This window comes from Aphelocoma coerulescens, unplaced genomic scaffold (genome assembly GCF_041296385.1).
Source record: "Aphelocoma coerulescens isolate FSJ_1873_10779 unplaced genomic scaffold, UR_Acoe_1.0 HiC_scaffold_315, whole genome shotgun sequence".
Lineage (NCBI taxonomy): Eukaryota > Metazoa > Chordata > Aves > Passeriformes > Corvidae > Aphelocoma > Aphelocoma coerulescens.
The window spans coordinates 4,505-58,611 of NW_027183659.1; the positions used below are offsets into that span (position 1 = coordinate 4,505).

Below are 54,107 nucleotides of genomic sequence, written 5' to 3' on the forward strand. Positions count from 1 at the left end.
AGTGACAACCAGCTGATTTGGTTTCTTTGAAGTCCGGTACAGAAAGAAAAGTTTTCAGCAGGTGAACAAAGCAGGCTGTTCACAAGTGCCATTAGAAACCAGAAACTCCACCCATAAAAACCCAACCTGCAGGATTTCAACCCTGCTTTCTCGACAGTGGACGTGGCACTCAGTGCCATGGCCTGGTTCTCAGGGTGCTGTTAGGTCATAACTTTATTACCCTGCAGGTGACACTCGAGGGCCATCAGGGGTGACCGAGTGTCCCCTGCAGTGCCAAGGTCCGGCCAGGCCAGGCGCGGGGACCGGGCTGGCCACGCCCCTTTCCTCGTTGGCCACGCCCCTTTCCTCGTTAGCCACGCCCCTTTCCTCGTTGGCCACGCCCCTTTCGACCATCAACCGCCCCTTCGGCTCAGGCTCCGCCCCCACGCGCCCTCCGCAGCTCTCATTGGCCGCCGCCGTCCCCTCGCGCCCAGCGCCACCTCTCATTGGCTGCCGCCGTCGCCTCGTGCCGGCTGCGCTTTGCCATTGGCTGCGGGCGCCGCTGTTGTTGTTCGTGCTGTTCCTGGCAGCAGGAGCGGCCCGGGGCTCACCTGGCACCTCTCGTCCCCTCTCTTCGCCACTTAGCGCATCTTATCGCCTCTGGGCCCTTCTTAGCACCTCTCACCTCTTAGCTCTCTTCCCCTCCCACTCCTTACCATCTCTTGCCACCTGTCCCCTGTCCCCTGGCGCCGCTCTCTTGCCGCAGCTCGATCGTCGCTCGCTCGCTCGCTCCCTGCCCGGGCCATGTCACTGTGCGGCGGCCGCGGGCTGCCCGGGCTGGCGGCCATCTCCCCGCTGCCCTCGCCGGGCACGGCCCCGCTCACGCCGCTGGACAAGGCTGACCCGGCGGGCCCCGCCAGGTGAGGGGGTGGCCGAGGGCCAGCGGCTGGGAGGGGCTTTGGCCGCCCGCCGCACGCGGGACTGCCCCGACGGGACACGGCTGCTCCGCGCGGGGCTCGGCGGCGGGGCCGTGCCAAAGGGGGCTGGCACGCTTTGGGGATCCCCTGCTGCAGCTCCTGCCCCCGGCCCGGCAGGGCCACAAGGGGCGAGGCCCAAGCGGGCCGCTGACACTGCCCCGTCCTGACCGCCCGCAGGCACCGGGACACCCCGAAGCGGGGCCACGGGGGGCTGCCCCTGCCGCGGCTGTGGCACACGCCGTCCCCGCAGCCGCTGGCCTCGGACTGTGGCCGCCACTCGCTCTCTTGCCAGCCCCCGGATGCAGGTGAGGGATGCGGCTGCTCCGTCCCCGGGCGCTGCCCGGGCCTGGGCTCCTGCAGAGGGTGTTAGCCTAAGGGGACAGGGCTGTGGCGGGAGGGCTTGGCCGAGGGGCTGGCGAGGGGCTCGAGGCGGGGCAGCTGGTGGGGAGGGATGGGCGGGAGCCTAGAGCTGCGCTGGCCGGGGCGCAGCCGGGAAGCGCTGCGGTGACAGCCTGCTCCGGGGGACACGCGACATTCCATGGGCAGCGGTGCTCGCAGGGCCGTTGGCACCCGCCTGCTGGGGGACTCCGTGCCCGGCCCCGAAGTGCCCGGGGCCCCGGGCTGGGGGCAGGAGGCCGATCCCCGCAGCGGGGCTACTAGCCCAGTGCCTTGTTCCCGCAGGACTGGAGCCGGACTTCCCCACGCAGCAGAAGCCCGCGGCCGCGCAGGAAGAGTGAGCGGCCCCATGCCCGTGTCCTCCCGGGGACACCCCCTGTCCCTCCCCCGCGCAGCAGGGCCCGCTCTCAGCCTCGCTGGCGGCTGTGCAGCCAGCTGTGAGCCCCAGGCTGTGCCTGGGCGGTGGCAAGCTGGCCTGCTTGGGCGGCGACGTGGATGCCACCGCCACTGACCCCATCTCTGCTCTCCCCACAGCTCCCAGAGAACGATGCCGGCGTTCGGGAGAGCGCTCAAAGAGTAAGTGCAGGGGCTCTGTCCCTGCCGCAGGACATGAATGCCGGGCTGTCCCCGTGCCCAGGCTGTCCCTGTCCCACAGCCAAAAGCCAGGCTGTCCCCGTTCCCCCTGCTGGGGTCCCGCTCAGGCCGTTGGTGTTTCCTCAGTGCCTGGAGGTGGTTTTGCCCCAGGTCCCTTTGGGGAGCTGTGACAGCCCCGGGTGGGGGGGGAGGGCGTCTCACCCCGCCCTGAGCACGTGGGGGACAGAGGTGGCAATGGCAGAGGGGTGGGACTCAGCGGCCCAGGCCACCTGCTGTCATTTGACCCTTTCCTCTGCCGGCTCTTGCAGCAGGAAGCTCCTTCGGCAGAGGATGCACGCGTTGCCGGTGAGTGCTGGAGGCTGCGCAGGGCTGAGCAGAGCGAGGCAGGATCCTGCCGAGTCCCTGGGCGAGCCGGGACGAGGAGGATGGAGGCAGGAGAGGGGGCAGGGCTGGTGCGCACCTCTCACCGCTGGCTGTCCCACAGGCGTGGCAGCGGGACGGCAGCCGCGTCCTGAAGGACATCTCGCAGCTGCAGGAGCGCAGGGACAGAGCGCGGCGGCGCCGCAGGGAGCCCGAGGATGAGGTGAGGGGGGCAGCGAGAGCTGGGGGGCAGGGAGGGGACAGAGGGGTGCTGACGCCGTGTCCCCCCCGCTGCAGGAGGGCTTTGTGGCCAAGAAGCTGCCGAGGCCGGGCCAGCGGAGCCATGGGGCCGCCAGGAGGGAGCCCCTTGCCGAGAGCCCCTGGGCCGCATCAGAGCTGCTGGTGAGAGAGGCTGGAGGGCTCGGGAGGGCAGCAGCGATGGGTGATGCCGGGGCTGCACGCGTGGGAGCTGCCGCTCCGAGCTGCCCGCGTGGCCTGGAGAGCTGCGGAGGTGGGAGATGGCCGGGCCGGGGGGTCACGGGGACAGCCCGTGCGTCTCCAAAGCTGGAAGGCACCGGCAGGTGGTGGATGGAGCTCGCCTATGGGATCCGTGCCTGCCTGCGGCTGGGAAGCAGCTGGCAGGACTTGTGCCCATTTCACGATCTCCTCTGCCTGTGCCCCAAGTCTCCCCAGCTGCTGCCCTGGCAGAGCGATGCCACCGTGCCCCAGGAGAAGGAGAACGTGGTGAGCACGCCGGTGATGAGCAAGGAGGAGGCAAAGCTGGTACGTGGGAGCCTTTGGGAAGTGGACAGAGCCCCACAATCCCCTCTTGGGGTCTCCACTGGGGCGTCTGGGGCCGCTGCTTGGTGAGCAGCAGCAGCCCAGAGACTGTGGGCTTGTCTTGGTCACGGGGAGCGGGAGCCTCGGCCGCTGCCCTGCTGGTGCTGGGGCTTGCCAGAGCGCCAGGCAGCAGCGCGGGCTCTCCCCACAGCGTCCGGGGAAGCGCAGCCAGTGCCGGCAGCTGTCCCGCTCGCCCTCGGAGCCGGGCAGTGTCGCCAGGCCCGTCCTGAAGCGGGGACAGCCCTCGGACAGCGACAGCCCTGTGGAGGCCAAGCGGCAGAGGAGGGTGGCCGGCAGCCCTGGCCAGGAGGCGTCGCTGGAGCCGGTGGGTGCTGGGGAAGGTGTGGGCTGAGAGCCAGCGTGTCCCTGGCGGGCCTGGGCCCCGGCCCGGCTCTGGCAGAGCCGCTGCTGACATTTGGGGGTGTCTCTGGCTGGTGCCTCGGCAGGGAGCGTGGCTGGAGCCTTCCCGCTCCGCCCGGCGTGAGGAGCTCGAGAACCTGCTGGCCAACGATGACCAGGAGCTCATCGGGGATTTCTCCAAGGTAGGGCCACGAGGATGGGGCAGGTGAGGGGGTGCCCCCATCATTCGGAACGGGGAGCATGGCTGGAGCCCCGCAGCGCTGTGAGAGCCCAAAGCGAGCTGGTGGCCCATGCCTGGGGCCACGGGGCCTTGGGGCCGTGACTTGCCAGCCTGCAGCATCGCTGCGGTGCATGAAGAGCCCCATGGCCGCTCCTCTGCTCCAGCCGTGTGGCACAGCCCCGTCTATGTGGCCCTTGCCCTCCCGCGGGGGCACAGCTGGCCGCTCGGGGGCTTGTGGGCTGGGGCGACAGGTTGCAGGCCTGGGAGGTGTCCTTGGAATGGGGCTGAGCCCAGAGCCTGTCTGTTGCAGCCTCACCTCCTGCCGACGGTGGAGGGCAAGGAGCCGGGCCTGAAGTACATCTCCCCTGAGACGGTAAGGGGGCTGCAGCCCCTCCCCGGCCCCCCCGAGGGGCTGCCTGCCTGCTCTCGCCCTGTCCCCCGGCTGTCCCCCCCTTTGGTGACGCGCTCCCCCCGCAGCTGGCGGCGGTGCTGGCGGGGCACTTCAGCAGCAGCATCGAGAGCAGCCTCGTCGTGGACTGCCGCTATCCCTACGAGTACGAGGGGGGCCACGTCAAGGTCAGAAGCCCCTCGTGGCCCTGGGGCCGGGAGGAAGGGCGGGGTCCGAAGCACCCTCGGAGGTGCTGAGCCCACGGCGAGGGCTCGAGCAGCCCCCCCGGAGGGCACTGAGCCGCCCGGTGGGGTGGAGCAGCCCCTGGGCAGTGCCGAGCCACCCCCTGAAGGGCTGGTTCGCAGCTGCAAGGAGGAGGGTGACGGTGTCCCAGGACCGCGGGTGACGGTGCTGCTGGGGGAGGCTTGGGGGCAGCGTCCTTGAGTCGCTGCACAAAATGCAATGGGACACGGAGGGGGAAAAGGCGCCTTCTCTGCCTCGCCAGGGCGCTGTCAACCTGCCGCTGCAGCGGGACGTGGAGGAATCGCTGCTGGAGCAGCCCATCGTGCCCCTGGACTCCAGCAGGAGGGTGATCGTCATCTTCCACTGCGAGTTCTCTGTTGAGCGGGGGCCCAAAATGTGAGTGATGGCCCGGGGGGCCCGCTGGGCTCTGCCAGCCGCGGATCCCGGCACGGGGGTGATGCCGCGCGTTTTGTCCGTGGCACAGGTGCAAGTTCCTGCGGGAGAGGGATCGCCGCTGCCACGAGTACCCCCAGCTGCACTACCCCGAGCTGTACGTGCTGAAGGGCGGCTACCGGGAGTTCTTCCTCCAGTTCCCGGTGAGTGCCGTCCCCGTGTCCCCTCGGTGGCAGGCGGTCGGCGCCGAGAGGGAAGAAGTGGCGGGGGCACACGGCGGTGGCGAGGGGCAGCTGTGGCTCTGAGCATCCTCGCCGCCACGGGCGGGGATCTGCAGGGCCGGCGGCTGCTGTGCTGCGGGGGCTGACGGAGCCGTCCGTGGCTTGCAGAGCCACTGCGAGCCCCGGGACTATCGGCCCATGCTGCACTCCGCGTTCAAGGAGGAGCTGCGCAAGTTCCGCGGGCAGAGGCGGCTCCGCGAGCGCGGCCGGCGGGCGCTCTTCAGCCGCGGGCGGGACCTGTGAGCGCCCGGGGGTCTCTCAGCCGCGTCGGGGCAGCGCTGGAGCTGGGAACGGAGGAAGGCTTCCCTTGGCTGCGGATGCGCCTCGCCTGCTCGCTCGGGTTTGCTGCGATGGCTTTGGGGTGGTAGTTTTTGTTCAGAGCGGTTTTGCGTTTGTTCGTTGCAAATATTTTTGTGTTTGTTCGTTGTTGCAAATATTTTTTTGTTCGTTGTTCGAAATATTTTGTGTTTGTTTGTTGTTATAAATATTTTTGCGTTTGTTTGTTGTTCTAAATACTTTTGTGTTTGTTTCCGGTTAGGAATAGTTTTGTGTTCGTTGTTATCAATATTTCTGAGTGTCTCCGTTGTTAGGATTGTTCGCTGCAGTCTCTGTTAATAAAGTCCGATTGCAGGAGAACAAAGGCGTGTCCTGAGCTCTCGCTGCCCGCACCAGGCTGCTGCAGGGGTGGGAGCCCCCGATGCGGGGCTGGTGGGATGGCCAGGCCGGGCTGGAGGGCTCTGCCGGGGGTCTGGGGACAGGGGCAGCTGCTGGCAGGGGACAGGGCTGAGGTGCTGGCTTCCTTGTGGGGCGTGGTGACTTCCCCAGGGACACGTGGGCAAGCGTTGGCCCCGTGGCTGCTGTTCCTGCGTGCTGGGCTGGCAGCAGCATGGCCCCGGACCTCCACGGGACCCTCTTTCCTGAGCATGCTGGGCTTGCAGGCAGGACCCGTGGGACACTTGGGGTGGTGACATGGCACCCCTCTCCCTGGGACCCCCACAGCCAGGATCCTGTCTTTTCTTAGGGGGACTCCTGAACTTTGCAGCACCCCCAGGGCTGGCACAGCCGTTGCTGAGGGGAGCCCGGGCTCAGTAGGACTCGCAGAACTGTGGCAGCCCCGTTTTGGGGGTCAGGGCTCATCAGGACACTCAGGACCATCAACCCCCCAAATTCTGAGATCCTCCTGTAGTGATTACACCCCCTCTCCACGGGACCCCCGCGGTAATGACAGCCCTCTTGAGTGGGGCTGGGCTCATCAGGAGCCCCGGGGCTTTAACACCTCACCGCCCTGCCTGGGAGCCCCAAAGCCGTGTTATCTCTCTTTGTAGAGGGCTCTTCTGGCCTTTGCAGCACCCCCAGGGCTGGCACAATTCCTTTTTGGGGGACAGGGCTCGCTGGGAGGCCGAGGGATGTGGCACCTTGAAGGGGTGGGTGTCCTTAACACCAGGGTCCCCCATTCTCTCTCGGGCAAGTGGCCTCCCAGTGCCAAGTGCTTCAGTCACCCTTGGGGCACCCATCCTCCCCTCCACTTCCCTGTGTTCCTGATGAGCTGAAGTCACTCCTGGATGCCCCAGGGGGGCTTCTCCATGCCCTCCCTTCCCCAGCCAGGTGACAGGGGCCTGGTTATGGGTGTTGGGCCTGGCCTTTGCTTTGCTTTGTGCCCCACCAGAGAATCCATCTCTGGCCAAAATTGCCCTGGCTCCCGCCTGCACCTCCTTGGCCCCATATCCACATCCTGCTCCATCCCAAACTGCCAATGGGCTCCTGGATCAGCTCCTGCCTCACGGACAATCCTGGTTTGAAAGTCTGACAAGGAGCACTGGCACACACACGGGCAAAGAGGCGTGTCCTCTACTGAAGAAGACCTTGGGGGGCGGTGAGTAATCAGAGGACTTTGGGGTGCCAGGAAGGCCACACAGCTGAGTAGCTCAAGCAGAAAACAGCAACGCCAATGAGAAGTCACAAGAGCAAAACAGAGGACTGCACTGATGCCATGAAGATTTTTGCCTTTTCTTTTATACCCGTTATACCCTTTTACAACTTCTCTGTTCCTAGTGCTTTTTCCCCACAGTCTTGGACTTGCTTGTCAAGCTAAGAGACTAAACATTTTAGAAGCTTCGTAGCTAGGGATCAGTGTGCCCCAGAGCCCAAGGTCCTCTCCAGAACACATTCTGTAAAGCAAGATAGAACCAAACAGGGGAAGGTTCCTTGGGGAGGGGGGCTCACTTGAGCCTCTCATTGGGGAATCTTTGATAGTTATGCTAATTAGTAAAACCTATAATGTTATACCCAATGTTGGGGGAGAGGGGGACACAGAGAGTCTCGGCGGGGTGCATCTCGATGCATATGACCTGGACGTGTACACCTAAGAATCCTTAAAAACGAACACCAAGGTAAAATCCCTTTTCCCCTTCTAACCATGTATGACTCTTGATTTTAAGAGTGGAAAAGGCATCAGCACAAAATGGCAAAAACAAAGACCTTTCCTAAAATCACCCGCAATTTTATTCTTTGTCAAATAATCCCCTTGCAGCTCTTCAAATGTTTCAGGGCAGCAGTCGGCAGTGCTTGAATAGCATCAAAGGTCACGGGCGTGACACCCAGCTTTCTCAGAATTCCTGATTTCTATAGAAGTACAGGTATCTAGAAAAATACACGGAAATTCACCGTGAGCAGGAGGAAGTGGTGCTTTCTGCAGGCTCCTGTCAGAGCTCTTGGCCCTCCACAAAGGAACGGGGCGCCTTCCCAACACCCACAAAGTGGGTTTGGACTCCCTGGCCGGCTTTGATCTCCAGGTGGGAGAAAAGGGAGGCCCAGTCGAACACCTTTGGGATTAGTTCTAGGTTATGATTCTTTTTGCCCCCAGTCTTTAGCTCCGCTAAAGTTCCATCTGCTTTGGCACATCCATGAGGAAAGTGAGGCAGGTTGGAACCACCGAGGACATCAACACCAGGGACTCCATGTCGAGGGCACGTTTGAAGAGCAAAGAAATCAAGTGCCCTTAAGTAAAAGTGACAACCAGCTGGTTTGGTTTCTTTGAAGTCCGGTACAGAAAGAAAAGTTTTCAGCAGGTGAACAAAGCAGGCTGTTCACAAGTGCCATTAGAAACCAGAAACTCCACCCATAAAAACCCAACCTGCAGGATTTCAACCCTGCTTTCTCGACAGTGGACGTGGCACTCAGTGCCATGGCCTGGTTCTCAGGGTGCTGTTAGGTCATAACTTTATTACCCTGCAGGTGACACTCGAGGGCCATCAGGGGTGACCGAGTGTCCCCTGCAGTGCCAAGGTCCGGCCAGGCCAGGCGCGGGGACCGGGCTGGCCACGCCCCTTTCCTCGTTGGCCACGCCCCTTTCCTCGTTAGCCACGCCCCTTTCCTCGTTAGCCACGCCCCTTTCCTCGTTGGCCACGCCCCTTTCGACCATCAACCGCCCCTTCGGCTCAGGCTCCGCCCCCACGCGCCCTCCGCAGCTCTCATTGGCCGCCGCCGTCCCCTCGCGCCCAGCGCCACCTCTCATTGGCTGCCGCCGTCGCCTCGTGCCGGCTGCGCTTTGCCATTGGCTGCGGGCGCCGCTGTTGTTGTTCGTGCTGTTCCTGGCAGCAGGAGCGGCCCGGGGCTCACCTGGCACCTCTCGTCCCCTCTCTTCGCCACTTAGCGCATCTTATCGCCTCTGGGCCCTTCTTAGCACCTCTCACCTCTTAGCTCTCTTCCCCTCCCACTCCTTACCATCTCTTGCCACCTGTCCCCTGTCCCCTGGCGCCGCTCTCTTGCCGCAGCTCGATCGTCGCTCGCTCGCTCGCTCCCTGCCCGGGCCATGTCACTGTGCGGCGGCCGCGGGCTGCCCGGGCTGGCGGCCATCTCCCCGCTGCCCTCGCCGGGCACGGCCCCGCTCACGCCGCTGGACAAGGCTGACCCGGCGGGCCCCGCCAGGTGAGGGGGTGGCCGAGGGCCAGCGGCTGGGAGGGGCTTTGGCCGCCCGCCGCACGCGGGACTGCCCCGACGGGACACGGCTGCTCCGCGCGGGGCTCGGCGGCGGGGCCGTGCCAAAGGGGGCTGGCACGCTTTGGGGATCCCCTGCTGCAGCTCCTGCCCCCGGCCCGGCAGGGCCACAAGGGGCGAGGCCCAAGCGGGCCGCTGACACTGCCCCGTCCTGACCGCCCGCAGGCACCGGGACACCCCGAAGCGGGGCCACGGGGGGCTGCCCCTGCCGCGGCTGTGGCACACGCCGTCCCCGCAGCCGCTGGCCTCGGACTGTGGCCGCCACTCGCTCTCTTGCCAGCCCCCGGATGCAGGTGAGGGATGCGGCTGCTCCGTCCCCGGGCGCTGCCCGGGCCTGGGCTCCTGCAGAGGGTGTTAGCCTAAGGGGACAGGGCTGTGGCGGGAGGGCTTGGCCGAGGGGCTGGCGAGGGGCTCGAGGCGGGGCAGCTGGTGGGGAGGGATGGGCGGGAGCCTAGAGCTGCGCTGGCCGGGGCGCAGCCGGGAAGCGCTGCGGTGACAGCCTGCTCCGGGGGACACGCGACATTCCATGGGCAGCGGTGCTCGCAGGGCCGTTGGCACCCGCCTGCTGGGGGACTCCGTGCCCGGCCCCGAAGTGCCCGGGGCCCCGGGCTGGGGGCAGGAGGCCGATCCCCGCAGCGGGGCTACTAGCCCAGTGCCTTGTTCCCGCAGGACTGGAGCCGGACTTCCCCACGCAGCAGAAGCCCGCGGCCGCGCAGGAAGAGTGAGCGGCCCCATGCCCGTGTCCTCCCGGGGACACCCCCTGTCCCTCCCCCGCGCAGCAGGGCCCGCTCTCAGCCTCGCTGGCGGCTGTGCAGCCAGCTGTGAGCCCCAGGCTGTGCCTGGGCGGTGGCAAGCTGGCCTGCTTGGGCGGCGACGTGGATGCCACCGCCACTGACCCCATCTCTGCTCTCCCCACAGCTCCCAGAGAACGATGCCGGCGTTCGGGAGAGCGCTCAAAGAGTAAGTGCAGGGGCTCTGTCCCTGCCGCAGGACATGAATGCCGGGCTGTCCCCGTGCCCAGGCTGTCCCTGTCCCACAGCCAAAAGCCAGGCTGTCCCCGTTCCCCCTGCTGGGGTCCCGCTCAGGCCGTTGGTGTTTCCTCAGTGCCTGGAGGTGGTTTTGCCCCAGGTCCCTTTGGGGAGCTGTGACAGCCCCGGGTGGGGGGGGGGGGGCGTCTCACCCCGCCCTGAGCACGTGGGGGACAGAGGTGGCAATGGCAGAGGGGTGGGACTCAGCGGCCCAGGCCACCTGCTGTCATTTGACCCTTTCCTCTGCCGGCTCTTGCAGCAGGAAGCTCCTTCGGCAGAGGATGCACGCGTTGCCGGTGAGTGCTGGAGGCTGCGCAGGGCTGAGCAGAGCGAGGCAGGATCCTGCCGAGTCCCTGGGCGAGCCGGGACGAGGAGGATGGAGGCAGGAGAGGGGGCAGGGCTGGTGCGCACCTCTCACCGCTGGCTGTCCCACAGGCGTGGCAGCGGGACGGCAGCCGCGTCCTGAAGGACATCTCGCAGCTGCAGGAGCGCAGGGACAGAGCGCGGCGGCGCCGCAGGGAGCCCGAGGATGAGGTGAGGGGGGCAGCGAGAGCTGGGGGGCAGGGAGGGGACAGAGGGGTGCTGACGCCGTGTCCCCCCCGCTGCAGGAGGGCTTTGTGGCCAAGAAGCTGCCGAGGCCGGGCCAGCGGAGCCATGGGGCCGCCAGGAGGGAGCCCCTTGCCGAGAGCCCCTGGGCCGCATCAGAGCTGCTGGTGAGAGAGGCTGGAGGGCTCGGGAGGGCAGCAGCGATGGGTGATGCCGGGGCTGCACGCGTGGGAGCTGCCGCTCCGAGCTGCCCGCGTGGCCTGGAGAGCTGCGGAGGTGGGAGATGGCCGGGCCGGGGGGTCACGGGGACAGCCCGTGCGTCTCCAAAGCTGGAAGGCACCGGCAGGTGGTGGATGGAGCTCGCCTATGGGATCCGTGCCTGCCTGCGGCTGGGAAGCAGCTGGCAGGACTTGTGCCCATTTCACGATCTCCTCTGCCTGTGCCCCAAGTCTCCCCAGCTGCTGCCCTGGCAGAGCGATGCCACCGTGCCCCAGGAGAAGGAGAACGTGGTGAGCACGCCGGTGATGAGCAAGGAGGAGGCAAAGCTGGTACGTGGGAGCCTTTGGGAAGTGGACAGAGCCCCACAATCCCCTCTTGGGGTCTCCACTGGGGCGTCTGGGGCCGCTGCTTGGTGAGCAGCAGCAGCCCAGAGACTGTGGGCTTGTCTTGGTCACGGGGAGCGGGAGCCTCGGCCGCTGCCCTGCTGGTGCTGGGGCTTGCCAGAGCGCCAGGCAGCAGCGCGGGCTCTCCCCACAGCGGCCGGGGAAGCGCAGCCAGTGCCGGCAGCTGTCCCGCTCGCCCTCGGAGCCGGGCAGTGTCGCCAGGCCCGTCCTGAAGCGGGGACAGCCCTCGGACAGCGACAGCCCTGTGGAGGCCAAGCGGCAGAGGAGGGTGGCCGGCAGCCCTGGCCAGGAGGCGTCGCTGGAGCCGGTGGGTGCTGGGGAAGGTGTGGGCTGAGAGCCAGCGTGTCCCTGGCGGGCCTGGGCCCCGGCCCGGCTCTGGCAGAGCCGCTGCTGACATTTGGGGGTGTCTCTGGCTGGTGCCTCGGCAGGGAGCGTGGCTGGAGCCTTCCCGCTCCGCCCGGCGTGAGGAGCTCGAGAACCTGCTGGCCAACGATGACCAGGAGCTCATCGGGGATTTCTCCAAGGTAGGGCCACGAGGATGGGGCAGGTGAGGGGGTGCCCCCATCATTCGGAACGGGGAGCATGGCTGGAGCCCCGCAGCGCTGTGAGAGCCCAAAGCGAGCTGGTGGCCCATGCCTGGGGCCACGGGGCCTTGGGGCCGTGACTTGCCAGCCTGCAGCATCGCTGCGGTGCATGAAGAGCCCCATGGCCGCTCCTCTGCTCCAGCCGTGTGGCACAGCCCCGTCTATGTGGCCCTTGCCCTCCCGCGGGGGCACAGCTGGCCGCTCGGGGGCTTGTGGGCTGGGGCGACAGGTTGCAGGCCTGGGAGGTGTCCTTGGAATGGGGCTGAGCCCAGAGCCTGTCTGTTGCAGCCTCACCTCCTGCCGACGGTGGAGGGCAAGGAGCCGGGCCTGAAGTACATCTCCCCTGAGACGGTAAGGGGGCTGCAGCCCCTCCCCGGCCCCCCCGAGGGGCTGCCTGCCTGCTCTCGCCCTGTCCCCCGGCTGTCCCCCCCTTTGGTGACGCGCTCCCCCCGCAGCTGGCGGCGGTGCTGGCGGGGCACTTCAGCAGCAGCATCGAGAGCAGCCTCGTCGTGGACTGCCGCTATCCCTACGAGTACGAGGGGGGCCACGTCAAGGTCAGAAGCCCCTCGTGGCCCTGGGGCCGGGAGGAAGGGCGGGGTCCGAAGCACCCTCGGAGGTGCTGAGCCCACGGCGAGGGCTCGAGCAGCCCCCCCGGAGGGCACTGAGCCGCCCGGTGGGGTGGAGCAGCCCCTGGGCAGTGCCGAGCCACCCCCTGAAGGGCTGGTTCGCAGCTGCAAGGAGGAGGGTGACGGTGTCCCAGGACCGCGGGTGACGGTGCTGCTGGGGGAGGCTTGGGGGCAGCGTCCTTGAGTCGCTGCACAAAATGCAATGGGACACGGAGGGGGAAAAGGCGCCTTCTCTGCCTCGCCAGGGCGCTGTCAACCTGCCGCTGCAGCGGGACGTGGAGGAATCGCTGCTGGAGCAGCCCATCGTGCCCCTGGACTCCAGCAGGAGGGTGATCGTCATCTTCCACTGCGAGTTCTCTGTTGAGCGGGGGCCCAAAATGTGAGTGATGGCCCGGGGGGCCCGCTGGGCTCTGCCAGCCGCGGATCCCGGCACGGGGGTGATGCCGCGCGTTTTGTCCGTGGCACAGGTGCAAGTTCCTGCGGGAGAGGGATCGCCGCTGCCACGAGTACCCCCAGCTGCACTACCCCGAGCTGTACGTGCTGAAGGGCGGCTACCGGGAGTTCTTCCTCCAGTTCCCGGTGAGTGCCGTCCCCGTGTCCCCTCGGTGGCAGGCGGTCGGCGCCGAGAGGGAAGAAGTGGCGGGGGCACACGGCGGTGGCGAGGGGCAGCTGTGGCTCTGAGCATCCTCGCCGCCACGGGCGGGGATCTGCAGGGCCGGCGGCTGCTGTGCTGCGGGGGCTGACGGAGCCGTCCGTGGCTTGCAGAGCCACTGCGAGCCCCGGGACTATCGGCCCATGCTGCACTCCGCGTTCAAGGAGGAGCTGCGCAAGTTCCGCGGGCAGAGGCGGCTCCGCGAGCGCGGCCGGCGGGCGCTCTTCAGCCGCGGGCGGGACCTGTGAGCGCCCGGGGGTCTCTCAGCCGCGTCGGGGCAGCGCTGGAGCTGGGAACGGAGGAAGGCTTCCCTTGGCTGCGGATGCGCCTCGCCTGCTCGCTCGGGTTTGCTGCGATGGCTTTGGGGTGGTAGTTTTTGTTCAGAGCGGTTTTGCGTTTGTTCGTTGCAAATATTTTTGTGTTTGTTCGTTGTTGCAAATATTTTTTTGTTCGTTGTTCGAAATATTTTGTGTTTGTTTGTTGTTATAAATATTTTTGCGTTTGTTTGTTGTTCTAAATACTTTTGTGTTTGTTTCCGGTTAGGAATAGTTTTGTGTTCGTTGTTATCAATATTTCTGAGTGTCTCCGTTGTTAGGATTGTTCGCTGCAGTCTCTGTTAATAAAGTCCGATTGCAGGAGAACAAAGGCGTGTCCTGAGCTCTCGCTGCCCGCACCAGGCTGCTGCAGGGGTGGGAGCCCCCGATGCGGGGCTGGTGGGATGGCCAGGCCGGGCTGGAGGGCTCTGCCGGGGGTCTGGGGACAGGGGCAGCTGCTGGCAGGGGACAGGGCTGAGGTGCTGGCTTCCTTGTGGGGCGTGGTGACTTCCCCAGGGACACGTGGGCAAGCGTTGGCCCCGTGGCTGCTGTTCCTGCGTGCTGGGCTGGCAGCAGCATGGCCCCGGACCTCCACGGGACCCTCTTTCCTGAGCATGCTGGGCTTGCAGGCAGGACCCGTGGGACACTTGGGGTGGTGACATGGCACCCCTCTCCCTGGGACCCCCACAGCCAGGATCCTGTCTTTTCTTAGGGGGACTCCTGAACTTTGCAGCACCCCCAGGGCTGGCACAGCCGTTGCTGAGGGGAGCCCGGGCTCAGTAGGACTCGCAGAACTGTGGCAGCCCCGTTTTGGGGGTCAGGGCTCATCAGGACACTCAGGACCATCAACCCCCCAAATTCTGAGATCCTCCTGTAGTGATTACACCCCCTCTCCACGGGACCCCCGCGGTAATGACAGCCCTCTTGAGTGGGGCTGGGCTCATCAGGAGCCCCGGGGCTTTAACACCTCACCGCCCTGCCTGGGAGCCCCAAAGCCGTGTTATCTCTCTTTGTAGAGGGCTCTTCTGGCCTTTGCAGCACCCCCAGGGCTGGCACAATTCCTTTTTGGGGGACAGGGCTCGCTGGGAGGCCGAGGGATGTGGCACCTTGAAGGGGTGGGTGTCCTTAACACCAGGGTCCCCCATTCTCTCTCGGGCAAGTGGCCTCCCAGTGCCAAGTGCTTCAGTCACCCTTGGGGCACCCATCCTCCCCTCCACTTCCCTGTGTTCCTGATGAGCTGAAGTCACTCCTGGATGCCCCAGGGGGGCTTCTCCATGCCCTCCCTTCCCCAGCCAGGTGACAGGGGCCTGGTTATGGGTGTTGGGCCTGGCCTTTGCTTTGCTTTGTGCCCCACCAGAGAATCCATCTCTGGCCAAAATTGCCCTGGCTCCCGCCTGCACCTCCTTGGCCCCATATCCACATCCTGCTCCATCCCAAACTGCCAATGGGCTCCTGGATCAGCTCCTGCCTCACGGACAATCCTGGTTTGAAAGTCTGACAAGGAGCACTGGCACACACACGGGCAAAGAGGCGTGTCCTCTACTGAAGAAGACCTTGGGGGGGGGTGAGTAATCAGAGGACTTTGGGGTGCCAGGAAGGCCACACAGCTGAGTAGCTCAAGCAGAAAACAGCAACGCCAATGAGAAGTCACAAGAGCAAAACAGAGGACTGCACTGATGCCATGAAGATTTTTGCCTTTTCTTTTATACCCGTTATACCCTTTTACAACTTCTCTGTTCCTAGTGCTTTTTCCCCACAGTCTTGGACTTGCTTGTCAAGCTAAGAGACTAAACATTTTAGAAGCTTCGTAGCTAGGGATCAGTGTGCCCCAGAGCCCAAGGTCCTCTCCAGAACACATTCTGTAAAGCAAGATAGAACCAAACAGGGGAAGGTTCCTTGGGGAGGGGGGCTCACTTGAGCCTCTCATTGGGGAATCTTTGATAGTTATGCTAATTAGTAAAACCTATAATGTTATACCCAATGTTGGGGGAGAGGGGGACACAGAGAGTCTCGGCGGGGTGCATCTCGATGCATATGACCTGGACGTGTACACCTAAGAATCCTTAAAAACGAACACCAAGGTAAAATCCCTTTTCCCCTTCTAACCATGTATGACTCTTGATTTTAAGAGTGGAAAAGGCATCAGCACAAAATGGCAAAAACAAAGACCTTTCCTAAAATCACCCGCAATTTTATTCTTTGTCAAATAATCCCCTTGCAGCTCTTCAAATGTTTCAGGGCAGCAGTCGGCAGTGCTTGAATAGCATCAAAGGTCACGGGCGTGACACCCAGCTTTCTCAGAATTCCTGATTTCTATAGAAGTACAGGTATCTAGAAAAATACACGGAAATTCACCGTGAGCAGGAGGAAGTGGTGCTTTCTGCAGGCTCCTGTCAGAGCTCTTGGCCCTCCACAAAGGAACGGGGCGCCTTCCCAACACCCACAAAGTGGGTTTGGACTCCCTGGCCGGCTTTGATCTCCAGGTGGGAGAAAAGGGAGGCCCAGTCGAACACCTTTGGGATTAGTTCTAGGTTATGATTCTTTTTGCCCCCAGTCTTTAGCTCCGCTAAAGTTCCATCTGCTTTGGCACATCCATGAGGAAAGTGAGGCAGGTTGGAACCACCGAGGACATCAACACCAGGGACTCCATGTCGAGGGCACGTTTGAAGAGCAAAGAAATCAAGTGCCCTTAAGTAAAAGTGACAACCAGCTGATTTGGTTTCTTTGAAGTCCGGTACAGAAAGAAAAGTTTTCAGCAGGTGAACAAAGCAGGCTGTTCACAAGTGCCATTAGAAACCAGAAACTCCACCCATAAAAACCCAACCTGCAGGATTTCAACCCTGCTTTCTCGACAGTGGACGTGGCACTCAGTGCCATGGCCTGGTTCTCAGGGTGCTGTTAGGTCATAACTTTATTACCCTGCAGGTGACACTCGAGGGCCATCAGGGGTGACCGAGTGTCCCCTGCAGTGCCAAGGTCCGGCCAGGCCAGGCGCGGGGACCGGGCTGGCCACGCCCCTTTCCTCGTTGGCCACGCCCCTTTCCTCGTTAGCCACGCCCCTTTCCTCGTTGGCCACGCCCCTTTCGACCATCAACCGCCCCTTCGGCTCAGGCTCCGCCCCCACGCGCCCTCCGCAGCTCTCATTGGCCGCCGCCGTCCCCTCGCGCCCAGCGCCACCTCTCATTGGCTGCCGCCGTCGCCTCGTGCCGGCTGCGCTTTGCCATTGGCTGCGGGCGCCGCTGTTGTTGTTCGTGCTGTTCCTGGCAGCAGGAGCGGCCCGGGGCTCACCTGGCACCTCTCGTCCCCTCTCTTCGCCACTTAGCGCATCTTATCGCCTCTGGGCCCTTCTTAGCACCTCTCACCTCTTAGCTCTCTTCCCCTCCCACTCCTTACCATCTCTTGCCACCTGTCCCCTGTCCCCTGGCGCCGCTCTCTTGCCGCAGCTCGATCGTCGCTCGCTCGCTCGCTCCCTGCCCGGGCCATGTCACTGTGCGGCGGCCGCGGGCTGCCCGGGCTGGCGGCCATCTCCCCGCTGCCCTCGCCGGGCACGGCCCCGCTCACGCCGCTGGACAAGGCTGACCCGGCGGGCCCCGCCAGGTGAGGGGGTGGCCGAGGGCCAGCGGCTGGGAGGGGCTTTGGCCGCCCGCCGCACGCGGGACTGCCCCGACGGGACACGGCTGCTCCGCGCGGGGCTCGGCGGCGGGGCCGTGCCAAAGGGGGCTGGCACGCTTTGGGGATCCCCTGCTGCAGCTCCTGCCCCCGGCCCGGCAGGGCCACAAGGGGCGAGGCCCAAGCGGGCCGCTGACACTGCCCCGTCCTGACCGCCCGCAGGCACCGGGACACCCCGAAGCGGGGCCACGGGGGGCTGCCCCTGCCGCGGCTGTGGCACACGCCGTCCCCGCAGCCGCTGGCCTCGGACTGTGGCCGCCACTCGCTCTCTTGCCAGCCCCCGGATGCAGGTGAGGGATGCGGCTGCTCCGTCCCCGGGCGCTGCCCGGGCCTGGGCTCCTGCAGAGGGTGTTAGCCTAAGGGGACAGGGCTGTGGCGGGAGGGCTTGGCCGAGGGGCTGGCGAGGGGCTCGAGGCGGGGCAGCTGGTGGGGAGGGATGGGCGGGAGCCTAGAGCTGCGCTGGCCGGGGCGCAGCCGGGAAGCGCTGCGGTGACAGCCTGCTCCGGGGGACACGCGACATTCCATGGGCAGCGGTGCTCGCAGGGCCGTTGGCACCCGCCTGCTGGGGGACTCCGTGCCCGGCCCCGAAGTGCCCGGGGCCCCGGGCTGGGGGCAGGAGGCCGATCCCCGCAGCGGGGCTACTAGCCCAGTGCCTTGTTCCCGCAGGACTGGAGCCGGACTTCCCCACGCAGCAGAAGCCCGCGGCCGCGCAGGAAGAGTGAGCGGCCCCATGCCCGTGTCCTCCCGGGGACACCCCCTGTCCCTCCCCCGCGCAGCAGGGCCCGCTCTCAGCCTCGCTGGCGGCTGTGCAGCCAGCTGTGAGCCCCAGGCTGTGCCTGGGCGGTGGCAAGCTGGCCTGCTTGGGCGGCGACGTGGATGCCACCGCCACTGACCCCATCTCTGCTCTCCCCACAGCTCCCAGAGAACGATGCCGGCGTTCGGGAGAGCGCTCAAAGAGTAAGTGCAGGGGCTCTGTCCCTGCCGCAGGACATGAATGCCGGGCTGTCCCCGTGCCCAGGCTGTCCCTGTCCCACAGCCAAAAGCCAGGCTGTCCCCGTTCCCCCTGCTGGGGTCCCGCTCAGGCCGTTGGTGTTTCCTCAGTGCCTGGAGGTGGTTTTGCCCCAGGTCCCTTTGGGGAGCTGTGACAGCCCCGGGTGGGGGGGGGGGGCGTCTCACCCCGCCCTGAGCACGTGGGGGACAGAGGTGGCAATGGCAGAGGGGTGGGACTCAGCGGCCCAGGCCACCTGCTGTCATTTGACCCTTTCCTCTGCCGGCTCTTGCAGCAGGAAGCTCCTTCGGCAGAGGATGCACGCGTTGCCGGTGAGTGCTGGAGGCTGCGCAGGGCTGAGCAGAGCGAGGCAGGATCCTGCCGAGTCCCTGGGCGAGCCGGGACGAGGAGGATGGAGGCAGGAGAGGGGGCAGGGCTGGTGCGCACCTCTCACCGCTGGCTGTCCCACAGGCGTGGCAGCGGGACGGCAGCCGCGTCCTGAAGGACATCTCGCAGCTGCAGGAGCGCAGGGACAGAGCGCGGCGGCGCCGCAGGGAGCCCGAGGATGAGGTGAGGGGGGCAGCGAGAGCTGGGGGGCAGGGAGGGGACAGAGGGGTGCTGACGCCGTGTCCCCCCCGCTGCAGGAGGGCTTTGTGGCCAAGAAGCTGCCGAGGCCGGGCCAGCGGAGCCATGGGGCCGCCAGGAGGGAGCCCCTTGCCGAGAGCCCCTGGGCCGCATCAGAGCTGCTGGTGAGAGAGGCTGGAGGGCTCGGGAGGGCAGCAGCGATGGGTGATGCCGGGGCTGCACGCGTGGGAGCTGCCGCTCCGAGCTGCCCGCGTGGCCTGGAGAGCTGCGGAGGTGGGAGATGGCCGGGCCGGGGGGTCACGGGGACAGCCCGTGCGTCTCCAAAGCTGGAAGGCACCGGCAGGTGGTGGATGGAGCTCGCCTATGGGATCCGTGCCTGCCTGCGGCTGGGAAGCAGCTGGCAGGACTTGTGCCCATTTCACGATCTCCTCTGCCTGTGCCCCAAGTCTCCCCAGCTGCTGCCCTGGCAGAGCGATGCCACCGTGCCCCAGGAGAAGGAGAACGTGGTGAGCACGCCGGTGATGAGCAAGGAGGAGGCAAAGCTGGTACGTGGGAGCCTTTGGGAAGTGGACAGAGCCCCACAATCCCCTCTTGGGGTCTCCACTGGGGCGTCTGGGGCCGCTGCTTGGTGAGCAGCAGCAGCCCAGAGACTGTGGGCTTGTCTTGGTCACGGGGAGCGGGAGCCTCGGCCGCTGCCCTGCTGGTGCTGGGGCTTGCCAGAGCGCCAGGCAGCAGCGCGGGCTCTCCCCACAGCGTCCGGGGAAGCGCAGCCAGTGCCGGCAGCTGTCCCGCTCGCCCTCGGAGCCGGGCAGTGTCGCCAGGCCCGTCCTGAAGCGGGGACAGCCCTCGGACAGCGACAGCCCTGTGGAGGCCAAGCGGCAGAGGAGGGTGGCCGGCAGCCCTGGCCAGGAGGCGTCGCTGGAGCCGGTGGGTGCTGGGGAAGGTGTGGGCTGAGAGCCAGCGTGTCCCTGGCGGGCCTGGGCCCCGGCCCGGCTCTGGCAGAGCCGCTGCTGACATTTGGGGGTGTCTCTGGCTGGTGCCTCGGCAGGGAGCGTGGCTGGAGCCTTCCCGCTCCGCCCGGCGTGAGGAGCTCGAGAACCTGCTGGCCAACGATGACCAGGAGCTCATCGGGGATTTCTCCAAGGTAGGGCCACGAGGATGGGGCAGGTGAGGGGGTGCCCCCATCATTCGGAACGGGGAGCATGGCTGGAGCCCCGCAGCGCTGTGAGAGCCCAAAGCGAGCTGGTGGCCCATGCCTGGGGCCACGGGGCCTTGGGGCCGTGACTTGCCAGCCTGCAGCATCGCTGCGGTGCATGAAGAGCCCCATGGCCGCTCCTCTGCTCCAGCCGTGTGGCACAGCCCCGTCTATGTGGCCCTTGCCCTCCCGCGGGGGCACAGCTGGCCGCTCGGGGGCTTGTGGGCTGGGGCGACAGGTTGCAGGCCTGGGAGGTGTCCTTGGAATGGGGCTGAGCCCAGAGCCTGTCTGTTGCAGCCTCACCTCCTGCCGACGGTGGAGGGCAAGGAGCCGGGCCTGAAGTACATCTCCCCTGAGACGGTAAGGGGGCTGCAGCCCCTCCCCGGCCCCCCCGAGGGGCTGCCTGCCTGCTCTCGCCCTGTCCCCCGGCTGTCCCCCCCTTTGGTGACGCGCTCCCCCCGCAGCTGGCGGCGGTGCTGGCGGGGCACTTCAGCAGCAGCATCGAGAGCAGCCTCGTCGTGGACTGCCGCTATCCCTACGAGTACGAGGGGGGCCACGTCAAGGTCAGAAGCCCCTCGTGGCCCTGGGGCCGGGAGGAAGGGCGGGGTCCGAAGAACCCTCGGAGGTGCTGAGCCCACGGCGAGGGCTCGAGCAGCCCCCCCGGAGGGCACTGAGCCGCCCGGTGGGGTGGAGCAGCCCCTGGGCAGTGCCGAGCCACCCCCTGAAGGGCTGGTTCGCAGCTGCAAGGAGGAGGGTGACGGTGTCCCAGGACCGCGGGTGACGGTGCTGCTGGGGGAGGCTTGGGGGCAGCGTCCTTGAGTCGCTGCACAAAATGCAATGGGACACGGAGGGGGAAAAGGCGCCTTCTCTGCCTCGCCAGGGCGCTGTCAACCTGCCGCTGCAGCGGGACGTGGAGGAATCGCTGCTGGAGCAGCCCATCGTGCCCCTGGACTCCAGCAGGAGGGTGATCGTCATCTTCCACTGCGAGTTCTCTGTTGAGCGGGGGCCCAAAATGTGAGTGATGGCCCGGGGGGCCCGCTGGGCTCTGCCAGCCGCGGATCCCGGCACGGGGGTGATGCCGCGCGTTTTGTCCGTGGCACAGGTGCAAGTTCCTGCGGGAGAGGGATCGCCGCTGCCACGAGTACCCCCAGCTGCACTACCCCGAGCTGTACGTGCTGAAGGGCGGCTACCGGGAGTTCTTCCTCCAGTTCCCGGTGAGTGCCGTCCCCGTGTCCCCTCGGTGGCAGGCGGTCGGCGCCGAGAGGGAAGAAGTGGCGGGGGCACACGGCGGTGGCGAGGGGCAGCTGTGGCTCTGAGCATCCTCGCCGCCACGGGCGGGGATCTGCAGGGCCGGCGGCTGCTGTGCTGCGGGGGCTGACGGAGCCGTCCGTGGCTTGCAGAGCCACTGCGAGCCCCGGGACTATCGGCCCATGCTGCACTCCGCGTTCAAGGAGGAGCTGCGCAAGTTCCGCGGGCAGAGGCGGCTCCGCGAGCGCGGCCGGCGGGCGCTCTTCAGCCGCGGGCGGGACCTGTGAGCGCCCGGGGGTCTCTCAGCCGCGTCGGGGCAGCGCTGGAGCTGGGAACGGAGGAAGGCTTCCCTTGGCTGCGGATGCGCCTCGCCTGCTCGCTCGGGTTTGCTGCGATGGCTTTGGGGTGGTAGTTTTTGTTCAGAGCGGTTTTGCGTTTGTTCGTTGCAAATATTTTTGTGTTTGTTCGTTGTTGCAAATATTTTTTTGTTCGTTGTTCGAAATATTTTGTGTTTGTTTGTTGTTATAAATATTTTTGCGTTTGTTTGTTGTTCTAAATACTTTTGTGTTTGTTTCCGGTTAGGAATAGTTTTGTGTTCGTTGTTATCAATATTTCTGAGTGTCTCCGTTGTTAGGATTGTTCGCTGCAGTCTCTGTTAATAAAGTCCGATTGCAGGAGAACAAAGGCGTGTCCTGAGCTCTCGCTGCCCGCACCAGGCTGCTGCAGGGGTGGGAGCCCCCGATGCGGGGCTGGTGGGATGGCCAGGCCGGGCTGGAGGGCTCTGCCGGGGGTCTGGGGACAGGGGCAGCTGCTGGCAGGGGACAGGGCTGAGGTGCTGGCTTCCTTGTGGGGCGTGGTGACTTCCCCAGGGACACGTGGGCAAGCGTTGGCCCCGTGGCTGCTGTTCCTGCGTGCTGGGCTGGCAGCAGCATGGCCCCGGACCTCCACGGGACCCTCTTTCCTGAGCATGCTGGGCTTGCAGGCAGGACCCGTGGGACACTTGGGGTGGTGACATGGCACCCCTCTCCCTGGGACCCCCACAGCCAGGATCCTGTCTTTTCTTAGGGGGACTCCTGAACTTTGCAGCACCCCCAGGGCTGGCACAGCCGTTGCTGAGGGGAGCCCGGGCTCAGTAGGACTCGCAGAACTGTGGCAGCCCCGTTTTGGGGGTCAGGGCTCATCAGGACACTCAGGACCATCAACCCCCCAAATTCTGAGATCCTCCTGTAGTGATTACACCCCCTCTCCACGGGACCCCCGCGGTAATGACAGCCCTCTTGAGTGGGGCTGGGCTCATCAGGAGCCCCGGGGCTTTAACACCTCACCGCCCTGCCTGGGAGCCCCAAAGCCGTGTTATCTCTCTTTGTAGAGGGCTCTTCTGGCCTTTGCAGCACCCCCAGGGCTGGCACAATTCCTTTTTGGGGGACAGGGCTCGCTGGGAGGCCGAGGGATGTGGCACCTTGAAGGGGTGGGTGTCCTTAACACCAGGGTCCCCCATTCTCTCTCGGGCAAGTGGCCTCCCAGTGCCAAGTGCTTCAGTCACCCTTGGGGCACCCATCCTCCCCTCCACTTCCCTGTGTTCCTGATGAGCTGAAGTCACTCCTGGATGCCCCAGGGGGGCTTCTCCATGCCCTCCCTTCCCCAGCCAGGTGACAGGGGCCTGGTTATGGGTGTTGGGCCTGGCCTTTGCTTTGCTTTGTGCCCCACCAGAGAATCCATCTCTGGCCAAAATTGCCCTGGCTCCCGCCTGCACCTCCTTGGCCCCATATCCACATCCTGCTCCATCCCAAACTGCCAATGGGCTCCTGGATCAGCTCCTGCCTCACGGACAATCCTGGTTTGAAAGTCTGACAAGGAGCACTGGCACACACACGGGCAAAGAGGCGTGTCCTCTACTGAAGAAGACCTTGGGGGGCGGTGAGTAATCAGAGGACTTTGGGGTGCCAGGAAGGCCACACAGCTGAGTAGCTCAAGCAGAAAACAGCAACGCCAATGAGAAGTCACAAGAGCAAAACAGAGGACTGCACTGATGCCATGAAGATTTTTGCCTTTTCTTTTATACCCGTTATACCCTTTTACAACTTCTCTGTTCCTAGTGCTTTTTCCCCACAGTCTTGGACTTGCTTGTCAAGCTAAGAGACTAAACATTTTAGAAGCTTCGTAGCTAGGGATCAGTGTGCCCCAGAGCCCAAGGTCCTCTCCAGAACACATTCTGTAAAGCAAGATAGAACCAAACAGGGGAAGGTTCCTTGGGGAGGGGGGCTCACTTGAGCCTCTCATTGGGGAATCTTTGATAGTTATGCTAATTAGTAAAACCTATAATGTTATACCCAATGTTGGGGGAGAGGGGGACACAGAGAGTCTCGGCGGGGTGCATCTCGATGCATATGACCTGGACGTGTACACCTAAGAATCCTTAAAAACGAACACCAAGGTAAAATCCCTTTTCCCCTTCTAACCATGTATGACTCTTGATTTTAAGAGTGGAAAAGGCATCAGCACAAAATGGCAAAAACAAAGACCTTTCCTAAAATCACCCGCAATTTTATTCTTTGTCAAATAATCCCCTTGCAGCTCTTCAAATGTTTCAGGGCAGCAGTCGGCAGTGCTTGAATAGCATCAAAGGTCACGGGCGTGACACCCAGCTTTCTCAGAATTCCTGATTTCTATAGAAGTACAGGTATCTAGAAAAATACACGGAAATTCACCGTGAGCAGGAGGAAGTGGTGCTTTCTGCAGGCTCCTGTCAGAGCTCTTGGCCCTCCACAAAGGAACGGGGCGCCTTCCCAACACCCACAAAGTGGGTTTGGACTCCCTGGCCGGCTTTGATCTCCAGGTGGGAGAAAAGGGAGGCCCAGTCGAACACCTTTGGGATTAGTTCTAGGTTATGATTCTTTTTGCCCCCAGTCTTTAGCTCCGCTAAAGTTCCATCTGCTTTGGCACATCCATGAGGAAAGTGAGGCAGGTTGGAACCACCGAGGACATCAACACCAGGGACTCCATGTCGAGGGCACGTTTGAAGAGCAAAGAAATCAAGTGCCCTTAAGTAAAAGTGACAACCAGCTGGTTTGGTTTCTTTGAAGTCCGGTACAGAAAGAAAAGTTTTCAGCAGGTGAACAAAGCAGGCTGTTCACAAGTGCCATTAGAAACCAGAAACTCCACCCATAAAAACCCAACCTGCAGGATTTCAACCCTGCTTTCTCGACAGTGGACGTGGCACTCAGTGCCATGGCCTGGTTCTCAGGGTGCTGTTAGGTCATAACTTTATTACCCTGCAGGTGACACTCGAGGGCCATCAGGGGTGACCGAGTGTCCCCTGCAGTGCCAAGGTCCGGCCAGGCCAGGCGCGGGGACCGGGCTGGCCACGCCCCTTTCCTCGTTGGCCACGCCCCTTTCCTCGTTGGCCACGCCCCTTTCGACCATCAACCGCCCCTTCGGCTCAGGCTCCGCCCCCACGCGCCCTCCGCAGCTCTCATTGGCCGCCGCCGTCCCCTCGCGCCCAGCGCCACCTCTCATTGGCTGCCGCCGTCGCCTCGTGCCGGCTGCGCTTTGCCATTGGCTGCGGGCGCCGCTGTTGTTGTTCGTGCTGTTCCTGGCAGCAGGAGCGGCCCGGGGCTCACCTGGCACCTCTCGTCCCCTCTCTTCGCCACTTAGCGCATCTTATCGCCTCTGGGCCCTTCTTAGCACCTCTCACCTCTTAGCTCTCTTCCCCTCCCACTCCTTACCATCTCTTGCCACCTGTCCCCTGTCCCCTGGCGCCGCTCTCTTGCCGCAGCTCGATCGTCGCTCGCTCGCTCGCTCCCTGCCCGGGCCATGTCACTGTGCGGCGGCCGCGGGCTGCCCGGGCTGGCGGCCATCTCCCCGCTGCCCTCGCCGGGCACGGCCCCGCTCACGCCGCTGGACAAGGCTGACCCGGCGGGCCCCGCCAGGTGAGGGGGTGGCCGAGGGCCAGCGGCTGGGAGGGGCTTTGGCCGCCCGCCGCACGCGGGACTGCCCCGACGGGACACGGCTGCTCCGCGCGGGGCTCGGCGGCGGGGCCGTGCCAAAGGGGGCTGGCACGCTTTGGGGATCCCCTGCTGCAGCTCCTGCCCCCGGCCCGGCAGGGCCACAAGGGGCGAGGCCCAAGCGGGCCGCTGACACTGCCCCGTCCTGACCGCCCGCAGGCACCGGGACACCCCGAAGCGGGGCCACGGGGGGCTGCCCCTGCCGCGGCTGTGGCACACGCCGTCCCCGCAGCCGCTGGCCTCGGACTGTGGCCGCCACTCGCTCTCTTGCCAGCCCCCGGATGCAGGTGAGGGATGCGGCTGCTCCGTCCCCGGGCGCTGCCCGGGCCTGGGCTCCTGCAGAGGGTGTTAGCCTAAGGGGACAGGGCTGTGGCGGGAGGGCTTGGCCGAGGGGCTGGCGAGGGGCTCGAGGCGGGGCAGCTGGTGGGGAGGGATGGGCGGGAGCCTAGAGCTGCGCTGGCCGGGGCGCAGCCGGGAAGCGCTGCGGTGACAGCCTGCTCCGGGGGACACGCGACATTCCATGGGCAGCGGTGCTCGCAGGGCCGTTGGCACCCGCCTGCTGGGGGACTCCGTGCCCGGCCCCGAAGTGCCCGGGGCCCCGGGCTGGGGGCAGGAGGCCGATCCCCGCAGCGGGGCTACTAGCCCAGTGCCTTGTTCCCGCAGGACTGGAGCCGGACTTCCCCACGCAGCAGAAGCCCGCGGCCGCGCAGGAAGAGTGAGCGGCCCCATGCCCGTGTCCTCCCGGGGACACCCCCTGTCCCTCCCCCGCGCAGCAGGGCCCGCTCTCAGCCTCGCTGGCGGCTGTGCAGCCAGCTGTGAGCCCCAGGCTGTGCCTGGGCGGTGGCAAGCTGGCCTGCTTGGGCGGCGACGTGGATGCCACCGCCACTGACCCCATCTCTGCTCTCCCCACAGCTCCCAGAGAACGATGCCGGCGTTCGGGAGAGCGCTCAAAGAGTAAGTGCAGGGGCTCTGTCCCTGCCGCAGGACATGAATGCCGGGCTGTCCCCGTGCCCAGGCTGTCCCTGTCCCACAGCCAAAAGCCAGGCTGTCCCCGTTCCCCCTGCTGGGGTCCCGCTCAGGCCGTTGGTGTTTCCTCAGTGCCTGGAGGTGGTTTTGCCCCAGGTCCCTTTGGGGAGCTGTGACAGCCCCGGGTGGGGGGGGGGGGCGTCTCACCCCGCCCTGAGCACGTGGGGGACAGAGGTGGCAATGGCAGAGGGGTGGGACTCAGCGGCCCAGGCCACCTGCTGTCATTTGACCCTTTCCTCTGCCGGCTCTTGCAGCAGGAAGCTCCTTCGGCAGAGGATGCACGCGTTGCCGGTGAGTGCTGGAGGCTGCGCAGGGCTGAGCAGAGCGAGGCAGGATCCTGCCGAGTCCCTGGGCGAGCCGGGACGAGGAGGATGGAGGCAGGAGAGGGGGCAGGGCTGGTGCGCACCTCTCACCGCTGGCTGTCCCACAGGCGTGGCAGCGGGACGGCAGCCGCGTCCTGAAGGACATCTCGCAGCTGCAGGAGCGCAGGGACAGAGCGCGGCGGCGCCGCAGGGAGCCCGAGGATGAGGTGAGGGGGGCAGCGAGAGCTGGGGGGCAGGGAGGGGACAGAGGGGTGCTGACGCCGTGTCCCCCCCGCTGCAGGAGGGCTTTGTGGCCAAGAAGCTGCCGAGGCCGGGCCAGCGGAGCCATGGGGCCGCCAGGAGGGAGCCCCTTGCCGAGAGCCCCTGGGCCGCATCAGAGCTGCTGGTGAGAGAGGCTGGAGGGCTCGGGAGGGCAGCAGCGATGGGTGATGCCGGGGCTGCACGCGTGGGAGCTGCCGCTCCGAGCTGCCCGCGTGGCCTGGAGAGCTGCGGAGGTGGGAGATGGCCGGGCCGGGGGGTCACGGGGACAGCCCGTGCGTCTCCAAAGCTGGAAGGCACCGGCAGGTGGTGGATGGAGCTCGCCTATGGGATCCGTGCCTGCCTGCGGCTGGGAAGCAGCTGGCAGGACTTGTGCCCATTTCACGATCTCCTCTGCCTGTGCCCCAAGTCTCCCCAGCTGCTGCCCTGGCAGAGCGATGCCACCGTGCCCCAGGAGAAGGAGAACGTGGTGAGCACGCCGGTGATGAGCAAGGAGGAGGCAAAGCTGGTACGTGGGAGCCTTTGGGAAGTGGACAGAGCCCCACAATCCCCTCTTGGGGTCTCCACTGGGGCGTCTGGGGCCGCTGCTTGGTGAGCAGCAGCAGCCCAGAGACTGTGGGCTTGTCTTGGTCACGGGGAGCGGGAGCCTCGGCCGCTGCCCTGCTGGTGCTGGGGCTTGCCAGAGCGCCAGGCAGCAGCGCGGGCTCTCCCCACAGCGGCCGGGGAAGCGCAGCCAGTGCCGGCAGCTGTCCCGCTCGCCCTCGGAGCCGGGCAGTGTCGCCAGGCCCGTCCTGAAGCGGGGACAGCCCTCGGACAGCGACAGCCCTGTGGAGGCCAAGCGGCAGAGGAGGGTGGCCGGCAGCCCTGGCCAGGAGGCGTCGCTGGAGCCGGTGGGTGCTGGGGAAGGTGTGGGCTGAGAGCCAGCGTGTCCCTGGCGGGCCTGGGCCCCGGCCCGGCTCTGGCAGAGCCGCTGCTGACATTTGGGGGTGTCTCTGGCTGGTGCCTCGGCAGGGAGCGTGGCTGGAGCCTTCCCGCTCCGCCCGGCGTGAGGAGCTCGAGAACCTGCTGGCCAACGATGACCAGGAGCTCATCGGGGATTTCTCCAAGGTAGGGCCACGAGGATGGGGCAGGTGAGGGGGTGCCCCCATCATTCGGAACGGGGAGCATGGCTGGAGCCCCGCAGCGCTGTGAGAGCCCAAAGCGAGCTGGTGGCCCATGCCTGGGGCCACGGGGCCTTGGGGCCGTGACTTGCCAGCCTGCAGCATCGCTGCGGTGCATGAAGAGCCCCATGGCCGCTCCTCTGCTCCAGCCGTGTGGCACAGCCCCGTCTATGTGGCCCTTGCCCTCCCGCGGGGGCACAGCTGGCCGCTCGGGGGCTTGTGGGCTGGGGCGACAGGTTGCAGGCCTGGGAGGTGTCCTTGGAATGGGGCTGAGCCCAGAGCCTGTCTGTTGCAGCCTCACCTCCTGCCGACGGTGGAGGGCAAGGAGCCGGGCCTGAAGTACATCTCCCCTGAGACGGTAAGGGGGCTGCAGCCCCTCCCCGGCCCCCCCGAGGGGCTGCCTGCCTGCTCTCGCCCTGTCCCCCGGCTGTCCCCCCCTTTGGTGACGCGCTCCCCCCGCAGCTGGCGGCGGTGCTGGCGGGGCACTTCAGCAGCAGCATCGAGAGCAGCCTCGTCGTGGACTGCCGCTATCCCTACGAGTACGAGGGGGGCCACGTCAAGGTCAGAAGCCCCTCGTGGCCCTGGGGCCGGGAGGAAGGGCGGGGTCCGAAGCACCCTCGGAGGTGCTGAGCCCACGGCGAGGGCTCGAGCAGCCCCCCCGGAGGGCACTGAGCCGCCCGGTGGGGTGGAGCAGCCCCTGGGCAGTGCCGAGCCACCCCCTGAAGGGCTGGTTCGCAGCTGCAAGGAGGAGGGTGACGGTGTCCCAGGACCGCGGGTGACGGTGCTGCTGGGGGAGGCTTGGGGGCAGCGTCCTTGAGTCGCTGCACAAAATGCAATGGGACACGGAGGGGGAAAAGGCGCCTTCTCTGCCTCGCCAGGGCGCTGTCAACCTGCCGCTGCAGCGGGACGTGGAGGAATCGCTGCTGGAGCAGCCCATCGTGCCCCTGGACTCCAGCAGGAGGGTGATCGTCATCTTCCACTGCGAGTTCTCTGTTGAGCGGGGGCCCAAAATGTGAGTGATGGCCCGGGGGGCCCGCTGGGCTCTGCCAGCCGCGGATCCCGGCACGGGGGTGATGCCGCGCGTTTTGTCCGTGGCACAGGTGCAAGTTCCTGCGGGAGAGGGATCGCCGCTGCCACGAGTACCCCCAGCTGCACTACCCCGAGCTGTACGTGCTGAAGGGCGGCTACCGGGAGTTCTTCCTCCAGTTCCCGGTGAGTGCCGTCCCCGTGTCCCCTCGGTGGCAGGCGGTCGGCGCCGAGAGGGAAGAAGTGGCGGGGGCACACGGCGGTGGCGAGGGGCAGCTGTGGCTCTGAGCATCCTCGCCGCCACGGGCGGGGATCTGCAGGGCCGGCGGCTGCTGTGCTGCGGGGGCTGACGGAGCCGTCCGTGGCTTGCAGAGCCACTGCGAGCCCCGGGACTATCGGCCCATGCTGCACTCCGCGTTCAAGGAGGAGCTGCGCAAGTTCCGCGGGCAGAGGCGGCTCCGCGAGCGCGGCCGGCGGGCGCTCTTCAGCCGCGGGCGGGACCTGTGAGCGCCCGGGGGTCTCTCAGCCGCGTCGGGGCAGCGCTGGAGCTGGGAACGGAGGAAGGCTTCCCTTGGCTGCGGATGCGCCTCGCCTGCTCGCTCGGGTTTGCTGCGATGGCTTTGGGGTGGTAGTTTTTGTTCAGAGCGGTTTTGCGTTTGTTCGTTGCAAATATTTTTGTGTTTGTTCGTTGTTGCAAATATTTTTTTGTTCGTTGTTCGAAATATTTTGTGTTTGTTTGTTGTTATAAATATTTTTGCGTTTGTTTGTTGTTCTAAATACTTTTGTGTTTGTTTCCGGTTAGGAATAGTTTTGTGTTCGTTGTTATCAATATTTCTGAGTGTCTCCGTTGTTAGGATTGTTCGCTGCAGTCTCTGTTAATAAAGTCCGATTGCAGGAGAACAAAGGCGTGTCCTGAGCTCTCGCTGCCCGCACCAGGCTGCTGCAGGGGTGGGAGCCCCCGATGCGGGGCTGGTGGGATGGCCAGGCCGGGCTGGAGGGCTCTGCCGGGGGTCTGGGGACAGGGGCAGCTGCTGGCAGGGGACAGGGCTGAGGTGCTGGCTTCCTTGTGGGGCGTGGTGACTTCCCCAGGGACACGTGGGCAAGCGTTGGCCCCGTGGCTGCTGTTCCTGCGTGCTGGGCTGGCAGCAGCATGGCCCCGGACCTCCACGGGACCCTCTTTCCTGAGCATGCTGGGCTTGCAGGCAGGACCCGTGGGACACTTGGGGTGGTGACATGGCACCCCTCTCCCTGGGACCCCCACAGCCAGGATCCTGTCTTTTCTTAGGGGGACTCCTGAACTTTGCAGCACCCCCAGGGCTGGCACAGCCGTTGCTGAGGGGAGCCCGGGCTCAGTAGGACTCGCAGAACTGTGGCAGCCCCGTTTTGGGGGTCAGGGCTCATCAGGACACTCAGGACCATCAACCCCCCAAATTCTGAGATCCTCCTGTAGTGATTACACCCCCTCTCCACGGGACCCCCGCGGTAATGACAGCCCTCTTGAGTGGGGCTGGGCTCATCAGGAGCCCCGGGGCTTTAACACCTCACCGCCCTGCCTGGGAGCCCCAAAGCCGTGTTATCTCTCTTTGTAGAGGGCTCTTCTGGCCTTTGCAGCACCCCCAGGGCTGGCACAATTCCTTTTTGGGGGACAGGGCTCGCTGGGAGGCCGAGGGATGTGGCACCTTGAAGGGGTGGGTGTCCTTAACACCAGGGTCCCCCATTCTCTCTCGGGCAAGTGGCCTCCCAGTGCCAAGTGCTTCAGTCACCCTTGGGGCACCCATCCTCCCCTCCACTTCCCTGTGTTCCTGATGAGCTGAAGTCACTCCTGGATGCCCCAGGGGGGCTTCTCCATGCCCTCCCTTCCCCAGCCAGGTGACAGGGGCCTGGTTATGGGTGTTGGGCCTGGCCTTTGCTTTGCTTTGTGCCCCACCAGAGAATCCATCTCTGGCCAAAATTGCCCTGGCTCCCGCCTGCACCTCCTTGGCCCCATATCCACATCCTGCTCCATCCCAAACTGCCAATGGGCTCCTGGATCAGCTCCTGCCTCACGGACAATCCTGGTTTGAAAGTCTGACAAGGAGCACTGGCACACACACGGGCAAAGAGGCGTGTCCTCTACTGAAGAAGACCTTGGGGGGGGGTGAGTAATCAGAGGACTTTGGGGTGCCAGGAAGGCCACACAGCTGAGTAGCTCAAGCAGAAAACAGCAACGCCAATGAGAAGTCACAAGAGCAAAACAGAGGACTGCACTGATGCCATGAAGATTTTTGCCTTTTCTTTTATACCCGTTATACCCTTTTACAACTTCTCTGTTCCTAGTGCTTTTTCCCCACAGTCTTGGACTTGCTTGTCAAGCTAAGAGACTAAACATTTTAGAAGCTTCGTAGCTAGGGATCAGTGTGCCCCAGAGCCCAAGGTCCTCTCCAGAACACATTCTGTAAAGCAAGATAGAACCAAACAGGGGAAGGTTCCTTGGGGAGGGGGGCTCACTTGAGCCTCTCATTGGGGAATCTTTGATAGTTATGCTAATTAGTAAAACCTATAATGTTATACCCAATGTTGGGGGAGAGGGGGACACAGAGAGTCTCGGCGGGGTGCATCTCGATGCATATGACCTGGACGTGTACACCTAAGAATCCTTAAAAACGAACACCAAGGTAAAATCCCTTTTCCCCTTCTAACCATGTATGACTCTTGATTTTAAGAGTGGAAAAGGCATCAGCACAAAATGGCAAAAACAAAGACCTTTCCTAAAATCACCCGCAATTTTATTCTTTGTCAAATAATCCCCTTGCAGCTCTTCAAATGTTTCAGGGCAGCAGTCGGCAGTGCTTGAATAGCATCAAAGGTCACGGGCGTGACACCCAGCTTTCTCAGAATTCCTGATTTCTATAGAAGTACAGGTATCTAGAAAAATACACGGAAATTCACCGTGAGCAGGAGGAAGTGGTGCTTTCTGCAGGCTCCTGTCAGAGCTCTTGGCCCTCCACAAAGGAACGGGGCGCCTTCCCAACACCCACAAAGTGGGTTTGGACTCCCTGGCCGGCTTTGATCTCCAGGTGGGAGAAAAGGGAGGCCCAGTCGAACACCTTTGGGATTAGTTCTAGGTTATGATTCTTTTTGCCCCCAGTCTTTAGCTCCGCTAAAGTTCCATCTGCTTTGGCACATCCATGAGGAAAGTGAGGCAGGTTGGAACCACCGAGGACATCAACACCAGGGACTCCATGTCGAGGGCACGTTTGAAGAGCAAAGAAATCAAGTGCCCTTAAGTAAAAGTGACAACCAGCTGATTTGGTTTCTTTGAAGTCCGGTACAGAAAGAAAAGTTTTCAGCAGGTGAACAAAGCAGGCTGTTCACAAGTGCCATTAGAAACCAGAAACTCCACCCATAAAAACCCAACCTGCAGGATTTCAACCCTGCTTTCTCGACAGTGGACGTGGCACTCAGTGCCATGGCCTGGTTCTCAGGGTGCTGTTAGGTCATAACTTTATTACCCTGCAGGTGACACTCGAGGGCCATCAGGGGTGACCGAGTGTCCCCTGCAGTGCCAAGGTCCGGCCAGGCCAGGCGCGGGGACCGGGCTGGCCACGCCCCTTTCCTCGTTGGCCACGCCCCTTTCCTCGTTGGCCACGCCCCTTTCGACCATCAACCGCCCCTTCGGCTCAGGCTCCGCCCCCACGCGCCCTCCGCAGCTCTCATTGGCCGCCGCCGTCCCCTCGCGCCCAGCGCCACCTCTCATTGGCTGCCGCCGTCGCCTCGTGCCGGCTGCGCTTTGCCATTGGCTGCGGGCGCCGCTGTTGTTGTTCGTGCTGTTCCTGGCAGCAGGAGCGGCCCGGGGCTCACCTGGCACCTCTCGTCCCCTCTCTTCGCCACTTAGCGCATCTTATCGCCTCTGGGCCCTTCTTAGCACCTCTCACCTCTTAGCTCTCTTCCCCTCCCACTCCTTACCATCTCTTGCCACCTGTCCCCTGTCCCCTGGCGCCGCTCTCTTGCCGCAGCTCGATCGTCGCTCGCTCGCTCGCTCCCTGCCCGGGCCATGTCACTGTGCGGCGGCCGCGGGCTGCCCGGGCTGGCGGCCATCTCCCCGCTGCCCTCGCCGGGCACGGCCCCGCTCACGCCGCTGGACAAGGCTGACCCGGCGGGCCCCGCCAGGTGAGGGGGTGGCCGAGGGCCAGCGGCTGGGAGGGGCTTTGGCCGCCCGCCGCACGCGGGACTGCCCCGACGGGACACGGCTGCTCCGCGCGGGGCTCGGCGGCGGGGCCGTGCCAAAGGGGGCTGGCACGCTTTGGGGATCCCCTGCTGCAGCTCCTGCCCCCGGCCCGGCAGGGCCACAAGGGGCGAGGCCCAAGCGGGCCGCTGACACTGCCCCGTCCTGACCGCCCGCAGGCACCGGGACACCCCGAAGCGGGGCCACGGGGGGCTGCCCCTGCCGCGGCTGTGGCACACGCCGTCCCCGCAGCCGCTGGCCTCGGACTGTGGCCGCCACTCGCTCTCTTGCCAGCCCCCGGATGCAGGTGAGGGATGCGGCTGCTCCGTCCCCGGGCGCTGCCCGGGCCTGGGCTCCTGCAGAGGGTGTTAGCCTAAGGGGACAGGGCTGTGGCGGGAGGGCTTGGCCGAGGGGCTGGCGAGGGGCTCGAGGCGGGGCAGCTGGTGGGGAGGGATGGGCGGGAGCCTAGAGCTGCGCTGGCCGGGGCGCAGCCGGGAAGCGCTGCGGTGACAGCCTGCTCCGGGGGACACGCGACATTCCATGGGCAGCGGTGCTCGCAGGGCCGTTGGCACCCGCCTGCTGGGGGACTCCGTGCCCGGCCCCGAAGTGCCCGGGGCCCCGGGCTGGGGGCAGGAGGCCGATCCCCGCAGCGGGGCTACTAGCCCAGTGCCTTGTTCCCGCAGGACTGGAGCCGGACTTCCCCACGCAGCAGAAGCCCGCGGCCGCGCAGGAAGAGTGAGCGGCCCCATGCCCGTGTCCTCCCGGGGACACCCCCTGTCCCTCCCCCGCGCAGCAGGGCCCGCTCTCAGCCTCGCTGGCGGCTGTGCAGCCAGCTGTGAGCCCCAGGCTGTGCCTGGGCGGTGGCAAGCTGGCCTGCTTGGGCGGCGACGTGGATGCCACCGCCACTGACCCCATCTCTGCTCTCCCCACAGCTCCCAGAGAACGATGCCGGCGTTCGGGAGAGCGCTCAAAGAGTAAGTGCAGGGGCTCTGTCCCTGCCGCAGGACATGAATGCCGGGCTGTCCCCGTGCCCAGGCTGTCCCTGTCCCACAGCCAAAAGCCAGGCTGTCCCCGTTCCCCCTGCTGGGGTCCCGCTCAGGCCGTTGGTGTTTCCTCAGTGCCTGGAGGTGGTTTTGCCCCAGGTCCCTTTGGGGAGCTGTGACAGCCCCGGGTGGGGGGGGAGGGCGTCTCACCCCGCCCTGAGCACGTGGGGGACAGAGGTGGCAATGGCAGAGGGGTGGGACTCAGCGGCCCAGGCCACCTGCTGTCATTTGACCCTTTCCTCTGCCGGCTCTTGCAGCAGGAAGCTCCTTCGGCAGAGGATGCACGCGTTGCCGGTGAGTGCTGGAGGCTGCGCAGGGCTGAGCAGAGCGAGGCAGGATCCTGCCGAGTCCCTGGGCGAGCCGGGACGAGGAGGATGGAGGCAGGAGAGGGGGCAGGGCTGGTGCGCACCTCTCACCGCTGGCTGTCCCACAGGCGTGGCAGCGGGACGGCAGCCGCGTCCTGAAGGACATCTCGCAGCTGCAGGAGCGCAGGGACAGAGCGCGGCGGCGCCGCAGGGAGCCCGAGGATGAGGTGAGGGGGGCAGCGAGAGCTGGGGGGCAGGGAGGGGACAGAGGGGTGCTGACGCCGTGTCCCCCCCGCTGCAGGAGGGCTTTGTGGCCAAGAAGCTGCCGAGGCCGGGCCAGCGGAGCCATGGGGCCGCCAGGAGGGAGCCCCTTGCCGAGAGCCCCTGGGCCGCATCAGAGCTGCTGGTGAGAGAGGCTGGAGGGCTCGGGAGGGCAGCAGCGATGGGTGATGCCGGGGCTGCACGCGTGGGAGCTGCCGCTCCGAGCTGCCCGCGTGGCCTGGAGAGCTGCGGAGGTGGGAGATGGCCGGGCCGGGGGGTCACGGGGACAGCCCGTGCGTCTCCAAAGCTGGAAGGCACCGGCAGGTGGTGGATGGAGCTCGCCTATGGGATCCGTGCCTGCCTGCGGCTGGGAAGCAGCTGGCAGGACTTGTGCCCATTTCACGATCTCCTCTGCCTGTGCCCCAAGTCTCCCCAGCTGCTGCCCTGGCAGAGCGATGCCACCGTGCCCCAGGAGAAGGAGAACGTGGTGAGCACGCCGGTGATGAGCAAGGAGGAGGCAAAGCTGGTACGTGGGAGCCTTTGGGAAGTGGACAGAGCCCCACAATCCCCTCTTGGGGTCTCCACTGGGGCGTCTGGGGCCGCTGCTTGGTGAGCAGCAGCAGCCCAGAGACTGTGGGCTTGTCTTGGTCACGGGGAGCGGGAGCCTCGGCCGCTGCCCTGCTGGTGCTGGGGCTTGCCAGAGCGCCAGGCAGCAGCGCGGGCTCTCCCCACAGCGGCCGGGGAAGCGCAGCCAGTGCCGGCAGCTGTCCCGCTCGCCCTCGGAGCCGGGCAGTGTCGCCAGGCCCGTCCTGAAGCGGGGACAGCCCTCGGACAGCGACAGCCCTGTGGAGGCCAAGCGGCAGAGGAGGGTGGCCGGCAGCCCTGGCCAGGAGGCGTCGCTGGAGCCGGTGGGTGCTGGGGAAGGTGTGGGCTGAGAGCCAGCGTGTCCCTGGCGGGCCTGGGCCCCGGCCCGGCTCTGGCAGAGCCGCTGCTGACATTTGGGGGTGTCTCTGGCTGGTGCCTCGGCAGGGAGCGTGGCTGGAGCCTTCCCGCTCCGCCCGGCGTGAGGAGCTCGAGAACCTGCTGGCCAACGATGACCAGGAGCTCATCGGGGATTTCTCCAAGGTAGGGCCACGAGGATGGGGCAGGTGAGGGGGTGCCCCCATCATTCGGAACGGGGAGCATGGCTGGAGCCCCGCAGCGCTGTGAGAGCCCAAAGCGAGCTGGTGGCCCATGCCTGGGGCCACGGGGCCTTGGGGCCGTGACTTGCCAGCCTGCAGCATCGCTGCGGTGCATGAAGAGCCCCATGGCCGCTCCTCTGCTCCAGCCGTGTGGCACAGCCCCGTCTATGTGGCCCTTGCCCTCCCGCGGGGGCACAGCTGGCCGCTCGGGGGCTTGTGGGCTGGGGCGACAGGTTGCAGGCCTGGGAGGTGTCCTTGGAATGGGGCTGAGCCCAGAGCCTGTCTGTTGCAGCCTCACCTCCTGCCGACGGTGGAGGGCAAGGAGCCGGGCCTGAAGTACATCTCCCCTGAGACGGTAAGGGGGCTGCAGCCCCTCCCCGGCCCCCCCGAGGGGCTGCCTGCCTGCTCTCGCCCTGTCCCCCGGCTGTCCCCCCCTTTGGTGACGCGCTCCCCCCGCAGCTGGCGGCGGTGCTGGCGGGGCACTTCAGCAGCAGCATCGAGAGCAGCCTCGTCGTGGACTGCCGCTATCCCTACGAGTACGAGGGGGGCCACGTCAAGGTCAGAAGCCCCTCGTGGCCCTGGGGCCGGGAGGAAGGGCGGGGTCCGAAGCACCCTCGGAGGTGCTGAGCCCACGGCGAGGGCTCGAGCAGCCCCCCCGGAGGGCACTGAGCCGCCCGGTGGGGTGGAGCAGCCCCTGGGCAGTGCCGAGCCACCCCCTGAAGGGCTGGTTCGCAGCTGCAAGGAGGAGGGTGACGGTGTCCCAGGACCGCGGGTGACGGTGCTGCTGGGGGAGGCTTGGGGGCAGCGTCCTTGAGTCGCTGCACAAAATGCAATGGGACACGGAGGGGGAAAAGGCGCCTTCTCTGCCTCGCCAGGGCGCTGTCAACCTGCCGCTGCAGCGGGACGTGGAGGAATCGCTGCTGGAGCAGCCCATCGTGCCCCTGGACTCCAGCAGGAGGGTGATCGTCATCTTCCACTGCGAGTTCTCTGTTGAGCGGGGGCCCAAAATGTGAGTGATGGCCCGGGGGGCCCGCTGGGCTCTGCCAGCCGCGGATCCCGGCACGGGGGTGATGCCGCGCGTTTTGTCCGTGGCACAGGTGCAAGTTCCTGCGGGAGAGGGATCGCCGCTGCCACGAGTACCCCCAGCTGCACTACCCCGAGCTGTACGTGCTGAAGGGCGGCTACCGGGAGTTCTTCCTCCAGTTCCCGGTGAGTGCCGTCCCCGTGTCCCCTCGGTGGCAGGCGGTCGGCGCCGAGAGGGAAGAAGTGGCGGGGGCACACGGCGGTGGCGAGGGGCAGCTGTGGCTCTGAGCATCCTCGCCGCCACGGGCGGGGATCTGCAGGGCCGGCGGCTGCTGTGCTGCGGGGGCTGACGGAGCCGTCCGTGGCTTGCAGAGCCACTGCGAGCCCCGGGACTATCGGCCCATGCTGCACTCCGCGTTCAAGGAGGAGCTGCGCAAGTTCCGCGGGCAGAGGCGGCTCCGCGAGCGCGGCCGGCGGGCGCTCTTCAGCCGCGGGCGGGACCTGTGAGCGCCCGGGGGTCTCTCAGCCGCGTCGGGGCAGCGCTGGAGCTGGGAACGGAGGAAGGCTTCCCTTGGCTGCGGATGCGCCTCGCCTGCTCGCTCGGGTTTGCTGCGATGGCTTTGGGGTGGTAGTTTTTGTTCAGAGCGGTTTTGCGTTTGTTCGTTGCAAATATTTTTGTGTTTGTTCGTTGTTGCAAATATTTTTTTGTTCGTTGTTCGAAATATTTTGTGTTTGTTTGTTGTTATAAATATTTTTGCGTTTGTTTGTTGTTCTAAATACTTTTGTGTTTGTTTCCGGTTAGGAATAGTTTTGTGTTCGTTGTTATCAATATTTCTGAGTGTCTCCGTTGTTAGGATTGTTCGCTGCAGTCTCTGTTAATAAAGTCCGATTGCAGGAGAACAAAGGCGTGTCCTGAGCTCTCGCTGCCCGCACCAGGCTGCTGCAGGGGTGGGAGCCCCCGATGCGGGGCTGGTGGGATGGCCAGGCCGGGCTGGAGGGCTCTGCCGGGGGTCTGGGGACAGGGGCAGCTGCTGGCAGGGGACAGGGCTGAGGTGCTGGCTTCCTTGTGGGGCGTGGTGACTTCCCCAGGGACACGTGGGCAAGCGTTGGCCCCGTGGCTGCTGTTCCTGCGTGCTGGGCTGGCAGCAGCATGGCCCCGGACCTCCACGGGACCCTCTTTCCTGAGCATGCTGGGCTTGCAGGCAGGACCCGTGGGACACTTGGGGTGGTGACATGGCACCCCTCTCCCTGGGACCCCCACAGCCAGGATCCTGTCTTTTCTTAGGGGGACTCCTGAACTTTGCAGCACCCCCAGGGCTGGCACAGCCGTTGCTGAGGGGAGCCCGGGCTCAGTAGGACTCGCAGAACTGTGGCAGCCCCGTTTTGGGGGTCAGGGCTCATCAGGACACTCAGGACCATCAACCCCCCAAATTCTGAGATCCTCCTGTAGTGATTACACCCCCTCTCCACGGGACCCCCGCGGTAATGACAGCCCTCTTGAGTGGGGCTGGGCTCATCAGGAGCCCCGGGGCTTTAACACCTCACCGCCCTGCCTGGGAGCCCCAAAGCCGTGTTATCTCTCTTTGTAGAGGGCTCTTCTGGCCTTTGCAGCACCCCCAGGGCTGGCACAATTCCTTTTTGGGGGACAGGGCTCGCTGGGAGGCCGAGGGATGTGGCACCTTGAAGGGGTGGGTGTCCTTAACACCAGGGTCCCCCATTCTCTCTCGGGCAAGTGGCCTCCCAGTGCCAAGTGCTTCAGTCACCCTTGGGGCACCCATCCTCCCCTCCACTTCCCTGTGTTCCTGATGAGCTGAAGTCACTCCTGGATGCCCCAGGGGGGCTTCTCCATGCCCTCCCTTCCCCAGCCAGGTGACAGGGGCCTGGTTATGGGTGTTGGGCCTGGCCTTTGCTTTGCTTTGTGCCCCACCAGAGAATCCATCTCTGGCCAAAATTGCCCTGGCTCCCGCCTGCACCTCCTTGGCCCCATATCCACATCCTGCTCCATCCCAAACTGCCAATGGGCTCCTGGATCAGCTCCTGCCTCACGGACAATCCTGGTTTGAAAGTCTGACAAGGAGCACTGGCACACACACGGGCAAAGAGGCGTGTCCTCTACTGAAGAAGACCTTGGGGGGGGGTGAGTAATCAGAGGACTTTGGGGTGCCAGGAAGGCCACACAGCTGAGTAGCTCAAGCAGAAAACAGCAACGCCAATGAGAAGTCACAAGAGCAAAACAGAGGACTGCACTGATGCCATGAAGATTTTTGCCTTTTCTTTTATACCCGTTATACCCTTTTACAACTTCTCTATTCCTAGTGCTTTTTCCCCACAGTCTTGGACTTGCTTGTCAAGCTAAGAGACTAAACATTTTAGAAGCTTCGTAGCTAGGGATCAGTGTGCCCCAGAGCCCAAGGTCCTCTCCAGAACACATTCTGTAAAGCAAGATAGAACCAAACAGGGGAAGGTTCCTTGGGGAGGGGGGCTCACTTGAGCCTCTCATTGGGGAATCTTTGATAGTTATGCTAATTAGTAAAACCTATAATGTTATACCCAATGTTGGGGGAGAGGGGGACACAGAGAGTCTCGGCGGGGTGCATCTCGATGCATATGACCTGGACGTGTACACCTAAGAATCCTTAAAAACGAACACCAAGGTAAAATCCCTTTTCCCCTTCTAACCATGTATGACTCTTGATTTTAAGAGTGGAAAAGGCATCAGCACAAAATGGCAAAAACAAAGACCTTTCCTAAAATCACCCGCAATTTTATTCTTTGTCAAATAATCCCCTTGCAGCTCTTCAAATGTTTCAGGGCAGCAGTCGGCAGTGCTTGAATAGCATCAAAGGTCACGGGCGTGACACCCAGCTTTCTCAGAATTCCTGATTTCTATAGAAGTACAGGTATCTAGAAAAATACACGGAAATTCACTGTGAGCAGGAGGAAGTGGTGCTTTCTGCAGGCTCCTGTCAGAGCTCTTGGCCCTCCACAAAGGAACGGGGCGCCTTCCCAACACCCACAAAGTGGGTTTGGACTCCCTGGCCGGCTTTGATCTCCAGGTGGGAGAAAAGGGAGGCCCAGTCGAACACCTTTGGGATTAGTTCTAGGTTATGATTCTTTTTGCCCCCAGTCTTTAGCTCCGCTAAAGTTCCATCTGCTTTGGCACATCCATGAGGAAAGTGAGGCAGGTTGGAACCACCGAGGACATCAACACCAGGGACTCCATGTCGAGGGCACGTTTGAAGAGCAAAGAAATCAAGTGCCCTTAAGTAAAAGTGACAACCAGCTGATTTGGTTTCTTTGAAGTCCGGTACAGAAAGAAAAGTTTTCAGCAGGTGAACAAAGCAGGCTGTTCACAAGTGCCATTAGAAACCAGAAACTCCACCCATAAAAACCCAACCTGCAGGATTTCAACCCTGCTTTCTCGACAGTGGACGTGGCACTCAGTGCCATGGCCTGGTTCTCAGGGTGCTGTTAGGTCATAACTTTATTACCCTGCAGGTGACACTCGAGGGCCATCAGGGGTGACCGAGTGTCCCCTGCAGTGCCAAGGTCCGGCCAGGCCAGGCGCGGGGACCGGGCTGGCCACGCCCCTTTCCTCGTTGGCCACGCCCCTTTCCTCGTTAGCCACGCCCCTTTCCTCGTTGGCCACGCCCCTTTCGACCATCAACCGCCCCTTCGGCTCAGGCTCCGCCCCCACGCGCCCTCCGCAGCTCTCATTGGCCGCCGCCGTCCCCTCGCGCCCAGCGCCACCTCTCATTGGCTGCCGCCGTCGCCTCGTGCCGGCTGCGCTTTGCCATTGGCTGCGGGCGCCGCTGTTGTTGTTCGTGCTGTTCCTGGCAGCAGGAGCGGCCCGGGGCTCACCTGGCACCTCTCGTCCCCTCTCTTCGCCACTTAGCGCATCTTATCGCCTCTGGGCCCTTCTTAGCACCTCTCACCTCTTAGCTCTCTTCCCCTCCCACTCCTTACCATCTCTTGCCACCTGTCCCCTGTCCCCTGGCGCCGCTCTCTTGCCGCAGCTCGATCGTCGCTCGCTCGCTCGCTCCCTGCCCGGGCCATGTCACTGTGCGGCGGCCGCGGGCTGCCCGGGCTGGCGGCCATCTCCCCGCTGCCCTCGCCGGGCACGGCCCCGCTCACGCCGCTGGACAAGGCTGACCCGGCGGGCCCCGCCAGGTGAGGGGGTGGCCGAGGGCCAGCGGCTGGGAGGGGCTTTGGCCGCCCGCCGCACGCGGGACTGCCCCGACGGGACACGGCTGCTCCGCGCGGGGCTCGGCGGCGGGGCCGTGCCAAAGGGGGCTGGCACGCTTTGGGGATCCCCTGCTGCAGCTCCTGCCCCCGGCCCGGCAGGGCCACAAGGGGCGAGGCCCAAGCGGGCCGCTGACACTGCCCCGTCCTGACCGCCCGCAGGCACCGGGACACCCCGAAGCGGGGCCACGGGGGGCTGCCCCTGCCGCGGCTGTGGCACACGCCGTCCCCGCAGCCGCTGGCCTCGGACTGTGGCCGCCACTCGCTCTCTTGCCAGCCCCCGGATGCAGGTGAGGGATGCGGCTGCTCCGTCCCCGGGCGCTGCCCGGGCCTGGGCTCCTGCAGAGGGTGTTAGCCTAAGGGGACAGGGCTGTGGCGGGAGGGCTTGGCCGAGGGGCTGGCGAGGGGCTCGAGGCGGGGCAGCTGGTGGGGAGGGATGGGCGGGAGCCTAGAGCTGCGCTGGCCGGGGCGCAGCCGGGAAGCGCTGCGGTGACAGCCTGCTCCGGGGGACACGCGACATTCCATGGGCAGCGGTGCTCGCAGGGCCGTTGGCACCCGCCTGCTGGGGGACTCCGTGCCCGGCCCCGAAGTGCCCGGGGCCCCGGGCTGGGGGCAGGAGGCCGATCCCCGCAGCGGGGCTACTAGCCCAGTGCCTTGTTCCCGCAGGACTGGAGCCGGACTTCCCCACGCAGCAGAAGCCCGCGGCCGCGCAGGAAGAGTGAGCGGCCCCATGCCCGTGTCCTCCCGGGGACACCCCCTGTCCCTCCCCCGCGCAGCAGGGCCCGCTCTCAGCCTCGCTGGCGGCTGTGCAGCCAGCTGTGAGCCCCAGGCTGTGCCTGGGCGGTGGCAAGCTGGCCTGCTTGGGCGGCGACGTGGATGCCACCGCCACTGACCCCATCTCTGCTCTCCCCACAGCTCCCAGAGAACGATGCCGGCGTTCGGGAGAGCGCTCAAAGAGTAAGTGCAGGGGCTCTGTCCCTGCCGCAGGACATGAATGCCGGGCTGTCCCCGTGCCCAGGCTGTCCCTGTCCCACAGCCAAAAGCCAGGCTGTCCCCGTTCCCCCTGCTGGGGTCCCGCTCAGGCCGTTGGTGTTTCCTCAGTGCCTGGAGGTGGTTTTGCCCCAGGTCCCTTTGGGGAGCTGTGACAGCCCCGGGTGGGGGGGGGGGGCGTCTCACCCCGCCCTGAGCACGTGGGGGACAGAGGTGGCAATGGCAGAGGGGTGGGACTCAGCGGCCCAGGCCACCTGCTGTCATTTGACCCTTTCCTCTGCCGGCTCTTGCAGCAGGAAGCTCCTTCGGCAGAGGATGCACGCGTTGCCGGTGAGTGCTGGAGGCTGCGCAGGGCTGAGCAGAGCGAGGCAGGATCCTGCCGAGTCCCTGGGCGAGCCGGGACGAGGAGGATGGAGGCAGGAGAGGGGGCAGGGCTGGTGCGCACCTCTCACCGCTGGCTGTCCCACAGGCGTGGCAGCGGGACGGCAGCCGCGTCCTGAAGGACATCTCGCAGCTGCAGGAGCGCAGGGACAGAGCGCGGCGGCGCCGCAGGGAGCCCGAGGATGAGGTGAGGGGGGCAGCGAGAGCTGGGGGGCAGGGAGGGGACAGAGGGGTGCTGACGCCGTGTCCCCCCCGCTGCAGGAGGGCTTTGTGGCCAAGAAGCTGCCGAGGCCGGGCCAGCGGAGCCATGGGGCCGCCAGGAGGGAGCCCCTTGCCGAGAGCCCCTGGGCCGCATCAGAGCTGCTGGTGAGAGAGGCTGGAGGGCTCGGGAGGGCAGCAGCGATGGGTGATGCCGGGGCTGCACGCGTGGGAGCTGCCGCTCCGAGCTGCCCGCGTGGCCTGGAGAGCTGCGGAGGTGGGAGATGGCCGGGCCGGGGGGTCACGGGGACAGCCCGTGCGTCTCCAAAGCTGGAAGGCACCGGCAGGTGGTGGATGGAGCTCGCCTATGGGATCCGTGCCTGCCTGCGGCTGGGAAGCAGCTGGCAGGACTTGTGCCCATTTCACGATCTCCTCTGCCTGTGCCCCAAGTCTCCCCAGCTGCTGCCCTGGCAGAGCGATGCCACCGTGCCCCAGGAGAAGGAGAACGTGGTGAGCACGCCGGTGATGAGCAAGGAGGAGGCAAAGCTGGTACGTGGGAGCCTTTGGGAAGTGGACAGAGCCCCACAATCCCCTCTTGGGGTCTCCACTGGGGCGTCTGGGGCCGCTGCTTGGTGAGCAGCAGCAGCCCAGAGACTGTGGGCTTGTCTTGGTCACGGGGAGCGGGAGCCTCGGCCGCTGCCCTGCTGGTGCTGGGGCTTGCCAGAGCGCCAGGCAGCAGCGCGGGCTCTCCCCACAGCGGCCGGGGAAGCGCAGCCAGTGCCGGCAGCTGTCCCGCTCGCCCTCGGAGCCGGGCAGTGTCGCCAGGCCCGTCCTGAAGCGGGGACAGCCCTCGGACAGCGACAGCCCTGTGGAGGCCAAGCGGCAGAGGAGGGTGGCCGGCAGCCCTGGCCAGGAGGCGTCGCTGGAGCCGGTGGGTGCTGGGGAAGGTGTGGGCTGAGAGCCAGCGTGTCCCTGGCGGGCCTGGGCCCCGGCCCGGCTCTGGCAGAGCCGCTGCTGACATTTGGGGGTGTCTCTGGCTGGTGCCTCGGCAGGGAGCGTGGCTGGAGCCTTCCCGCTCCGCCCGGCGTGAGGAGCTCGAGAACCTGCTGGCCAACGATGACCAGGAGCTCATCGGGGATTTCTCCAAGGTAGGGCCACGAGGATGGGGCAGGTGAGGGGGTGCCCCCATCATTCGGAACGGGGAGCATGGCTGGAGCCCCGCAGCGCTGTGAGAGCCCAAAGCGAGCTGGTGGCCCATGCCTGGGGCCACGGGGCCTTGGGGCCGTGACTTGCCAGCCTGCAGCATCGCTGCGGTGCATGAAGAGCCCCATGGCCGCTCCTCTGCTCCAGCCGTGTGGCACAGCCCCGTCTATGTGGCCCTTGCCCTCCCGCGGGGGCACAGCTGGCCGCTCGGGGGCTTGTGGGCTGGGGCGACAGGTTGCAGGCCTGGGAGGTGTCCTTGGAATGGGGCTGAGCCCAGAGCCTGTCTGTTGCAGCCTCACCTCCTGCCGACGGTGGAGGGCAAGGAGCCGGGCCTGAAGTACATCTCCCCTGAGACGGTAAGGGGGCTGCAGCCCCTCCCCGGCCCCCCCGAGGGGCTGCCTGCCTGCTCTCGCCCTGTCCCCCGGCTGTCCCCCCCTTTGGTGACGCGCTCCCCCCGCAGCTGGCGGCGGTGCTGGCGGGGCACTTCAGCAGCAGCATCGAGAGCAGCCTCGTCGTGGACTGCCGCTATCCCTACGAGTACGAGGGGGGCCACGTCAAGGTCAGAAGCCCCTCGTGGCCCTGGGGCCGGGAGGAAGGGCGGGGTCCGAAGCACCCTCGGAGGTGCTGAGCCCACGGCGAGGGCTCGAGCAGCCCCCCCGGAGGGCACTGAGCCGCCCGGTGGGGTGGAGCAGCCCCTGGGCAGTGCCGAGCCACCCCCTGAAGGGCTGGTTCGCAGCTGCAAGGAGGAGGGTGACGGTGTCCCAGGACCGCGGGTGACGGTGCTGCTGGGGGAGGCTTGGGGGCAGCGTCCTTGAGTCGCTGCACAAAATGCAATGGGACACGGAGGGGGAAAAGGCGCCTTCTCTGCCTCGCCAGGGCGCTGTCAACCTGCCGCTGCAGCGGGACGTGGAGGAATCGCTGCTGGAGCAGCCCATCGTGCCCCTGGACTCCAGCAGGAGGGTGATCGTCATCTTCCACTGCGAGTTCTCTGTTGAGCGGGGGCCCAAAATGTGAGTGATGGCCCGGGGGGCCCGCTGGGCTCTGCCAGCCGCGGATCCCGGCACGGGGGTGATGCCGCGCGTTTTGTCCGTGGCACAGGTGCAAGTTCCTGCGGGAGAGGGATCGCCGCTGCCACGAGTACCCCCAGCTGCACTACCCCGAGCTGTACGTGCTGAAGGGCGGCTACCGGGAGTTCTTCCTCCAGTTCCCGGTGAGTGCCGTCCCCGTGTCCCCTCGGTGGCAGGCGGTCGGCGCCGAGAGGGAAGAAGTGGCGGGGGCACACGGCGGTGGCGAGGGGCAGCTGTGGCTCTGAGCATCCTCGCCGCCACGGGCGGGGATCTGCAGGGCCGGCGGCTGCTGTGCTGCGGGGGCTGACGGAGCCGTCCGTGGCTTGCAGAGCCACTGCGAGCCCCGGGACTATCGGCCCATGCTGCACTCCGCGTTCAAGGAGGAGCTGCGCAAGTTCCGCGGGCAGAGGCGGCTCCGCGAGCGCGGCCGGCGGGCGCTCTTCAGCCGCGGGCGGGACCTGTGAGCGCCCGGGGGTCTCTCAGCCGCGTCGGGGCAGCGCTGGAGCTGGGAACGGAGGAAGGCTTCCCTTGGCTGCGGATGCGCCTCGCCTGCTCGCTCGGGTTTGCTGCGATGGCTTTGGGGTGGTAGTTTTTGTTCAGAGCGGTTTTGCGTTTGTTCGTTGCAAATATTTTTGTGTTTGTTCGTTGTTGCAAATATTTTTTTGTTCGTTGTTCGAAATATTTTGTGTTTGTTTGTTGTTATAAATATTTTTGCGTTTGTTTGTTGTTCTAAATACTTTTGTGTTTGTTTCCGGTTAGGAATAGTTTTGTGTTCGTTGTTATCAATATTTCTGAGTGTCTCCGTTGTTAGGATTGTTCGCTGCAGTCTCTGTTAATAAAGTCCGATTGCAGGAGAACAAAGGCGTGTCCTGAGCTCTCGCTGCCCGCACCAGGCTGCTGCAGGGGTGGGAGCCCCCGATGCGGGGCTGGTGGGATGGCCAGGCCGGGCTGGAGGGCTCTGCCGGGGGTCTGGGGACAGGGGCAGCTGCTGGCAGGGGACAGGGCTGAGGTGCTGGCTTCCTTGTGGGGCGTGGTGACTTCCCCAGGGACACGTGGGCAAGCGTTGGCCCCGTGGCTGCTGTTCCTGCGTGCTGGGCTGGCAGCAGCATGGCCCCGGACCTCCACGGGACCCTCTTTCCTGAGCATGCTGGGCTTGCAGGCAGGACCCGTGGGACACTTGGGGTGGTGACATGGCACCCCTCTCCCTGGGACCCCCACAGCCAGGATCCTGTCTTTTCTTAGGGGGACTCCTGAACTTTGCAGCACCCCCAGGGCTGGCACAGCCGTTGCTGAGGGGAGCCCGGGCTCAGTAGGACTCGCAGAACTGTGGCAGCCCCGTTTTGGGGGTCAGGGCTCATCAGGACACTCAGGACCATCAACCCCCCAAATTCTGAGATCCTCCTGTAGTGATTACACCCCCTCTCCACGGGACCCCCGCGGTAATGACAGCCCTCTTGAGTGGGGCTGGGCTCATCAGGAGCCCCGGGGCTTTAACACCTCACCGCCCTGCCTGGGAGCCCCAAAGCCGTGTTATCTCTCTTTGTAGAGGGCTCTTCTGGCCTTTGCAGCACCCCCAGGGCTGGCACAATTCCTTTTTGGGGGACAGGGCTCGCTGGGAGGCCGAGGGATGTGGCACCTTGAAGGGGTGGGTGTCCTTAACACCAGGGTCCCCCATTCTCTCTCGGGCAAGTGGCCTCCCAGTGCCAAGTGCTTCAGTCACCCTTGGGGCACCCATCCTCCCCTCCACTTCCCTGTGTTCCTGATGAGCTGAAGTCACTCCTGGATGCCCCAGGGGGGCTTCTCCATGCCCTCCCTTCCCCAGCCAGGTGACAGGGGCCTGGTTATGGGTGTTGGGCCTGGCCTTTGCTTTGCTTTGTGCCCCACCAGAGAATCCATCTCTGGCCAAAATTGCCCTGGCTCCCGCCTGCACCTCCTTGGCCCCATATCCACATCCTGCTCCATCCCAAACTGCCAATGGGCTCCTGGATCAGCTCCTGCCTCACGGACAATCCTGGTTTGAAAGTCTGACAAGGAGCACTGGCACACACACGGGCAAAGAGGTGTGTCCTCTACTGAAGAAGACCTTGGGGGGGGGGTGAGTAATCAGAGGACTTTGGGGTGCCAGGAAGGCCACACAGCTGAGTAGCTCAAGCAGAAAACAGCAACGCCAATGAGAAGTCACAAGAGCAAAACAGAGGACTGCACTGATGCCATGAAGATTTTTGCCTTTTCTTTTATACCCGTTATACCCTTTTACAACTTCTCTATTCCTAGTGCTTTTTCCCCACAGTCTTGGACTTGCTTGTCAAGCTAAGAGACTAAACATTTTAGAAGCTTCGTAGCTAGGGATCAGTGTGCCCCAGAGCCCAAGGTCCTCTCCAGAACACATTCTGTAAAGCAAGATAGAACCAAACAGGGGAAGGTTCCTTGGGGAGGGGGGCTCACTTGAGCCTCTCATTGGGGAATCTTTGATAGTTATGCTAATTAGTAAAACCTATAATGTTATACCCAATGTTGGGGGAGAGGGGGACACAGAGAGTCTCGGCGGGGTGCATCTCGATGCATATGACCTGGACGTGTACACCTAAGAATCCTTAAAAACGAACACCAAGGTAAAATCCCTTTTCCCCTTCTAACCATGTATGACTCTTGATTTTAAGAGTGGAAAAGGCATCAGCACAAAATGGCAAAAACAAAGACCTTTCCTAAAATCACCCGCAATTTTATTCTTTGTCAAATAATCCCCTTGCAGCTCTTCAAATGTTTCAGGGCAGCAGTCGGCAGTGCTTGAATAGCATCAAAGGTCACGGGCGTGACACCCAGCTTTCTCAGAATTCCTGATTTCTATAGAAGTACAGGTATCTAGAAAAATACACGGAAATTCACTGTGAGCAGGAGGAAGTGGTGCTTTCTGCAGGCTCCTGTCAGAGCTCTTGGCCCTCCACAAAGGAACGGGGCGCCTTCCCAACACCCACAAAGTGGGTTTGGACTCCCTGGCCGGCTTTGATCTCCAGGTGGGAGAAAAGGGAGGCCCAGTCGAACACCTTTGGGATTAGTTCTAGGTTATGATTCTTTTTGCCCCCAGTCTTTAGCTCCGCTAAAGTTCCATCTGCTTTGGCACATCCATGAGGAAAGTGAGGCAGGTTGGAACCACCGAGGACATCAACACCAGGGACTCCATGTCGAGGGCACGTTTGAAGAGCAAAGAAATCAAGTGCCCTTAAGTAAAAGTGACAACCAGCTGATTTGGTTTCTTTGAAGTCCGGTACAGAAAGAAAAGTTTTCAGCAGGTGAACAAAGCAGGCTGTTCACAAGTGCCATTAGAAACCAGAAACTCCACCCATAAAAACCCAACCTGCAGGATTTCAACCCTGCTTTCTCGACAGTGGACGTGGCACTCAGTGCCATGGCCTGGTTCTCAGGGTGCTGTTAGGTCATAACTTTATTACCCTGCAGGTGACACTCGAGGGCCATCAGGGGTGACCGAGTGTCCCCTGCAGTGCCAAGGTCCGGCCAGGCCAGGCGCGGGGACCGGGCTGGCCACGCCCCTTTCCTCGTTGGCCACGCCCCTTTCCTCGTTAGCCACGCCCCTTTCCTCGTTGGCCACGCCCCTTTCGACCATCAACCGCCCCTTCGGCTCAGGCTCCGCCCCCACGCGCCCTCCGCAGCTCTCATTGGCCGCCGCCGTCCCCTCGCGCCCAGCGCCACCTCTCATTGGCTGCCGCCGTCGCCTCGTGCCGGCTGCGCTTTGCCATTGGCTGCGGGCGCCGCTGTTGTTGTTCGTGCTGTTCCTGGCAGCAGGAGCGGCCCGGGGCTCACCTGGCACCTCTCGTCCCCTCTCTTCGCCACTTAGCGCATCTTATCGCCTCTGGGCCCTTCTTAGCACCTCTCACCTCTTAGCTCTCTTCCCCTCCCACTCCTTACCATCTCTTGCCACCTGTCCCCTGTCCCCTGGCGCCGCTCTCTTGCCGCAGCTCGATCGTCGCTCGCTCGCTCGCTCCCTGCCCGGGCCATGTCACTGTGCGGCGGCCGCGGGCTGCCCGGGCTGGCGGCCATCTCCCCGCTGCCCTCGCCGGGCACGGCCCCGCTCACGCCGCTGGACAAGGCTGACCCGGCGGGCCCCGCCAGGTGAGGGGGTGGCCGAGGGCCAGCGGCTGGGAGGGGCTTTGGCCGCCCGCCGCACGCGGGACTGCCCCGACGGGACACGGCTGCTCCGCGCGGGGCTCGGCGGCGGGGCCGTGCCAAAGGGGGCTGGCACGCTTTGGGGATCCCCTGCTGCAGCTCCTGCCCCCGGCCCGGCAGGGCCACAAGGGGCGAGGCCCAAGCGGGCCGCTGACACTGCCCCGTCCTGACCGCCCGCAGGCACCGGGACACCCCGAAGCGGGGCCACGGGGGGCTGCCCCTGCCGCGGCTGTGGCACACGCCGTCCCCGCAGCCGCTGGCCTCGGACTGTGGCCGCCACTCGCTCTCTTGCCAGCCCCCGGATGCAGGTGAGGGATGCGGCTGCTCCGTCCCCGGGCGCTGCCCGGGCCTGGGCTCCTGCAGAGGGTGTTAGCCTAAGGGGACAGGGCTGTGGCGGGAGGGCTTGGCCGAGGGGCTGGCGAGGGGCTCGAGGCGGGGCAGCTGGTGGGGAGGGATGGGCGGGAGCCTAGAGCTGCGCTGGCCGGGGCGCAGCCGGGAAGCGCTGCGGTGACAGCCTGCTCCGGGGGACACGCGACATTCCATGGGCAGCGGTGCTCGCAGGGCCGTTGGCACCCGCCTGCTGGGGGACTCCGTGCCCGGCCCCGAAGTGCCCGGGGCCCCGGGCTGGGGGCAGGAGGCCGATCCCCGCAGCGGGGCTACTAGCCCAGTGCCTTGTTCCCGCAGGACTGGAGCCGGACTTCCCCACGCAGCAGAAGCCCGCGGCCGCGCAGGAAGAGTGAGCGGCCCCATGCCCGTGTCCTCCCGGGGACACCCCCTGTCCCTCCCCCGCGCAGCAGGGCCCGCTCTCAGCCTCGCTGGCGGCTGTGCAGCCAGCTGTGAGCCCCAGGCTGTGCCTGGGCGGTGGCAAGCTGGCCTGCTTGGGCGGCGACGTGGATGCCACCGCCACTGACCCCATCTCTGCTCTCCCCACAGCTCCCAGAGAACGATGCCGGCGTTCGGGAGAGCGCTCAAAGAGTAAGTGCAGGGGCTCTGTCCCTGCCGCAGGACATGAATGCCGGGCTGTCCCCGTGCCCAGGCTGTCCCTGTCCCACAGCCAAAAGCCAGGCTGTCCCCGTTCCCCCTGCTGGGGTCCCGCTCAGGCCGTTGGTGTTTCCTCAGTGCCTGGAGGTGGTTTTGCCCCAGGTCCCTTTGGGGAGCTGTGACAGCCCCGGGTGGGGGGGGAGGGCGTCTCACCCCGCCCTGAGCACGTGGGGGACAGAGGTGGCAATGGCAGAGGGGTGGGACTCAGCGGCCCAGGCCACCTGCTGTCATTTGACCCTTTCCTCTGCCGGCTCTTGCAGCAGGAAGCTCCTTCGGCAGAGGATGCACGCGTTGCCGGTGAGTGCTGGAGGCTGCGCAGGGCTGAGCAGAGCGAGGCAGGATCCTGCCGAGTCCCTGGGCGAGCCGGGACGAGGAGGATGGAGGCAGGAGAGGGGGCAGGGCTGGTGCGCACCTCTCACCGCTGGCTGTCCCACAGGCGTGGCAGCGGGACGGCAGCCGCGTCCTGAAGGACATCTCGCAGCTGCAGGAGCGCAGGGACAGAGCGCGGCGGCGCCGCAGGGAGCCCGAGGATGAGGTGAGGGGGGCAGCGAGAGCTGGGGGGCAGGGAGGGGACAGAGGGGTGCTGACGCCGTGTCCCCCCCACTGCAGGAGGGCTTTGTGGCCAAGAAGCTGCCGAGGCCGGGCCAGCGGAGCCATGGGGCCGCCAGGAGGGAGCCCCTTGCCGAGAGCCCCTGGGCCGCATCAGAGCTGCTGGTGAGAGAGGCTGGAGGGCTCGGGAGGGCAGCAGCGATGGGTGATGCCGGGGCTGCACGCGTGGGAGCTGCCGCTCCGAGCTGCCCGCGTGGCCTGGAGAGCTGCGGAGGTGGGAGATGGCCGGGCCGGGGGGTCACGGGGACAGCCCGTGCGTCTCCAAAGCTGGAAGGCACCGGCAGGTGGTGGATGGAGCTCGCCTATGGGATCCGTGCCTGCCTGCGGCTGGGAAGCAGCTGGCAGGACTTGTGCCCATTTCACGATCTCCTCTGCCTGTGCCCCAAGTCTCCCCAGCTGCTGCCCTGGCAGAGCGATGCCACCGTGCCCCAGGAGAAGGAGAACGTGGTGAGCACGCCGGTGATGAGCAAGGAGGAGGCAAAGCTGGTACGTGGGAGCCTTTGGGAAGTGGACAGAGCCCCACAATCCCCTCTTGGGGTCTCCACTGGGGCGTCTGGGGCCGCTGCTTGGTGAGCAGCAGCAGCCCAGAGACTGTGGGCTTGTCTTGGTCACGGGGAGCGGGAGCCTCGGCCGCTGCCCTGCTGGTGCTGGGGCTTGCCAGAGCGCCAGGCAGCAGCGCGGGCTCTCCCCACAGCGTCCGGGGAAGCGCAGCCAGTGCCGGCAGCTGTCCCGCTCGCCCTCGGAGCCGGGCAGTGTCGCCAGGCCCGTCCTGAAGCGGGGACAGCCCTCGGACAGCGACAGCCCTGTGGAGGCCAAGCGGCAGAGGAGGGTGGCCGGCAGCCCTGGCCAGGAGGCGTCGCTGGAGCCGGTGGGTGCTGGGGAAGGTGTGGGCTGAGAGCCAGCGTGTCCCTGGCGGGCCTGGGCCCCGGCCCGGCTCTGGCAGAGCCGCTGCTGACATTTGGGGGTGTCTCTGGCTGGTGCCTCGGCAGGGAGCGTGGCTGGAGCCTTCCCGCTCCGCCCGGCGTGAGGAGCTCGAGAACCTGCTGGCCAACGATGACCAGGAGCTCATCGGGGATTTCTCCAAGGTAGGGCCACGAGGATGGGGCAGGTGAGGGGGTGCCCCCATCATTCGGAACGGGGAGCATGGCTGGAGCCCCGCAGCGCTGTGAGAGCCCAAAGCGAGCTGGTGGCCCATGCCTGGGGCCACGGGGCCTTGGGGCCGTGACTTGCCAGCCTGCAGCATCGCTGCGGTGCATGAAGAGCCCCATGGCCGCTCCTCTGCTCCAGCCGTGTGGCACAGCCCCGTCTATGTGGCCCTTGCCCTCCCGCGGGGGCACAGCTGGCCGCTCGGGGGCTTGTGGGCTGGGGCGACAGGTTGCAGGCCTGGGAGGTGTCCTTGGAATGGGGCTGAGCCCAGAGCCTGTCTGTTGCAGCCTCACCTCCTGCCGACGGTGGAGGGCAAGGAGCCGGGCCTGAAGTACATCTCCCCTGAGACGGTAAGGGGGCTGCAGCCCCTCCCCGGCCCCCCCGAGGGGCTGCCTGCCTGCTCTCGCCCTGTCCCCCGGCTGTCCCCCCCTTTGGTGACGCGCTCCCCCCGCAGCTGGCGGCGGTGCTGGCGGGGCACTTCAGCAGCAGCATCGAGAGCAGCCTCGTCGTGGACTGCCGCTATCCCTACGAGTACGAGGGGGGCCACGTCAAGGTCAGAAGCCCCTCGTGGCCCTGGGGCCGGGAGGAAGGGCGGGGTCCGAAGCACCCTCGGAGGTGCTGAGCCCACGGCGAGGGCTCGAGCAGCCCCCCCGGAGGGCACTGAGCCGCCCGGTGGGGTGGAGCAGCCCCTGGGCAGTGCCGAGCCACCCCCTGAAGGGCTGGTTCGCAGCTGCAAGGAGGAGGGTGACGGTGTCCCAGGACCGCGGGTGACGGTGCTGCTGGGGGAGGCTTGGGGGCAGCGTCCTTGAGTCGCTGCACAAAATGCAATGGGACACGGAGGGGGAAAAGGCGCCTTCTCTGCCTCGCCAGGGCGCTGTCAACCTGCCGCTGCAGCGGGACGTGGAGGAATCGCTGCTGGAGCAGCCCATCGTGCCCCTGGACTCCAGCAGGAGGGTGATCGTCATCTTCCACTGCGAGTTCTCTGTTGAGCGGGGGCCCAAAATGTGAGTGATGGCCCGGGGGGCCCGCTGGGCTCTGCCAGCCGCGGATCCCGGCACGGGGGTGATGCCGCGCGTTTTGTCCGTGGCACAGGTGCAAGTTCCTGCGGGAGAGGGATCGCCGCTGCCACGAGTACCCCCAGCTGCACTACCCCGAGCTGTACGTGCTGAAGGGCGGCTACCGGGAGTTCTTCCTCCAGTTCCCGGTGAGTGCCGTCCCCGTGTCCCCTCGGTGGCAGGCGGTCGGCGCCGAGAGGGAAGAAGTGGCGGGGGCACACGGCGGTGGCGAGGGGCAGCTGTGGCTCTGAGCATCCTCGCCGCCACGGGCGGGGATCTGCAGGGCCGGCGGCTGCTGTGCTGCGGGGGCTGACGGAGCCGTCCGTGGCTTGCAGAGCCACTGCGAGCCCCGGGACTATCGGCCCATGCTGCACTCCGCGTTCAAGGAGGAGCTGCGCAAGTTCCGCGGGCAGAGGCGGCTCCGCGAGCGCGGCCGGCGGGCGCTCTTCAGCCGCGGGCGGGACCTGTGAGCGCCCGGGGGTCTCTCAGCCGCGTCGGGGCAGCGCTGGAGCTGGGAACGGAGGAAGGCTTCCCTTGGCTGCGGATGCGCCTCGCCTGCTCGCTCGGGTTTGCTGCGATGGCTTTGGGGTGGTAGTTTTTGTTCAGAGCGGTTTTGCGTTTGTTCGTTGCAAATATTTTTGTGTTTGTTCGTTGTTGCAAATATTTTTTTGTTCGTTGTTCGAAATATTTTGTGTTTGTTTGTTGTTATAAATATTTTTGCGTTTGTTTGTTGTTCTAAATACTTTTGTGTTTGTTTCCGGTTAGGAATAGTTTTGTGTTCGTTGTTATCAATATTTCTGAGTGTCTCCGTTGTTAGGATTGTTCGCTGCAGTCTCTGTTAATAAAGTCCGATTGCAGGAGAACAAAGGCGTGTCCTGAGCTCTCGCTGCCCGCACCAGGCTGCTGCAGGGGTGGGAGCCCCCGATGCGGGGCTGGTGGGATGGCCAGGCCGGGCTGGAGGGCTCTGCCGGGGGTCTGGGGACAGGGGCAGCTGCTGGCAGGGGACAGGGCTGAGGTGCTGGCTTCCTTGTGGGGCGTGGTGACTTCCCCAGGGACACGTGGGCAAGCGTTGGCCCCGTGGCTGCTGTTCCTGC

General features: G+C 65.1%; 7 protein-coding genes across 7 annotated transcripts; all 7 read left to right on the forward strand.

Moving 5' to 3' along the window:
* The first annotated feature begins 783 nt into the window (after window positions 1-783).
* On the forward strand, window positions 784-5,274 carry LOC138101508 (M-phase inducer phosphatase 2-like). Its single transcript, XM_068999282.1, has 14 exons — window positions 784-899; window positions 1,134-1,261; window positions 1,638-1,689; window positions 1,887-1,928; window positions 2,255-2,291; window positions 2,431-2,529; window positions 2,604-3,089; window positions 3,298-3,471; window positions 3,593-3,688; window positions 4,037-4,099; window positions 4,204-4,302; window positions 4,620-4,753; window positions 4,842-4,953; window positions 5,140-5,274. The coding sequence occupies exons 1-14, from the start codon at window positions 784-786 to the stop codon at window positions 5,272-5,274; spliced, it is 1,773 nt and encodes a 590-aa protein (XP_068855383.1).
* A 3,568-nt stretch (window positions 5,275-8,842) lies between these two features.
* On the forward strand, window positions 8,843-13,334 carry LOC138101515 (M-phase inducer phosphatase 2-like). Its single transcript, XM_068999288.1, has 14 exons — window positions 8,843-8,958; window positions 9,193-9,320; window positions 9,697-9,748; window positions 9,946-9,987; window positions 10,315-10,351; window positions 10,491-10,589; window positions 10,664-11,149; window positions 11,358-11,531; window positions 11,653-11,748; window positions 12,097-12,159; window positions 12,264-12,362; window positions 12,680-12,813; window positions 12,902-13,013; window positions 13,200-13,334. The coding sequence occupies exons 1-14, from the start codon at window positions 8,843-8,845 to the stop codon at window positions 13,332-13,334; spliced, it is 1,773 nt and encodes a 590-aa protein (XP_068855389.1).
* A 3,547-nt stretch (window positions 13,335-16,881) lies between these two features.
* LOC138101513 (M-phase inducer phosphatase 2-like) lies at window positions 16,882-21,372 on the forward strand. The gene is made up of 14 exons (XM_068999287.1): window positions 16,882-16,997; window positions 17,232-17,359; window positions 17,736-17,787; window positions 17,985-18,026; window positions 18,353-18,389; window positions 18,529-18,627; window positions 18,702-19,187; window positions 19,396-19,569; window positions 19,691-19,786; window positions 20,135-20,197; window positions 20,302-20,400; window positions 20,718-20,851; window positions 20,940-21,051; window positions 21,238-21,372. Exons 1-14 carry the CDS (start codon window positions 16,882-16,884, stop codon window positions 21,370-21,372), a joined length of 1,773 nt encoding a protein of 590 aa, XP_068855388.1.
* A 3,526-nt stretch (window positions 21,373-24,898) lies between these two features.
* Window positions 24,899-29,389, forward strand: LOC138101512 (M-phase inducer phosphatase 2-like). The gene is made up of 14 exons (XM_068999286.1): window positions 24,899-25,014; window positions 25,249-25,376; window positions 25,753-25,804; window positions 26,002-26,043; window positions 26,370-26,406; window positions 26,546-26,644; window positions 26,719-27,204; window positions 27,413-27,586; window positions 27,708-27,803; window positions 28,152-28,214; window positions 28,319-28,417; window positions 28,735-28,868; window positions 28,957-29,068; window positions 29,255-29,389. The coding sequence occupies exons 1-14, from the start codon at window positions 24,899-24,901 to the stop codon at window positions 29,387-29,389; spliced, it is 1,773 nt and encodes a 590-aa protein (XP_068855387.1).
* A 3,526-nt stretch (window positions 29,390-32,915) lies between these two features.
* LOC138101511 (M-phase inducer phosphatase 2-like) lies at window positions 32,916-37,406 on the forward strand. The gene is made up of 14 exons (XM_068999285.1): window positions 32,916-33,031; window positions 33,266-33,393; window positions 33,770-33,821; window positions 34,019-34,060; window positions 34,387-34,423; window positions 34,563-34,661; window positions 34,736-35,221; window positions 35,430-35,603; window positions 35,725-35,820; window positions 36,169-36,231; window positions 36,336-36,434; window positions 36,752-36,885; window positions 36,974-37,085; window positions 37,272-37,406. The coding sequence occupies exons 1-14, from the start codon at window positions 32,916-32,918 to the stop codon at window positions 37,404-37,406; spliced, it is 1,773 nt and encodes a 590-aa protein (XP_068855386.1).
* A 3,547-nt stretch (window positions 37,407-40,953) lies between these two features.
* LOC138101524 (M-phase inducer phosphatase 2-like) lies at window positions 40,954-45,444 on the forward strand. Its single transcript, XM_068999299.1, has 14 exons — window positions 40,954-41,069; window positions 41,304-41,431; window positions 41,808-41,859; window positions 42,057-42,098; window positions 42,425-42,461; window positions 42,601-42,699; window positions 42,774-43,259; window positions 43,468-43,641; window positions 43,763-43,858; window positions 44,207-44,269; window positions 44,374-44,472; window positions 44,790-44,923; window positions 45,012-45,123; window positions 45,310-45,444. Exons 1-14 carry the CDS (start codon window positions 40,954-40,956, stop codon window positions 45,442-45,444), a joined length of 1,773 nt encoding a protein of 590 aa, XP_068855400.1.
* Window positions 45,445-48,992: 3,548 nt separating this feature from the next.
* Window positions 48,993-53,483, forward strand: LOC138101510 (M-phase inducer phosphatase 2-like). The gene is made up of 14 exons (XM_068999284.1): window positions 48,993-49,108; window positions 49,343-49,470; window positions 49,847-49,898; window positions 50,096-50,137; window positions 50,464-50,500; window positions 50,640-50,738; window positions 50,813-51,298; window positions 51,507-51,680; window positions 51,802-51,897; window positions 52,246-52,308; window positions 52,413-52,511; window positions 52,829-52,962; window positions 53,051-53,162; window positions 53,349-53,483. Exons 1-14 carry the CDS (start codon window positions 48,993-48,995, stop codon window positions 53,481-53,483), a joined length of 1,773 nt encoding a protein of 590 aa, XP_068855385.1.
* The last annotated feature ends 624 nt before the right edge of the window (window positions 53,484-54,107 follow it).

What these genes read in the sequence shown, in the direction of transcription:
- LOC138101524 (XM_068999299.1), top strand. Translation starts at nt 40,954, where the DNA reads ATGTCACTGTGCGGCGGCCGCGGGCTGCCCGGGCTGGCGGCCATCTCC. An exon ending in TTCGGGAGAGCGCTCAAAGA is followed by an intron (nt 42,099 to 42,424) that starts GTAAGTGCAGGG and finishes CGGCTCTTGCAG; the next exon opens with CAGGAAGCTCCTTCGGCAGA. An exon ending in AGTTCTTCCTCCAGTTCCCG is followed by an intron (nt 45,124 to 45,309) that starts GTGAGTGCCGTC and finishes CGTGGCTTGCAG; the next exon opens with AGCCACTGCGAGCCCCGGGA.
- LOC138101510 (XM_068999284.1), top strand. Translation starts at nt 48,993, where the DNA reads ATGTCACTGTGCGGCGGCCGCGGGCTGCCCGGGCTGGCGGCCATCTCC. An exon ending in TTCGGGAGAGCGCTCAAAGA is followed by an intron (nt 50,138 to 50,463) that starts GTAAGTGCAGGG and finishes CGGCTCTTGCAG; the next exon opens with CAGGAAGCTCCTTCGGCAGA. An exon ending in AGTACATCTCCCCTGAGACG is followed by an intron (nt 52,309 to 52,412) that starts GTAAGGGGGCTG and finishes CTCCCCCCGCAG; the next exon opens with CTGGCGGCGGTGCTGGCGGG.
- LOC138101515 (XM_068999288.1), top strand. Translation starts at nt 8,843, where the DNA reads ATGTCACTGTGCGGCGGCCGCGGGCTGCCCGGGCTGGCGGCCATCTCC. An exon ending in CCCGCGGCCGCGCAGGAAGA is followed by an intron (nt 9,749 to 9,945) that starts GTGAGCGGCCCC and finishes CTCTCCCCACAG; the next exon opens with CTCCCAGAGAACGATGCCGG. An exon ending in AGGAGGCGTCGCTGGAGCCG is followed by an intron (nt 11,532 to 11,652) that starts GTGGGTGCTGGG and finishes GTGCCTCGGCAG; the next exon opens with GGAGCGTGGCTGGAGCCTTC.
- LOC138101508 (XM_068999282.1), top strand. Translation starts at nt 784, where the DNA reads ATGTCACTGTGCGGCGGCCGCGGGCTGCCCGGGCTGGCGGCCATCTCC. An exon ending in GCAGGGAGCCCGAGGATGAG is followed by an intron (nt 2,530 to 2,603) that starts GTGAGGGGGGCA and finishes CCCCCGCTGCAG; the next exon opens with GAGGGCTTTGTGGCCAAGAA. An exon ending in AGGAGGCGTCGCTGGAGCCG is followed by an intron (nt 3,472 to 3,592) that starts GTGGGTGCTGGG and finishes GTGCCTCGGCAG; the next exon opens with GGAGCGTGGCTGGAGCCTTC.
- LOC138101511 (XM_068999285.1), top strand. Translation starts at nt 32,916, where the DNA reads ATGTCACTGTGCGGCGGCCGCGGGCTGCCCGGGCTGGCGGCCATCTCC. An exon ending in AGAGGATGCACGCGTTGCCG is followed by an intron (nt 34,424 to 34,562) that starts GTGAGTGCTGGA and finishes GCTGTCCCACAG; the next exon opens with GCGTGGCAGCGGGACGGCAG. An exon ending in ACGAGGGGGGCCACGTCAAG is followed by an intron (nt 36,435 to 36,751) that starts GTCAGAAGCCCC and finishes CTGCCTCGCCAG; the next exon opens with GGCGCTGTCAACCTGCCGCT.
- LOC138101512 (XM_068999286.1), top strand. Translation starts at nt 24,899, where the DNA reads ATGTCACTGTGCGGCGGCCGCGGGCTGCCCGGGCTGGCGGCCATCTCC. An exon ending in TCATCGGGGATTTCTCCAAG is followed by an intron (nt 27,804 to 28,151) that starts GTAGGGCCACGA and finishes TGTCTGTTGCAG; the next exon opens with CCTCACCTCCTGCCGACGGT. An exon ending in AGTTCTTCCTCCAGTTCCCG is followed by an intron (nt 29,069 to 29,254) that starts GTGAGTGCCGTC and finishes CGTGGCTTGCAG; the next exon opens with AGCCACTGCGAGCCCCGGGA.
- LOC138101513 (XM_068999287.1), top strand. Translation starts at nt 16,882, where the DNA reads ATGTCACTGTGCGGCGGCCGCGGGCTGCCCGGGCTGGCGGCCATCTCC. An exon ending in AGAGGATGCACGCGTTGCCG is followed by an intron (nt 18,390 to 18,528) that starts GTGAGTGCTGGA and finishes GCTGTCCCACAG; the next exon opens with GCGTGGCAGCGGGACGGCAG. An exon ending in GCAAGGAGGAGGCAAAGCTG is followed by an intron (nt 19,188 to 19,395) that starts GTACGTGGGAGC and finishes CTCTCCCCACAG; the next exon opens with CGTCCGGGGAAGCGCAGCCA.